We start from the raw sequence: 54,137 nt of genomic DNA, 5'->3' as shown, positions 1-54,137 counted from the left end.
ATAGTATGCAATCATGCTATATATATATATATATATCTATCTTTTTTCTAAAAGAAGTAGTACTAAATTAGTACATGATCATCTTTCAATCAGAAGTCAGCCTATTTGCTCGATCACTTTACCTCTCAAGTAACTGATTGTTATATCATTGGTCAGGTCTTTAACACTTGAGAATTAATATTGGCTGGTGTAGAATCATATATAGATCATCGATAGTAAGAAACACCTGAACATTCCTAAAAACATTAATGTAATGTTATCGATCCCTAGTTACGTGTACGTACGTTATACGTGGTGGCAAGTTTCAATCAGCTCATCACTTGAAATTACTTGGTGCCTGCAGCCTGCACCATATTATATTATTATCAACTGTTAGAACTTTTTGTTCGTGGGTTTGTGTTTGTGTTTGGCCTATTAGGCCGCTATTCCCCGCCCTCCTCCACGCGCGTACTACTGTAGTACCAGTCTGGCATTCTTAATTAATTGATGAAAACAAGGTCTTAATTAGTGAAAGATCCAATTCATGTCAAGTGGAAATTAACTTTGTTCAATTCTTGTTCCTCTCCTCGAAAGATGCACTTCATAGACACAAGACAATAGGCAGTTTGTCTGTTTATATTTGGAATTATATTCTAAGTAAGTCGGCCCTTTGTCTCCGCCTAATTCGTTACTTTCATGTAATTCATTTGTTCAAGTGTCCACAGGAGAAGACTTAAACACTACCCTCCAAAAGCTAGCTAGCTGTGCAACATGTATTTTCGATGCCACCCATGTTCCCAATTAGCGTCTGTTTACATGCATACTATATGTACACCCGAAGCAACTATATGTATATATACATGATCTCAATTTGTTATACCTTACCCAATATTGCATTTTCTCTTGGATCTAAATCCCAAGATATGGCTAACTTAGGATTCATACCACTTCTAACTCTTGTAATCTTCTACACAATTAATGTTGGAGATGGTGATGCAACCTCTGTGGCAAGGCCCCCAAATCTTCCAATGTCTCCTTCTTCTTCCCCACCCATGCCCTACCAGCCACTTGCACCAACTCCAGATTTTAACCAACCTCCTTCAAATTCTGATACAACTTTGGAGCCAGCACCAGCACCATACCCATATCATCATCCTCGTTCATCTCTAGTAATCAAAGCTGCCTATTGGCCATCTTTCGATGCATTTCCAGCATCCGCCATTGATACCTCATACTTCACCCACCTTTATTATGCATTCCTGTTGCCTGACCCCATTACATATAAACTCAATGTTACCCAATTTGACCAAGTAAAGATCCCCGAGTTCATGGGTGCACTTGGGACCAAAATCCCACCCATCATAACCTTACTATCCATAGGAGGAGGCGGTAATGACCCGACTGTATTCTCTAGAATGGCAAGCAGTTGGGCAACACGCAAAACTTTTATCGATTCCACCATTGAAGTTGCTCGAAAATATGGGTTCCACGGTGTTGATCTTGATTGGGAATTCCCGGCTAATGAGGAGGACATGTCAAACCTTGCCTTGCTATACAAGCAATGGCGAGAAACCCTAGTTGATGAAGCTAGGACTTGTGGAAAGTCACGTTTACTTTTAACTTCTGCAGTATACTATGCTTCGAAGTTTACCTTTGATGTGCCTCGGTCGTATCCAACTTATGCTATAAGTAGATATGTGGATTGGGTTAGTCCAATGTGCTTTGATTATCATGGGACATGGGAAAATTTCACTGGGGAGCACTCAGCACTGTTTGATCCTAATACTAATCTTAGCACAAGTTATGGAATCGGGTCATGGATCCAATCCGGTGTACCACCCAGTCAGCTAGTTATGGGTCTACCATTATACGGGCGGACATGGACACTCCAGGATCCGGACACTAATGGGATTGGAGCACCCACGTTAGGCCCCGGGCTTGGAGGTGGTATCTTGAATTATGATCAAATATTTGATTTCAATAGGTGGAACAGTCCGACGGTTAAATTTGACCACGAAACGGTGTCGTATTATTCCTACTTTGGAGACTCTTGGATCGGGTATGATGATGTCCTGTCGATAAGGTTGAAGATCCGGGTCGCCCGGTCTTGGCAGTTAAGAGGATATTTCTTTTGGGCCCTCGGGCAGGATAAGGACTGGACCATCTCAAGACAAGGTAATATATATTGCAATACTCTTTTTGTTTTTTCCTAAAATAACCACCGGTTTTGTTTCTTCCTTTTATATATTCTCCCTAATTTATTTGTATAATTATTCCGTACGTAAACAACCTTAATTAAAGTGGTTACGATTAATTTGGACTGATATAATTTTTTTTTTTTTTTTGGGCAGCTTCGAATGCATGGGACATTGATGAATATTGATCTCGATTGGGAGAAAAGTTGTGCTTTATTACTCGTGAACCTCTTAATTCTTCAGATGTTTTTATGTGTGATTTTATACCAAATTTTAAATAATTGTCTGAAACAGATAAGAAATGATAAATTTAATTGTTTAATTTATATCATAATAGTCCGTAATGTATCTTGTATTATCTTTCTTCATTCGTGGATTTTACAAGATTGGCATATGATGTAATCTACCCATATATACATGACAACATTATTATTATATATATATATATATATATAGAGTTATTATACTCAACAGCCCTACATGACCAATTATTCGCTTGCTCTAGCGAACGCGCGACCAATTAGAATTATTGTGAGGTGATTAAATTCATCACATTAAGGATTGATTTGGATTCAGAGAATGTTTTATTTCATTTCATTATTACAATTTTTTTAAATTCTTATACAAAATATATTAAATAATTAAATTTTTTAAATTTTAAAATAATAATAATATTCTAATAATATTTTATTCAACTTTTATCTAAAACTCATCTCACTATCTAAATCAACTTTATTGTCAAACATTTATCACGTAGTAAAAGATCGATCTATTCTAGCTAACCCATAGTCATGAGTAGGCCCAATTTAATCCCGCACTCACACGTATATCTTGGTACGTATATGCCTCACCTCTAATTATTTATCGAATGAAATGGTCTCTTAATATAAAGAAAGATAATTAATAAAACATCAAATACTTATACTATATATAAAAATAATTTTCTATCCATCGCGTCTACTTATACTTGGCAATTATTGAGTTGACCTTAGCTTCACGTACGTCTGTAATTATTGGCAGGGATTGATCATCATCAATACGCTGTAGGCTTAACTCATGAGTCTTGCCCAGAAAAATGGAGAGCCATGCATGTTTGAGTGGAACAAGATTACAGGATATATATATATATATATATATATGAATAAATATAGATAGAAGTTATTATTAAGAGCATTTATTTTATACACATGATGTGGCATCATCTAGACTACACATTTTTTCAAGTGAGTGTTGGGAATAATCAACTAGAAGCAGCCATGCAGCGAATACAAAATGTACACTGCTATAGTGACTTCTCTCTAACATTACTTATATATAGAGAGAGAGAGTAGCTAGGAATCCACTCCAATTAATGTTATAAAATTGTGGGAATGCATATATCCCCGGTGGGAGACAAGTAGATCACAACATGTTAACTAGCACACATGAGCATTTTTATCAACTTAAAAGTTGAGGGCTGAGGGTACCCACCCTGTTCTTCCACCCCTCCCCAAAAAACCCTATTTGATCAGTCCATGCTGATCACCTTAAATCATGCCAATTAAGAGAAGAGAAAGCTAGCCGGCCATGTGACTCCAAAAAGGAAAAAGGAATCTCAAGATTTTCCACCCAGCCTGAATCTTCTAGATATAATATAATATAATATATATATTATACGATACAAAGTGTACTATATATATATATATGTTGGTGTTGATAATTTTCTGATTATCATGCAAGTTTTGAAAGTACTCCTTCTTGATATTGTTAATGGGTTTGTTGATGATCATTTTGCTTTTGATTTTTAATGTATAGATAAATCTTTTGGTGGCTTCTTTGGACTTTGGACCATTATGCATGGTGCCATTGGATCCTTATAAGCAAGCAAGATTTTTTAATTTCAAAATTAATGTAATTATAACATATGTTCATCATCGTCTTTTTATTTTTTATTTTTTAAAATACAACATCAAATAATTGGTAAATAAGTAAGAAATTAATAATAAATATTTTTTCAATCACATAAGATCAGAATGATAAAAATCAAAATTTAATATTGGTAATGAACGCATGCTGAGGATACCCTTTTCCATTCTCGATCCTTTTGAAAGTTGCAAATCAAAATAAAGAAAGAAATTAGTAGAAAGTGTGGATAGGATGATGAAATTAAGATAAAAAGTTAAGAGTCGTGAAGAAGTGTGGGAAAGTAAACATAATTAATAGATGACGCAAGTTTCCATTGATGTGTTTGTTTGAGAACCACGTGCTATATGTTTATTCGCACACCATAAATGTAGTGGCCATTCAACTATATGCTCATTCGCTATAGCTTTTCGTGAATCGCATTGCCTTTTTTTTTTCTTTCTTTTTTTAATTTTACCAAGTCATCATCGTACTTGTATCACCTACTTTTTTTTTAAAAAAAAAAATAATAATAATTCGGAACGTCTTTGGCTCTCTCTACAACTTGTGTTTAAGATACGGACCTCTCTCTTTCAACTAATAATACAGCTATATTTTTGTGATGTTTCATTGGAAAGTTTTCATTAATGATGTTAATAGATTCTCTATAATTTTGTTATTTAATTTTTTTTTTTCAAATTTAGAGACCTATAAACATAACACCCATACCTCATAATATTTAAATATTGGTTGAATCCTAATATTAAATATAATTGAATGAATAATACTAGATAAAATTTTTTAGTGTAAATCTAATGCATTCCCTTTGGAGAAAGTATAGTGTATTATAAAATAAAGTTAATTTTTTTATTTCGATTTCAAATTTCTTACTTTTTTAAAAATAAGTATGAGAAACTTAAGGTTGGGTTTGGATGCACAAACCTCCTTATCTCATCTTATCATTACAATTTTTTTAAATTTTCATAAAAAAATATAATAAACAATTCAATTTTTTTAAATCTCAAAATAAAAATAATACTAAAAAATTATATCTAATAATATTTTATTCAACTACTATTTAAAACATCACATCTCATCTCATCTCATCTTATCTGAACTGTCTATCTAAACTCAACCTTAAAATTATATAAATAATTCTCTTAATTAAATTCATATTGATTCGTACTTTTTAAAAAAAGAGCCACGATACATGGGAAACGTTTTTACAAAATTTGTAAGGAATGGGTAAAACTTTAATGAGTAATGCTAGGTATAAGTCTCATGTAAATTCTTTATAAAAAAGTGGATCATATTAATAAGAAATAATTTTTTTTATAATTTTTTTTAGATGAGATCTACTTTTTTTTTTAGAAAGATTTAATTTCTCTCATTACTATGTTTGTTCTTATGCAAAGAATTTTCATAAAAATGCTTAAAGAATAATAAACAGTAATTGTTTTTGGGAGGGGTGGTTTTGGATTTGGGTTTGGAAAAATAGGAGGGAAATTAATGGGTTTTCAAATAAGCTCTTTATTGGGGGTTGGGTTGTGTAGCATTAGGCCCTAATGAAAAGGAAAAGGCTTTTTGACCCTTAGCTTATTAAAAGTCCCAAAACTGAAAAAGGAATCAGTTCAGAGTTCAGAGGAAGAAAGAGTCGGCAAAGCAAGCCTTCCTATCTTTTTTTTTTTTTTTTGGTATATTATCGGCAGGGAAGGAAAGGGAAGGAAGCAGGCTTGCGCGTGCTCTCCGGAATCCACCAAAACAAAAAAAATTAAATTCTGCCTTTATTGTGGTATCGAGTCTCCGATATTGCCAACAACCATTTTCTTCAATAATGCTCAAGCCGACCAAACAAGAAAGAAATGCCTGTAAACATTATTAAAAAAAAAAAAAACATGTTTGGGGTTTCATTTTCAAAAAAAAAAAAAAAAGAAGAAATTCTTAGCCCAAAATCATTTTGAAAAGGACCCTCCTTTCTTTCTTTCTTTCTTTCTGAAGACTGACGGCATAAGACTCCAAAGAACATTCACCAATCAAAAGCAAGTTAACTACATCACGATGATGTTTTCCCGGAAATAAAACGTGGTTCAGTTTCGTAAAACATCTTTTTCAATGTTGAAATATTCATTTTATATATGTTTAAGATTAAATAAATTATTTTTCTAAAAATAAAATAAGAAAACTTATGAAAAAGTAAAACATTAGCGCATAAAAATTACTGGATAAGAAAGATCCTAATTAGTGTTTTTAAAATTAAAAATGTATTTTACACGATATGTAAAATTACCTTTCTATTTAGATTAATGGTTTAGAAATATTCTATATCGTTTCGATTATATATAAAATTATTAAACATTTCTGCTTAAATACTCGGAAATTTCAACGCCAAAGTTTGAGCTTCTCCAGCGCGTGAATTACACGCAGTAGAACCCCTTGACGACACGAAGTGGAAAATTTGTTAGTTTGGCAAGGTATAATAATATGCTATATTTCAGTGACGCTCAAATCTCCATTCGGCAGATTTCACAGTTTATAGATAGTAGTTTCATTAGATTCCTTTTCTCTCTCTTTCCCCGGTCAAATTGCCACTTTTACGGTCTCTCAGTCTCTCTCTCTCTCTCTGAATTCATATCACATACTATTACATAATCTTTGCAAATCCTTTTCTCTGCTTCTGTCTGTTCAGTAGATTCTGGGTTTGTTCATTACCATAGAACATAGAGCATATTGTTGGAACGGTCCTTTTCCATTGTTCTTGTTCTCTGAATTTTGTCCATCACTCTGCTTGCAGAAAATGACAGTTGAGCCTATAATGGATGATTCCAGAGATCAGTTCCCCATTGGAATGCGTGTTCTCGCAGTTGACGATGACCCCACTTGCCTCTTTGTCTTGGAGACCCTTCTTCGTCGATGCCAATATCACGGTTTGCATCTTGTGCCTCTTTTCTTAATTCCTTTGCTTTCTATAATCAGTTTTTGGATATGGGTTTCTGGATTTGTGTTTGTTATTAAAATTCTTCTATACAAATTGTTTCTTTCTTTGTTACTATAATCGTAGTACGTTGAATCTGTATGGGTTCCTTACATTTTTTTACCACACCCTTTGTTTTTTATGTCTACTTTCTCGTATATCGGATTGGGTTTCTCTGTTTGCGGAGATACTTTCTCAGATATCTGCCTATTACTGAGATTCGTTCTTTTTTTCGTGAATTTTCTCTACTCTCATATTGTTGGACTATGGCTTAGTTGAGTAATTTTGGTTGTTTATGTAGCTTGGGGAGATATCAGAAAGCATTTATTTCTAGTTTAGAAACTTGGCCTGATCTTCGTCATGAGTTTTGGATTTTGCAGTTACGACAACGAATCAAGCAATCAAAGCATTGAAGTTGCTGAGAGAAAACAAGAACAACTTTGACCTGGTCATCAGTGATGTTCATATGCCAGACATGGATGGCTTTAAGCTGCTTGAGCTTGTGGGTCTTGAGATGGACCTACCTGTCATAAGTAAGCCAGGAAGCAGGAGCACTAATTGATCTTCATCATATTAACTTTTCTTTTCTTTTTATATTGCCATTCTACCGCGAAGTTTCACTTATGGAAAACAAAAATTTGTCGTTGATTTATCAACAAAAACGTGTCGTAGATTAAATAATAAGGGTTATTTAAACTGGCTTTTTCTAAAACTTTATCTTTCCGATCTTAAAAACTTCGACAATTTGATGAACTGTGAGATTTTTGTTTTTAAAAACAAAATGCAGTATGTTTGTCTGATTTCCAGAGAAGAAACAAAGGGCATTTTTAAAAGCACTTGAATATATGTTGGTCCCTGTCAAAGTTTACAATGTGCTTGCATTCTGTGAGCTTATTGTTGGATTTTGGTACTCTTTGCAGCATGTGGTTAGTTAATCGGGCTTAATTTTAACATTTGTAGTGTTGTCCGCAAATGACGATCCTAAGCTAGTGATGAAGGGAATTACCCATGGAGCTTGTGATTATTTACTGAAACCTGTTCGAACTGAGGAGCTGAAGAACATCTGGCAACATGTTGTCAGGAGAAAGAAATTTGATTCAAAAGACTCGAATAATTCTGGAAGTCAAGACAAGCCTCATCCTGGCATTGGTGGAGGATCAGGGTCAGCTGGGACACTTTCAGATCCGAATGGGAAGCTCAATAAAAAACGGAAGGATCAGAATGAAGATGAGGATGAGGAGCATGATGAAAATGTGAATGATGATCCATCAACTCAGAAGAAGCCTCGGGTTGTTTGGTCTGTGGAGCTGCATCGCAAGTTTGTCGCCGCCGTTCATCAGTTGGGCATTGACAGTATGTTCTTTATCTATCATTAAAGTGAAAACCTCTGCAGTCATTATTATTCAACTTTTAATGTTTTAGGCATGGAGCCTTTTCTTATAAGTTCATTATGTTTTATTCTTCTTTTGGATGCAGAGGCTGTACCAAAAAAAATCCTAGATCTGATGAATGTTGAAAAGCTTACAAGAGAAAATGTGGCAAGCCATCTTCAGGCATAGAATCTGATCCTCCTTTTCTAAGGTCGTGATATAAACTTATTATTGATTACAACAGGATGCTTACTACTTTATTTATGGTTGCAGAAATACAGGCTTTACCTTAAAAGACTGAACAGTATGGTAAACCAGCAAGCTAATATGGCAGCCGCCTTAGGAGGTACAGATTCTTCATATTTACGAATGGGTTCTCTGAATGGACTTGAAAATTTCCATACCTTGAATGGATCTGGGCAATTTCATAACACCAGTTTCAGATCCTTCCCACCTAGTGGGTTGCTTGGTAGATTGAACACACCAGCTGGTATGGGAATGCGTGGCCTTTCTTCTTCTGGAATGACTCAACTTAGTCATGCACGAAGTTCAAGCGGCTCTACTGTTGATCAGGCTGACTCACAGCAGGTCATACATCCTGGAAACCATAATGGGGGTGTACTTCAAGGAATGCCGATGACACTAGAACTCGATCAACTACAACATATTAAAGGTGTTACTCATGTCAGGGAGCTGTCCACTGCTATCGATAATAGAGCAATTTTCCCCATTTGCAGTGGCCTCCTAGATGCCAAAACAAACATTGGTAGCTCAAGCAATCCTCTTCTTGGCGTTGCAAACACAACCTTGATGTTAGAACAAAACCCTCGAGCAGTTCAAGGTGGTGAAGTATTTGGAAATCGGTCCCCCGTTTCATTGGCCTCCTTAAATTCTGAATTGTCTTCCCCCTTGCTGGATCACAGGAGATTGAATGAAAACTGGTCAACTGCTGCTCAGTCATCTGGGATCCATTCAAATTCTTTTCAATTAAATGACTGCTTTAAACAGACTACTCAATCTACCATGCATCAAAGTAACGTGAGGGATGATATATCTAAAAGGGCAATTCAAATGGGGAGTAATCTACATGATGTTTCTTCTGCTACTTCAGTATCTACTGAATTGCAGGATAGAAGGTCAGACATGCAATGCGGAGCAAGCCTGACCAGCAGTAATGCTGGGAAAATAAATAATCATGCCGGACCTCAATGCTGGGTAGACCATAATCAGGATAGTTCTTATCGCTCCAATGTTATGTGTAGTACAATGAACTCTATGATCCCTGTGCAAGGTGCTGTGGGTCCATTCGTTCAGAGTTCAGACCCAAAGAACTTTCACCCAGACATGGATTTCAATTCAATTGGACAATCAAATCTTTTTGATCCTTCATACACGAAGCATGATGAGGTCAATAAATCTCATGTGGAGACATCACTGAAATTGAAGCAGGGGCTCAGGGACCAAAGGAAGCCACAAGAAAGTTATATTTCTAGTAGTTTTGGCTCATTGGAAGACATAGTGACTGCAATGGTGAAACGGGTAATATAATATAATATTTGCTTTAGCTTCGCTAATAGATCTGTCTTCTTTTATAGTTTGACTGTAATATCTTGACTAGACGTGATTTTCACATGCTATTTTAGACCCCGGCCATTAGATTAAAACAATCTGGCTATATCAACTTCGTGGTAAATATGCTGAAAGGAGAAAACTCTTGGTTATTTAACCAGTGATTGCATTTCAGTGATATTTTCCCTTTGTTTAGTTGTTTCTTTGAAGCTAATCAAAGAATCAAATTAAAGTAATTTCTTTCTGATGATATTATTTTGAAGGACCAGTGGGATGTTGTAGGAGAGCTTAGCATAGTATGATTTGATTATTTGTATGGTTGTTTTTCATCTCTTGGTTCTTGAACAGCTTAAGATTTCATAATCAAAGGTTAAATAGCTCAGTAAGTAACTAATCCATTGTTCGTAAGACAAAAACTTGGAATTTCCCAGTTTCAACCTGTTAAACTGAGGCTTTGCAAGCAGCTCTTGAATGAACTTGGACATTTATGCTTTCACCATAGTTTTACCTGTTAACCATCAGTCCTTTCATTATCATCTCTTCTTTGCAATTTTAACCTAAATCATCTTGTAGCAAAAGTACTTATCTCTTCTTGTTATTCAATCTAAAAGAGTGTTGAATACAAAAGAGAAGTAATTTAAATTTTAAATCGTTATGGCTGTGCATATGCATGTGGGTATACTGTTTTGTATGCATGTGCACATGCATTGCAGCTACAAGTTTTGGAACTATCACAACCAAAAATGAAAATTTGACAATAATCTGTTGTGTATCTCATCTCTAATGACAATATAACTTAGATGTGTGGACAATATAAGTTTTTTTTTTTTTTTTTTAAGGCTCATCAATCCGTTATTAGTTCGTACGAGCAAATATATTCATTCAAGTCTACACTATTCTCCTAAGCGTGACTCTTAACTGATTAATACAAAGGAATATGACATAGAAAGTAATAGAATTGTGAACAGTTACCGAGATTACTGTAACGTCATGAACAGAAACCGTGGACAGTCTTCTGGCTATTTGTGATTAATTCAAAAAAACAAAATGGCGTTTTAAGAGAAGAAGCTGCTTATTACTTGAATAGGGTGACAAAACTAATAAAGATCTGGATCACACCGTCAGGCGCCCCACACGTACGCAACTTATGGTTTAGAAAACCTTCCCTACTCTTCAAAAGTCAAAAGTGAACTCTTCAAGCTAATGATCACATGAATTAATCAAAACCACTTGAAGGGAAGCCATACATTTGCCAAAAGGGTTGAGTGAGCAGAGGAGAGGGGGGCCATCAATGACTCAATGACACTACTCTTTTCGTGGAATTGTTTAAAATTAGGTTTTAGTCGGATGCATGGCAACAATATTCCATTGAAATCATACTCTTTGTAATTGCATTCACATTAGAAATCATTGGTTTTTTAATGAAACAAAATCTATACTTCGAAAAATGCGATCCATAAGTATCAATCATTTCAAGCATTTCTTACCAACAATCCTCCTATGGAATTGGAAGGGAGGTTTTTATATCAATCAGGCCGAGCTCAAGCCACTCCACCAAAGCCCATGACCCATGACTTGGTAGGCCAGGGGATGATAGGGAAGAAGCCCAAGCCGGCCCAAGAAGAGAAAGACAGATGGCCCTCCCTCAAACCCAGCATATTAATGAGGAAACGACAGGTCATGATCTTGTACCCTACAGGATCGGCTGCATTAAATACAACATCGAATGGCCGACACCAAAGTCGAGTCCCTGTTGCTGACAGGAACGACTGCATTAAATGCATTGTCATGCCATCCAAAGTAGGAAATTATCATTACAGCGACAGAAAGGTCAAAAGTCCTTCAAGGGATTTAGTATAAATAAGAAAATGCTGATGACAGAAGAAGGTTAATCAATTTCATAACTCTCTTATCTTTTCTTGTCTTGGTTCTCCACAAAAGATACATTCTAACTTTGATATCAGAGGTGTCACGAATACATCCAACCACTTCTTTCTCCCTTACAGGCACTCGGAGCATCGTCGGAATTGGTGGTTACAAAACATGTTAGCCTTAACAGAAGTAAAACTAAATAAGAGGTTTTATAAACTATCGATGAAGTCCCATTAAAATTAATTTGGTTTCAGGTAAAAATTGTTAAATGTTACAGAGAGCAATGCATCATGAGAATGGGTAAGAATGGGCCGCTTAGTGATGTTACATGTATGTGTCAGTCATCCAAAATAATGACCCCCGGCTCTGATTTCTCTGTGCTTCCGTTGGGAATAGCTTCGTCTTTCCTTTCTTCCATTTTCACATCATCCGCAGATATATCAGGCAAACTTGCATTTTCTGCCGTTGGACGACTTTGATCTGTAGAAGGTTGAACATTAAGAGGCGACTCACTCTGTGTTTTTGCTGGGTTTGAGTCTTGGTCTGGGTTTGACTCCAACTTGCTGCTTTCGTTTAGAGGTTCTGTTTCCACATCCATCATCTCTGTTACCACCATGGAAGCAGGGCTGTGGCCATCTTGCTGCGTAGATGGTGATCCAGTGCCTGAAATGGTGTTCTGTGATTCAACTTGTGATTGTTGCCCCGTATTCATTGGATGTTCTGAAGAAGGGGGATTCGTCTGTGCAGGAGAGAGAATGCGATTTACATCTTCATAGATGCTTTCCAACGACCGGAGTTTCTTTCCCAAGTTAACACTCATCACAGATTGGTTTGCTAAGGATGTCGGAACAGATTCCTGGGCGTTTTCCTCTACAATCTTGCACATCTGCAAAAAATATTGAACAGACGGTAAAGGATCTGTAACCTGTTGGCTTGCATGCCTTCCAAAAATGTTCTGTCTCTGCACGATGACTTCTTTATACCAACAAAATGCAGCCACTATGCATAAACTGCCATGTAAAATGCACTCAAGGCAAGGATTTACCTCGTTATAAAGCTGAGCCAATTCCAATCGATCTCGGTCATCATCACAAACAGCAGCAGCAATTTCTTCGGTAGCTGTATAGGCACAATATTAGTCATAACCGAGCATATATCAAGAGGCTCATATCAATCAATAGTGTAGAAATGATGTGATGCCAATTGATCAGGATATGCAACTCATCCGTGAATTCTTTACCACCGAGATTTGTAGCCAAGGACCGGAAAAATGAAAAATGAGCAAATGACCAGGGACAATTTTTTAATTTTTTTTCTTTAAGAAAAACCTGCATTGATATAAAATTCTGCTGGAACTGTTGTTAATAGTAAAAACCATACGATACATGATTCTGAATTTCAAATTCTTGAAAAGAGGGAAAAAAATCTGATACAAACTCAAGCAAATATATTGGATACCCGAAAGTCACCAACTAAAAGAGGACAAAAGAAAAATGGAGATATGGAAGTAGACAAGAATTCTACCATATTGATCAGCGATCATTCCAGAACTAAAGTTAGACTTACTTATTGCTTCTACTTGAGGCAATTGATCAATCACTTGGGTATCAACCTCCACATTGGGACTTGGCATATTTGTAACCTTAGGTTCATTTTCAGGCTCCTCACTAGCAGTCTCGTTTGGTTTCACGTCACCCTGAGGACACAACCAAGGAGAATGAAAACTATCCAAGTCCACAAGCAAGCAAGTGTCATCTCCTTACAACTGATGAAATACACAATTCATAAACTTAAATTTAGCATAATGTCGAGAGCAATCCTGCTTACTCTTGCAATGATGACCACATATATAAAGCCCAATGTAGTCAAGGATATCAAAAGCATAGGGCTACCCAAGCTAGTTATTTTGCAGATTCAAACTTAAATACAGTCCATGCTGGAAGAAATGTTTCAGAGAAACCTCTTTGTGGCATTAAATCCAGTAAATCGGCCAAGGGAGATGCATATAACATAGCAAGGAATCAGGGAAAATGTAACTAAGATAAGCAAAGGAAGGATTTCAAACATAACTTTGGAGGTAGTGACTCAGCAGGTGGAGGTACCTAGATTTTCCAGAATTAACTTTTTAGCATTGCAATTTATTCCAAAAAGCATTCAACATGATAGATGCTTAGAATTGAATAGGACTCGATAATGAATTAGTTTGGTCAATTCTGCATGCAAAACAATCTTCTTCTTTTTTTTCGGGGAGGGGGGGGGTAAAAGGAGTAAGGGAAATAAAAAGCGCAAGAAAAATAAAAAGCAACCACGGTCAGACAGAATGAAAATCAATGCCATCTAACTAAGGCACGATGACCCTGTACAGTGAGCTAACACAAACTAAACAATAAGGCCATGAGATGATGGCAGCACCACTTACTGGTAGGAGGGGTTAGATAAGAGTATGTGGAGGGGGCTCAAAAGTAAACTAGATCAAAGTTGTCCCAAGTTCTAAAAAGTAATGGTATGATCACTTCATTTACATTAACAGCACTTCAGAGGACGTGACATCTGTCAAGGCCCAGACGTAATTGGTTAAGATTCATCAGTCAAAGTACACGAGGACCTTGTCAAAGCAAAACACTTTGCGGGAAGGGAAAAAATTCCAAATCTGAAGACAGGCCATGAGGTTAGGAAACTCTCTTCAAACTCTCCACTGCTGAGACCAACAGGAGATACAATGTTTATTGAACAGCCTGTCTAATCAGGTTGAGCCTGACTCAGATCTGGGTAGTGTTAGAAGTACAGTCCATCTCGTTGAATATCGATTTAATTGAAAGAATCTATCCTCCCGAGCAATGATTGGCAAAATTATATTAAGAACTCTGGCCCACATTCAAGACTGCAGAATGTTTTGGGCTTCACCACAACTTGACAACAACGAGGTGGTGGACTGATTCTCAATGATCATCCCTCCATAGGGAATGTGCTTTCTGCCTACCTTTGAGGAAGTATTAATTGTATGCGACAAATAGGTTCTCCAGCAATCAACAGAAAGAGATACCTAGACAGATAATACACCAGGCTAGCTGCCCTTCATTGTTTGGTTGCTTAGGTTAAGACCACTTAGCGTTCCTTTGTCTACCAATCCTAAATTGAGGTCAAGAATCTTAGCCCATGACTACATGCAACATGCAACATTCATTATCTCATTTATGTTTTCTGAATTCATGAATTAATAGAACAAGTCCATAAGAAATATTGCAATTGGCATTACTTTTACTCTGAGAATAATATTTTAGGCTAATTTCCTTTAGAACCCAACAGAATAGACATAATAAACCAATATGCAGGTGACTGAAAAATGTAATTAAACTTACGAAGTATTCTTTCTGGTACTCTGCATTGAGTCCCTTTTCCAAGAGAAGCACCCTTTTCTTGATAAACTCAACCTGTCTTCTCTGCATATCTCTGAAGTAAAGTAGTATAGAAGGGTCTTGATGTAGCCGTGCTTGGTTTGAAGCATCAGCAGTTCCAGGTGCAACATCAGTTGCTATATCATTCCCACCACCATTTTCCTTTAACTGGGAGCCAGGCGCTACTGCATTAGCTGTATTTGTACCATTTTGTGCTTGGGAAGCAGCTTGTCCTGGGACAGGTAGATTTATGAAGGGGAGATTTAACTCTTGACAAATCACCTCCTGAATCCGCAGATCCTTGTCATCAACAATAGCTTGCCATCTTCCATACCCATGCCTTTTATGAAAGCAAGAAGACAAAAGCAAGTGATAAGTACTTGAACAAATGTCTGTGTGAACCGAGTGTTGTAGCAAAGCTAAATTATCAAGCACTCAATGCACCTTTATCATATTCATTCACTAGGATTTAGCGGGAAGTCACACAGATAATATTAAACATTCATACACTAACAAACGTGTGCAAATGTGGTCACATGTGTGCATGGAGTACAGGAAAAAAAATAAAACAAAGGCCAAGCACACAAACTATCTATAGCCTACAAATATCCATGGTCTGACAAACGCAATTTGGCTAACAATCATGCGGAAGAGATGATGCACACAATACTGCCTTTTCCATCTGAGACCTCCCTTTTCAGGCCAATCCAAATATAATCAACTACAAGATGATTGAGGACCTATATCCGCCAATCTATTTTCAACAACATGTAGAATGCATGGTTGAAATCTCATCAATTCAAGAACCCCAGACTTGAAGCATTCTTTTATAGGGTAAATACACTCGTGATAGGATTTGAACCTACGATCTCATTCTCTACCCCTTGTTTAAGTGGTGAGAAGATGCCATTTGGTCCAATGACCATTGGCAGAAGTAGAAGTTTAATTCGGCCACGCAATTACAAAAAGCAACACAGTAGCTTACAAAGGAAATTGAATGTAAGAGAAGTCAGGCCGACAACATTTTGCGATTTAATTTACTAACTATCAAGCCCTTCAAATTGAATATGAAGTATTTCCTAAAATTAACAGAACACCAACTCGTTTCTCACCAATTATCGCACTACACATAAAAGAGTTCCATAGATGCATAGAAAAATAGCTACTCATACACTTATGCCTGAGTACAAAGTAGAAATCAAAGTCAATCTTAGAATCTATAAATATGAAGATGTTTCGTTTGGATGTTGAGATGAGATGAGATAAGATGAAAAATCTGTGAATAGTAGTGAAATGGTTTAAGTTAAGATGTTTTTATGGGGTTTTAGGAAAGGAGAGAAAAATTTGAATAAAAATATTATAAAATTAAAATATTGTTAGAAAATAATTTTTTAATATTATTTTTGTTTTGGGATTTAAAAAAGTTGAATTATTTTTTGTGTTTTGTTTGGAAGTTTAGGAAAGTTGTAATAATTAGGTAAAGATTAGATGAAAAAGTTGACCATTTGAAATTCAAAAGTGTGTTTTAGTGATGTTTGGATGTGGAGATGAGATGAGTTGAAATGAGATTTATCATCTCAACTCAACATCCAAACCAGCCCGCCTTACTATACAACTAAGGAGATACTATTACAAAGGAAGGATATAAGCAAACAAGCGTAACAGTTTATAAATTATTGCAAAGAGTATGTTAATGTTGTGACATATAAACCAGTAACAGAAACATACTTCAGTACGGCACGCAATAATAATGAATCATGTTCCTCCTTCCAAGATTTTCCACCCTTCAACCCTGGGTACCGAGATATGATGTCCTCAGTGAAAAGTGGAGTGCCTGGATTTTCTGATGAAAACTTCACCTATCATTACACCCAAAAAGGAGGGGAAAAAAGAGTTTAGCCTCAAGAAATGTAGAGAATTGGAAGATAAGCTTTATCAATAGAAATGTACATTTTATACATAAAGAATTGAATTGAGTGTCTCCAAAGCCCTAATATGAGATATATCTTCCTTTTTTATTTAATAAATGCCCTGGAATCACACATACTCAACATGCACATCTTCACTTTGCTAGAATTGTTTAAAATATGGGTTGCATCTTCCACAATCTACCCTTCCACATGAAGAATTGATTCAGGATAAGATATGGTCACTTTTTGCATTCCTCTTCATCATTAATTGTAACAACTTACACATCTCTACTTTCCTATTCTCATAAATATACATTCAATACATTGCAATTTAGTTATACCTGCCCAAGTTAAAACCATGGATTCAAAGTCTCCATTGTAACTTTGAACTTAAAACTCTGCCCAACACTATATGATAGCTTCCAAAGAACTATACTAAGATATCTACAAGAATACCCCTACTGAATTAATTCAAACTTAATGCAAAGAAAACAAACTGTAAGATAAGCCTATTGCACGTAAAAAGTTCAATTATTTCTTTTCCACCCCTATTCTCTCACATGCTTAAATGAGGTGCTACCAGAGCCCTCCTATCTCTAGGCTCTGGAACTACTTATTAGTGAAAACCCATTGCTAAGTTGGCAAAAAAACTAAAATTAAAAAAAAAATCAATAATACAACTTGCATAATGTAAATTAACAAATCCCAAGCCTTGTGCTTATAGGTATATGCTTATGCCTCAGGAGATGAGCAAAATCATATCACATAATGACCATTTCCCTAAAAGACAAAACAGGGAAAATAGACAATCCACATCCATCACTTGGTTGAGTCATACAAGGATCCCTACAATGTACCCCAACTACTAAAATAAACAAAAAAAAATGGAGTTAAATGTATAACTCAGGAAAAAAAATTGAACATTTAACCAAGGAAAGAACTAAATACGGCAATATTCTTTTACCAAAACTTACTTTGTCCCTTACTAGCATCAGAACTGCAATCCTAACAAGCACATCTTGTATTCTGAGTCCTTCTTTAGGAACACCGTCTATAACCAAGATAAGTAGTAGATAAAAGCTTTAGCAACAGAGCAGACATGGTTACAGACAAAGGAAAACAAAATAAGAAATGGAAACAGCAGGTTTTTATGACCTGAAAAGGTTGGGGTGTCTGTTATATCTTCAGCAATGTGAGACAAGAAGAGAACCCCATAACTGAAGAAAAAAATATAAGTATATCAACATACCAATTATCTACATCATAGAAAATGGAAAGAGTAAACATACATGCATGCATATGCAATTTATCTACTTTACAATATTATTTTAACTTTGTGCCTCAAGATCATAATCAAGTATAATCATTACAGGCATGTATAATAATACACAGAACTCTTTTTGATGGTGTGGAAAAGTTTCTAGGGAAACAAAAATCAAACCCATCTGCACTTACATCATGGGTATAGTTGGAGTAAATTTGTGACAGCTCAACATTAATGCATAAGAATTAAGACCACTTTTAGCTTCAAATATTTGTTTTACAACATGCTATTAAAGATGTTAGAAAACTTCACTAATGTTGCAGAAAACTGAACTGTTTAGTGAATCTGAAATGTGATATACAGTATTTTGCAATGTGTCAGTTTGATACAATTGCAATTGGAATAAAATGAAACGAACACATATAAACCCATCTAGTCTTTGTCAAGTTTTTCATGCTGTACTAAATTGTGTGATTCACCAGCATAGACTTGTTATTAAACCTGAACAAAAAAGGTGGAAACATCACATTGGAACGCTTGACACCTCAAACCCTTGCCCCTTAATGACTTGATCCAAAACATTTTTCATCAGAAAAAAGTAATCAAATTCATAGAACTGGCCCCGTTTGGTTTCACAGATGGTCTCAACTCATTTCATCTCATCTTATCTCAACATCCAAACACCATTCAAACACAAACACATTTCAAATTCAAATTTTCAACTTTTCAATTCATCTAGTCATTACGACTTTTCCAAACTTCCAAATAAAACACAAAAAACAATTCAACTTTTTCAAATCCCAAAACAAAAATTATATTAAAAATTTATATTCTAACAATATTTTAATTTTATAATATTTTTATTCATCATTTTTTCTCTCCTTTCCCAAAACCCCATAAAACATCTTAACTCAAATTATTTCACTACTATTCACATATTTCTCCTCTCATCTAATCTCATCAGTATAACCAAACAAGGCCTGAAACAAGTGAAACTTTTGCAAATTGAGTTTATCATTCCAGTAGTTTCTAGAAAACAAGACATGTATTAGCAGTCCTAAAGCAAGTATACTGGCAGTCCTAAAGCACATGTGCATGGTCATCCCATCCTGGAAGTGTGGAGATAAAATGTTTAAACTTATTGCCCAAACAAGAAGACAGACAAGGCCACCATAAATTCCAATAACATTTTTTTTTAAAGTTAAGAAATTATAATGTGATAAATTCCAATAACATTTTAAAGCTGCAACTCGAAGATTTCAAATCAGAAGCAAAAGCTATATAGAATAAATACTCTTTTATTTCTTCATAGGTCTTCTGCTTCATGCGAGATGTAAACTCCTTCCAGTCAAAATCACCAACCCCAAACCTGCAAATCATTCAAGAGTAAGACAAGCGTCCAAACATTTGCAAACTGGAAGTGATCAGACATACATATGCCATTCACAGAAGTTTCAGTTTCTTGCAATAACATACTTGGCAATTCTACAAATTTACACGTTAATGCTTTGTGTGTGTCGTGTGATTTTTTTTTTTTTTTTTTGGGGGGGGGGGGGGGTTACATCTAGCAACTACTGTAAAATTGGTTACAAATGTGAGAGAGAACCTCATCAAAATTTGCACAAATGCTGCCCTCTGATTTTGATTGAAACCTAGTACCCTGAATGATCTCCCTTCGCCTTCCATCAAAGGAAGTGGCTCGGTGCCATCCACTGTATAAGTAATCACAAGGAAGTGGCACTACAGTCAGCACATGCTGACCAAATCATTGTGATTAGCTTATTGAACAACACTAGGACAAAGAAGTACCACGAGATTTCTTTTTGTAAGGCTTTCTCCCAGAAGGAGCTCCTGTTGCAGTTGTTTCACCATCGGTCAGCTCGGCTTCGTAGTTATCATCCTCACCATCAGAGCTCACATCTTCCAAACCAGCTAGGTCATCTTCTTCAACAGATACCATCTGAAAAAAATCCCAAAAGCACACACTAATCCCCCCACATCCATGTAGAATTGAGACTGGGATAAGTAACAAAGATGGGAAAATTCTCCCAAAAGAAAACAGTCATATACAGATCATTTGACATCTTGAAGAAAGATTTTCCTTAGAATATGAGTGTTTCTGTGTACGCAAATACATTACTGTAGCATTCTAAGTATATAACAGAATATACCAAGTGGTTCTAATTGATGTCATAAAGACCAAACCAATACCTGCTTTCGGCTTCTCTTTCCCTTGCCCAAAGTATTGAACTCTTCAATTTTGTGCACTTCATATCTGTCTCTTAACAACTCTTCCCAGTAACTTGATCTTTCTGAATTGCTTGTTGTAGTCTTATTGTCAACAGTTGGCTTCTGTGCTTCCTCCTCTGGTACAGCCTCTGCTTCATCAATATATTCAAAATTTGCCACCTACAAATATAACACTTATTTTAATTTTTTAGAAAACAAGAAAGAAGCAGAGAATATAATGATGAAATCCTATGCTGTTCCACAAAGCTGTTCAGAAGCAATCACAATCGGATGTTCACAGATATTAAAACAATCCCAATGGCAGAAATATTAAATATTTGTATGATATATAAATATTGGGTGTAGATGAAAGTCATCTTGCTAGAAATAGAAAGGAACAAAAGAAAATCATGTAGAGTAAGTCCATTAATGTCTATGTGTGCTGTCACGAGAAGTGTATATATTTGTCTGATGAGACCAAAAAGGAACATATATGAACTAGCAGAAGGAAGAATGCCTAAAATGTATGGAACAATAACTAAAAAGTAACCAGAAGTTATTATCAGACGCATGTAATGCAACAGAATATTCAAAAGACTCTGAACAAATTGATACAAGGATGTCATAATATTTGGGATTCCACAAGCCTTAGCAATAGGATTGCAGAAGCTACACCGATAGCATGCTCTGCTGTTTAGCTGATTTAACGTCACCATGGAATGGTACAATTCCATCCAAACCAGGTCACATTTATGCATGAAAGTAAAACAATGGTAACCAGAGTGACTTCCATATTTGGATTATTTCTATATGTAAGCAAGATTGACACTTCCTCCGCCAAAAGTCACTTCTCCTTGCCAACACCACAAGCCTATTTTGGTCTTTTCTTTTCTATGTAATCAAAGACAACTGTGTTAAACCATCACACCAAGGAGTACAAATACAAGTATGTCGGACATAGGGAAATAAAGCGTAACTTAAATCGCTAGAAGCACAATGATGTAATGCACATGATAATATAAAATTAGATAAAACCTTAAAGGCTTTTAAAAACCCATCTTCTTCTTCATCATCCAATGTAGCATCTTCGTCTCCAGCATGTTCACGATCAAGTAATCTGTTACATAAAAAATATAACAAAAGAATTTTGAGCCCAAATGGTAATGAATAGAGTCAAAACCGTAAGAAAAGAACTTACCTATCTATTGCTGCATCATCATAATGAATTTGTCTGGATTTCCCTGCTTCATCATTCTCATCAGCAAATAACTCCTTTGAGCCATACCTTATGATGTCATCTAACTCTTCCTAAAGTAAAATCAGAATCACTTAGAATTTTCATCATTGTGTATGTAAATGCATTTACTCAGATAATTTTAGTTCCTCAGTGCACACACACAGTCTCTGGCTTATGTTCGACTTCTATCAGAAGTAGTCATTAAAAATGAGGTACCTTTTTTTATAATTAAGAAAGACAGTTTTATTAATACGAATGAAATAGGCGATCGATGCCCATGTACATAGGGAGTATACAAAAGAAACACCTAAATAAATTCTAAGAAGCAGATAACGACAACAGAAAATCATGAGCATTAGTTCCGTTAAACACTAAAGCAGAAAACCAAAGCAATAAGTTGTGCACAAAAAAATTTCGTAGTTCCTCCAAAGTTCGCTCCTTATCATTAAAACACTGATCATTCCTTTCCATCCAACATTAAAAATGAGGTACTTGAAACATACAGCACACCCTAAATAAAACGATGCAAATATAAAGAACCAACCAGTAAAATCAATTTTAACAGATGGGCTTGTCACCATTCAGCATATTTATACCTCTAACAAAATGACATGTGATAGCATGTATCACAGTTTCTTTTTCACACTAGTCACACTTTGGAATTGATTCTCGCAATTGAGAATCCTTTAAAGCTTTTCAAGTTTAAATTATAGTCATATAACATGCTACTCACCCCTGAAAAAAGTTGATCAGACTAGATGGGAGTTTTTTCTTAGAAAAGTTTATCACAACTGGTTTGGAGGAAGATCAAGTGATCGACAATTATATTCTACTTTTCTAGCTGCTAGTCCAAAGGCTGGGCTGCACAATCTCCAGTACAAACATCTTGAGATACTAGCATCCAGAGATATTACTTGAAGGGGAACAAGGGAAACAAAAGTATACAAAAACCAGGTGACCAGGATTCAGTACACCGAGAGTAGCGAAACTGTAATATTCCTGATTCTTACAGCATCTTTTGGACAACCATTGTTTTCTAGTCTTCTAGCATGTATACGTCGAAGTAACTTCATTTTCTCTGGTCTTCACTTGAAGGAGCCACTTTGAGGAAAAGAATTGCCCCCTTTATATAACAAGGATATATCTCATGGTTGCACAGTGATCCCTAGGGATAGCAACAGAGAGATCTGGCCAGATTCCCAGTTCCCACTGGAATTAATAGTGCTAATAGATCCAGCCCAAACCATGACCAGCAATATTCCAAATAGCAGGAAAATGTAACCCTAACCCAGCCCTCAACCCATCTAACCCATCTAGTTCGTTTAAATTTCATGATTTACCTATTTCAAATTTCACTTATGTACAAAGAAAATAAAAATCAAAGACAAGCTTGAAATATTATAAAAACAAACATCAAGGCCACAAAAATTTGGATAATTATGAATATTTCCACCATGGCAGAGTACCCGAAACATGTGAACAAAGCTTATCAAGAAACAACACTACCATAAATAGAAAGATTGAAAGACTTGGAAGATTTCAATACCAATACGGAAAAAAAATATATTGCTGACAATGGCATACCTTTTACAGAATATAACAACAGCATTAGTATCTGAAAGAACATCGTTTACCTGGTTAATGTTTTGAGCCTTCAGCCTCCCAACAACGAGATGTTCTAACACCATTTTCTTCTTAGTCATTTGCATCATCCTTTCTTCAATGGTTCCTCGTGTTACGAGCCTATAAATCATCACCTGCAGCACCGAAGCAAACTCAACTTTAAAGCAAGCAAAGGACCACGACAACAATAATTTGGCTTAACAATATTGAGGAATGATATCAACCTTGTTAGTTTGCCCAAGTCGATGAGCTCTAGCCATAGCTTGTAGATCGGCATGGGGATTCCAATCACTGCAAAACGATAAGGTTTTTTGGTGAATAAAAAAATACTTGAAGAATAAAATAGAGAAGTTATCTCACACATATTAGAACAAGATATGACACATCTTTTTCTTTCAAATAAATCTAAATCTAAAAGTGCAAACTCATTTTCAGTACCGAGATAAATGAAGAGTTACCACCATCATTGATTTTTTTTTTATAAGTAGTTACCACCATCATTTATTACCCTGAGGATAACACTTACTCTGTTGCTGCCAACCATGAAGCCTAAGGGGAGCCCTCCCTCCCTCTCCTAACAGCATACAACGTAAACCACTTAAATCTGAATGAAGTGGCTATGCAGTCTTTGAAATAGCATTAGAGAGATCCAATGACAGGGCACAATCAAACCAACCCATTGCCATGTCAATGCTACCTTTACTACCTTGAAGAAACTCAGCTATCAGGACGTAGTCAATAAAACATTAAGAAACAAGACAACACATAACAGAGCTCTAGCCCCTGCACAATGTTAGGATGACCCACCATCCTATGGCCCAAGTAGAATCACTATATGAAGAAGTGATTCAGACCTTGTGTAAGGCACGAATATCATAATCTTTTGAAGTGATTCAAACCTAGTGAAATTTGTGACTTCAGGAAGCGCCTCTGCATGCCACATTTATTTCCAAGGAAACTCTTCATGTGTAATAGAGCACACTTTCATATCCACTATAGATCCTCCATTTCATCATACCAGTATCAGAATCTAGTCACTGGAATACAGAGATAATTACTCTAAAACTTTTTTTTGGTAAGTAAAATTTTTATTAATGCCAATAGGCGGCATAGCCAACACTAGATGTTTACAAGAGAAAACACCTAGTTGAGGTGCAAAAAAGATACAAGGAACAATAAACCCAACAAAGCACTAGCCCAACAACAAACCCATCTAGGAAAATGAACATAACAAAGCCCTAGCCCTAGCCCTAGCCCTAGCCCTAGCCCAAGCCCAAAAATGCGCCTGTCCCAAACCACCACCAGTGCACCAATGCCTATCCCACCAAACCAGATTTTGCCCATATACCAAGTCACTGTAAATTCCCCAACACACTAGTCCTACTAACAATATACAATTGGTTCTGTCTTCCCTCTGGTCCTCCCTCAACTTGAACTACCTCCCGTATCGTCATAGTTGATTACAAAGTAAGACGTTTTAGCTCTCTACTCTTCTTAGATTTTGATTTTGTGCCAAGTACATGAGCCGCCTCTATTGCAGTGAGTAGTGCTATGAATTGGTCCTCGAATCCTTCACAGGTAATCCACACACACTGTTGTACCTCATTATCCAAAACCCAATTCGATGATAAATCAGATATATCAGAAGGACAACATCTTCTGTAGACTCTGCTCCAAACTGTGGACGAGGCAATAAAAATTCCCCCTCGCAAGGCACCAATGACAACCTTGTCCCTTCCTCCACACCAGTTCCTAAAACTCGCATCTCCTCCACAATGCTATTGATGTTGTCGCCACCTTGGCCAAAGTTATGTGTCGACCCGCAAGATGCCTAAATAGGTACACTTGCACCTTTACTCTAAATAATTACTCTAGACAATATCTTCATTTTGCATTAGGCCACTTGCATCTTTACAACAATTATAGCTAGAACTAACATTCCATAGTTCCAATCATGGCAACTGGCATCGCTGAACCCAAAACCCCTTCCCATGCAATCATCAAATTCCATCACATAGAGAACCACTATCCGTGGAAAATTACTAGTTCAGCCATTCATTAAATGCATACTCACTGTCTTCCTAAGCTCTAGGTTCACAGAACCATGAATTGATATCCCTTTAACGCAATTTACCTATCAAAAAATATATATATCCCTTTGACGCAACCAAAGAGTTTAATTACTTCACACACAAAAAAATATTAACAATTGATTATCAATTAGTAATCCAGAAATCAAACTCCAGTAGTAGGTCCATCACAGCTAAAATATTTTAAAAGAAAAAAGAAGACATGTCAGAGCGTAAACTTTTCACCTATCATATATGATAACTGTATCAGCAGTTGCAAGGTTTATTCCCAAGCCTCCAGCTCTGGTCGAGAGCAAAAAACAAAACCTGGATGAATTTTTGGCATTAAATCGGTCTATTCTAATTTGTCTTTCAGCTCCACCAACTTTGCCATCTATCCGCTCATATATCCATTTCTGACCCCAAAGAAAAAGTATGAAGTAACATTAAACAACTTATATAAATTGTTTCCTTGTAATATAATTAATTCCAACTAAATGCATACATAGAAGTATGTAGGCAAGATAATGTTGAATGTAAACCTTATAAGTGCAGTAATCTTCGAGCAAGTCCAACATGTGTTGAAATTGTGAATATATGAGAACTCTATGGCCTTGCTCTTTCAGCTTCACCATCATTTTGTCCAACAATTGCAACTTCCCTGATGATTCCAGGAGTTGTCTGTCAAACAGAAAAAGAAAAGTAGAAGCAAAAAACAGAGGAACATTGTTATAGCTTACTAAGAAAAAATTAAGGTAGATATAATCTGGCACATAAAATCAGAACAAATTCACTGTATCTATTGCCAAACAATCCTGCCTTCATCATTGAATATATAGATGGCAATATTGATAGGGAGTACATATTTACTTGAAAGATTCTTTTGTATCTTCTATATCAGGTTCAACTCCTTCTAACATATAAGGGTGACAGCAGAGCTTTCTCAATTCCATAACCACATTGATTAGAGAAATCTGATACAAGTATTCAACCACAGTAACATGTTAGATAAAAATAAAAATAAAAAGCTATTAACTCATTAAAAAAGCAACCCTACCTGTGCACCACCACGTCGAGTTAGTATCTGATAGTTCCGAGTCAGAATTGCTTTGTAGTATTCTTTCTGTTTGTTACTCAATTCAACACGTAAAATAAGTTCCTTTTTAGGAGGAAGTTCCTTCATTACATCTTTTTTTACTCCTGCAATAGCATACAATATTTACAGCCACATCTTCAGTAGTGTAATATAATTTCAAAAGGTTACAGGTGAATTAAGATAAATCTCCTCTTACACTGTAAAAACTTGAGTTTGTATTTTTTTTTTTTTTTTTCATGACACCCAACCTTATCAAGGCAGGGTCCTTTTTATGACACCCACCCTTGGGGAGTGAACCCTAGATACACGACTCCACCATCAAAATGTATATCACGGTAGTCAACTGAATAAAGTTCGAGGATTGGGGAGGATTTCCTTCCCCTAAAAATGAAATTTTAGTTCAAGGTGAACTAAAACTATTATACAGAAGAGAAGATTACTCTAATCAGTTAATTTTTCGTAACTTCTTAAGTGGAACATGATAACTTCTAAACGGTGCTATGTTGGAGTGTTTTCAGCAATTATTGCCACAAAAGAGTTTGTAACAACATTGCTAATAATTGAGAGCAAACATTAACTTCATTTAGGTTCAATATGCAAACATATTGGCAAAACAGATGAGAAGCGTCAGCATGCTGCAATCTAAGAATGCCTGTAAATTTAAAAAAAAGAATAATAAGACAGTATTAAAAGCAGTCAAGCTATGTGACAGCACATGCTGGTCAACAAAAAAAAGTTAAGCACGGGTTTTGCTATCACATAGGTGATGCATTCTTTGCAACACTTACTAAGATACATGGATCAGTTACAGGACCTACATGCTTCCGGAAAAAAAATTCTGGGGCCTACTGATCCTCCCATCCAGACCCATGCAACAACAGTAACTATTGCAGATGCAAGACAATAGGAAGAATAAAAAAATGAAAAATAAAGGGAAAACCAAAAAAGACTAGGAACTTTGAGTTGAGTTAAAAATTCATACTACATAGCTATCATAAACCATTGCTTTAGCCAATACACCCAATAATGAAACTCATAACATGGTGATAAAGTGAAATTTTTGTCACTTGAAAGAGTTTAAGAACCATACTTCTAAGGAGATGGGGGGCCAACATTTTATGAAGCCTAGAAATCTGCTCTTCTTGATTGATATCCTTAAACTCTTCCTGGAACTCCTCTAAACTTCCAAACTGCAGAAAATAGAAATTGTGAGCAAGAAAACAGTCATGATGTCCATGAATCAATTTCTGTCACGTACTTTTAAGGAAATGAACACTAACATCCACAGCATGAAACTGCTGTGCTATATACTAACCTTTCCAGCATCAAGGAAGTGCATAAGCATGAAAAGTTCGTCTAGATTATTCTGAAAATGGAAAAGAAGGGTCCCCCCATAAGCAGGTTTGTATGAATAACTAAGCCGCATGTAACAAGTAACTGAAGTCAGAAATAAGCATATTAATGCAACATAAAAGCTACTAATAAATAAAAAGAAAATGGGTATTATTTTTTTATTGCCGAGAGATGATACTGCACATGCTTTCCGATCAAATATATGGGATAATGAAAAATATTCACCTATATAACTTGCATCAAGCAATGAGTGAAAGATAGCATATACACCAAAAAGAAGAAAAAGAAACATCCAAATTCCAAAGTAATGATATTAATATGATAGCAGACATTTGAACTAGGATGAAAAGTCAGCTCCTTGCACATTTTAACCGATAACTCGTGCCCCCCCTGCCAACTACCTCCATGAATGTGTAGATTATTTCTAAGACAGCCAAAATATTATGAGTGCAAGGATAAAAGCAATGTTCTTCCAATACATGGTGTATTATCATGAGATGAGAACCCAAACTAATAATACTGAATTAATCTTTTTTCTGCCACTCACTTAAAGAACAGGCTGTATGATTAATCACCATCCTATAGCAAAATCCATTCTGATGTTTAGTGACTTACAGAAATCACAGCAATGTGGAGAAAACACATTATGCATTCATCCAAGGAGAAATAAAAAGCTCATATTGTAGAATATGATCCCAGAATAATAGCATAATCTGACAAAAAACCTGAAGAGGAGTCCCAGTCAAAAGCACTCGATGTCTACTTGAATACTGCTTCATTGAAGAAAACAATTTTGAATCCTTGTTTTTAAGACGATGACCTTCATCAACAATCTATGAACAGAAATTAGCATTAGGGGAAAAAATACAAAGCACAAATTGAGGACAAGCAAAGAATGCAATGAGTTGGAGATTGTTACCATGCACTCCCACTTGATCGGTTTCAAGGATGTTGAGTCCAAGTTAATCATCTCATACGACGTTAGAAGGACATCAAATTTTATCCTATCTTGCTTGCTTTCAGTAATAACTTGACCAGATTTCTTTTTCTTGATTTTCTTGTGACTTTTGGGAAAGTAAAATTCATATTCCCTAATAACAGCACGAGCTTGGGCAGACCCAACATACATAACCTGCAGTAAGGAAGCTTTTGTTCAGGGAAATATTGACCAGCCAATGAAAATGCTAAATAGACAGATCCAATGTACATACGACATTCATTTGAGGAGCCCATGTCGCAAATTCACGTTCCCAGTTTCGCAGAGTTGAAAGTGGAGCAACCACCAAATGGTGAGAAAGGTTCTCTTCAAAAAGAGAGGCCAAAAAAGCAATACTCTGTATAGTTTTTCCTGCAACCAACAAAGAGATTGCAAAATCCAGTCATGAAGATGCACAGACAGCTCCTTAAAGAGAGGAAAAAAGAAGACTCACCAAGTCCCATCTCATCAGCTAGTATTACATGAGTTTGTTTGGACCAAGAGAAACGTAGGAAGTTCAATCCTTCAAGCTGATATGGATGTAGTGTGCCTTCATTTATACCAAAATCCAATCAAGAGTTCACAATTCAAACCAAAATAGCATATAGAAAAAGTGAGCCATGTTAGAGAGTATATATCAGACAATATTACCTCCAGAAAGAAAGTCAGGACTGTGTTCAAACTGTTGAAATTCTTTCTGCTTCTTCCTTGATTCCATAGCATCTTTTGGGCTGCTTTTCTGCTTACTAGACTTAGTATACCTAGACTGAATTATCTTAAATCTCTCTATTTCTGGCTGAAATGCAGAAATATCTGATTCAAATTCCCAGTAACATTCATCATATGAAAGTTCTTTCCACTTCACAAGATATTCCTTCTCATCATCATCACCTCTGTAGCAATTAGTAAGTGACATCATATCCAAAATCAGTTCCATTACATGTTCAAACAGATCGAAATGATAAAAATAAAAAAATAAAAATCAATTTGATAACAAGCTCACAAGAACCAATTGTGAAATCATCATTTGTCCCAAAAGCTTAAGCTGATGGAAATATTTAATTATTTATATCATTAACACTTCCCCTCAAGTGTGGGTCAGACTCCCTCGCAATAAGTGAACCCAACACGTGAAATATTTAATTAATAGAATGAAGTGTAAAGTTAGACTTCAAACTCAAAACTTCTGCTCTGATACCATGTGCATCACCACTTATCCCTAAAGCATAAGCTTATGGAAATATTAAATATTTATATCCTTAACACCAATCAAGACTAAGAAATGAATTTATGATAGTAAAACCTTCCACCCCATTATTTTGCATAGTGACAAGTCGAGTGATTTGAACTAGTCCACTTTGCGATGCTACGATAAAAAAAAATTCAAAAGATTTATGATAAAAGATTTTTTTATATAGTAAGGTGATTATATCAATGAGCAAAAGGCATTATCCAAGTACACAGGGAGTATATATTAGAAACACCTGAAATGGATGTTAATATATCAATAGAGAATAAATTAAAGGCTTGTCCCAAAAGAAAACTTAAGAAAGTAGCAAATAGCAGGCAAACCATATGCCAAATAGTACTAAAACTCTCTAACCACTCGCTTTTTTCTTTTTTCCCTACGCTCACTTCAACATGGTGCTTTTTTTACCACTTTGGCATTGATTTTAAACCTTCTAGAACTATTTCAAGCCCTAGAGCATTGAAATTTTTCTCAAACTCAAGTTTAAAGCATTGAACTCAAAGAGCAAAATTGAAGCAAAATTCATCTCATATTATGTATTAACAAGAAAAACTTTGAGATGGTTGCACCTGCAAGCAAGAATCCGATCAACTGTAGTCCATTCAGGTCGAATGGCAACAAAGTCTTCCTCAGAGTTATTGTTAGATGCCATTTGACGATGGAAATTGCTTACTTTAGTCTTTAGGCGAGGATGCGTCTTAAAAGCTTTTAGGAACTCTTTCTCTGGCACCCTGTGTTAAGATCGTATGGCATGTAAATGGAAAGCATCACACTAACAAAAATTCAAGGAAAAAGGTTGATAAGCAAGGCCATCTAGCAATTACATAAATATATATTCCAAATAGCACAAAGAACAAGAAGAAAACATAAGAAACGTATTCCAGGATTAAAAAGACTTACTAGAAATCAAAGTCCTTTTAGAAGTATTGGTCAACTAAACAAAGTTTTCCCCTAAAAACATATTCTTAGATAATCATTGGCCAGGAAGTTACCATGTGCAATGCAAATAAGATAATCCTTTCCACTTTACAAGATATTGTTTTACAAAAATTTGCTTTGATCCCAACTTTGAGGCATCACTATCATCAGCAACAGTAGGGCGCATTTCACAGTCCAATATCTTCTCGATATCATTTAGTGGGCTAACCTGAAAATAAAGCATGTTCATCAGCAGCTATCACCAACACATACAATCCATAGTTTGCTTGACAATAGCAACAATAGTTCCAGATATGGAATCATACACATTCAGGACACCTCCAGTTGCCAGGGAGAGGAGCTTTCAGAGGAGGAAGTAAGCACTTGGAATGATAAGCATAAGTGCATGTTTCACAACAGAGAAGATTCCCGCTTTCTCCACAGGCTTGACATAAATTCTCCTTCTATGTTTAAAAAAAAAAACACAATTGTTAGATTAACAAAATATTTAAAAAATTGCAAAAAAGACAGACAGCCAGAGTAAATAAAACTTTCTACATATAAGACAGATAAACTGATAAACCATTAGATATGCAACAAAATAACCTGAGAATGACATGAAAAATTAAAGCCTTTTCTGTCATGCACCAAAGTAACATGACACAATATTTTCCATCAAATGGCCACCAAATGGCCAAACACTGCCACCCACTTGCTGTCATTGCTATGAAGTTCAAAAGCCTTCAAGCAATAATGAAAATACGTGCTTTGAACACATTAAAGCATATCATATAAGTAATCTGGACGAAGCCCAAATTTTTCAGGTTACATATGCCACAAACTAAAGGGGGTTGAAAATTTTCCCAGCATCACTTTTTATTAAAAAATGCTTAATATCTAAATTGATAAGTTTCATAGAATAAACCCGAAGGGTTTGGCTCAAGTGGTAAAGGCTTTGGGCTTGGGGGTATGCTCCCCCCAAGTCTAAGATTCAAATCCCCTTGGGTGCAAACAATCTCTAGGGGCCATCAGACTGGGGGATTTTCCCGTTGAATTACCCTAGGTGAACTTGTGGGAAACTCCTTGCCGAGGGCTTGTGCACCCCCAGGATTAGTCGGAACGCTATTTCCGGACACCCGGTGCCAATAAAAAAAAAAAAGTTTCCAAGTATATTTCGATTTAGGATTACGTTTCTCTCTTACAACGAACTTTATTCTGTATACCATACTTGAGGTACTTCTGAGAACTGATTCTCAAGCACCTCATTTCAGAGGATGCATAACCAAATTTTATGAGCTAACCAAACAATTAAGAAACTCAGTATTTAAGGTGGCAACAATGTTTCATTCTTTGAAATTCGTCATCTAACATAAGTATAACCATAGAACAAGTAAACAAGTCCAATGAGGGCGAAGAAAAGGAAACATAAGTTCTAAAAGAACAAAAAAAAAAACAAACCGTATCGCTCCTGACTATCTTTTCAAACTTTTCATGAGCTGTCCCATGTTTTCCAGGCAAAAGATCGGCATCATCGTCTGATTCGTCAATGTTGTATATTGGCTTCCGATCTGATCTAGCACGAAGCCTCTCTACCAGGCTACTCATATTCTAGGAGGAAGAAAAACATCTTTTGAATTCAAATCTACTGATGGCAAGTGAATGATTAAAAGAATCTTACAGTTCAGATCACAATAATGCTCCGAAATCAGAAGGTATTAATTGGTTTTAAATGACACAAATCAGTCCACAAGCAGTGTATAATGCTTTTCAAGTATCTGTGATAATCGGGATGCCTTAAATATCATATGCCATAAATGAATTTCTATCTTCGTGCCCAAATCGGTAGTCAAGCCGGACTTGAAGGTACAACTCTGCTATAAGAATTATGAACCAATTTTGCCATATGCTGAAGTTATATTTATTCCTTGCCAATTTCGTAGAGAAATGAAAACACTGACACAGTTACAGTAAATTAAAAAAAGTGTTCAAATCGAATATCTGTCAACATATCAGAATGTCCCATGCATAATATACATGTAGGAGAACAATCTTACTGGAACTGTATCAGTAATAAATAGGAAACACCCAAGGGCATATACACATAGTTGTCGAAAAAATACCCAATAGTGAAAAAGGAGAAGATAAAGTGAGCATCTATCCTAAATGTGTGCGTGCTTATGTAAATATGCATTGCATATACGCAGATCAATGTCATTATCTACACATATACATAAAATGTATGTATTTGTGTGGTTTATTTGTTTGTATGCATTTATATGTATCACATAATATACATATATTCACTTTCTTATACAAATGTATGTGTGCGTCGGCGGTGTGTATTCACGAATACTTTGTATTTATGTATATCTGTGTTAAGTACGTACGGTTTTGATACGGCATTTTGGCCTTCCAGTTCAAGGGTTTGTATTATTTTCTTGAGAGGATATATGCGTATATGATATTGCAGGTTTCAGAACAAAGTGGCAATTCGTAATTCCTCATTTCGGTTTGGAAATGAAAGATTCCTCACCAAAAAGAAAGAACAAAGTAAAATTGGAAAAAAAATAAACAAAAAAATACGAGCTAACAGTCAGAGCAACGCAACCCTAAATTCAAGCCCACACTGAACCCACAAGTAACAAGCAAAGCGATACGCAAAGGATGAGTTACAAAGGGACCACATCGCAATTTCAGTAACAAGTATCGTATAATGCAAAACGGGAATACCCATTCCCTAAAACGACGGGAAGTTCAAGGTTCATCGACCATTTTCAAGATTTTTCTTTCTTTTGTGGATAATTAATCTGATATTTTTAAGTTAACGGCAGGTGAAGTGTTTAGGACATGGTACTGTAAGAATCGTGGAGAGGATAGAGGGAATTACCGGAAGTAGCCGGATCTGGGGGCCAAAGTGCGTCCAAAATTTGAAGCACGGACCCAAACCCGGAGTTGGGAGAGGGTTAGAGAGAGCAAAAGGCGGTCCTGCAGGAGAGAGAGAAGGTGGTGCTACCCTCACCGAGACAGTAGATTTTTTAACTCCAAATACTTTTTATATAAGCATTTTGACAATGAAAAATTATTAAATATTTTTAGGATATAAATTATTATCCTATCACCTCATCTAATTAAAATTATTTATATAAATTTTTATTTTTATTAAGATGATATTTTATAATATACTTGGAGTATACCATATCCGTATATAAGATTATTCAATAATTATTTTTTGAGATATATATCTAATAATGGATATATGGGGACTTTAGATGGGATATTATGTTTTTTTTATTGGGGGTTTTGTATTTTGTTAAAAGAATAATAATAATAATAATAATAATAATACTTAACAAAATATTCATGTGTAACCAACTTAAAAAGTATATATTTTTATTTGTTTTTAATTTTTGTGAGTTTTTTAAATGAATATTCATTTTTATTTAAAAATAATAATACTATTGATGGTTGTTAAATGCGATTTTCAAATGAAGTACTTTTCTAATATTATTTTAAAATTGAAAAATTTTATATACCATATTTGCATTTCATTCATATTTTAATTATGATGAGGTAGCATTACTCAACAACTTTTTAATTACTTTTTATAAAAATTAAATAAATAATTATCTAAGTGTGATGGCAATTTGACAAATGTTATAGTATAAAGTAGAATAAGAGTATAATATATAACATTACTTTTTAAAATTATATGATCAACTATGATTTGCTAGTTTGATGAAGAAGTTATACCTCATCACCTTCAAAGAATCCATTGCAATAGTTTCTACACAATGACCAGTTGAAACGAACCTTTTTTCAAGTAGTTACCTTGGAGCACACTCAACGAACATGCACCAAAAAAGCTAACCTATTTTTTACCATGCAAACTCATTGTGCAAGAAACTTTACCATGCATGCATGCCATATTCATGTTCCGTTTTTGGATGGGTTTGGATACACAAACCTATCTCATCTCATCTCATATATCTTATCATTACAATTTTTATAAATTCTCATACATAAATATAATAAATAATTCAATTTTTTTTTAAATTTTAAAATAAAAATAATACTAAAAAATTATATTTAATAATATTTTTATTCAACTTTCAACAAAACATCTTATATCATATGAACTCTTTATCCAGACCCACCATTAATGTGAATAATAACAATTTTGAACATAATATATATATATATATATAAATATATTTATCGACTCTCACTAAAACCCTAATTACGTGCCCCCAGCCAAAATAGGGAGTATTTCAATATAAACGTATGTAAAGCAAAAAAGGCAACCAAAAAACAAAATCCTCATATAGTTTTACATGGTGGAATGTCCAAATATATATTTGCACATTTTTATGCATCAATTCACGAATAGACAACAATAGGAAAAAGGCATCCAATTGTTAGCATAAAAAGATAACTCGTATTTGGTTTCTTAGTTTTTATACCCATTCATGGCAGCTCCTTAAAATCATCATTAAGTGAGAAAAAAAAAAAAAAAAAGGACATTAAATTGATAGTCCAAAGTGAGCAATGAAATCTTAGAAGTAATTAAGGCTTTGTTTGTTTAGTAAAATCATCTCATCTCATTTCATCATTACAATTTTTCTAAATTTTTAAATAAAATACAATAAATAATTTAATTTTTTTAAATTTTAAAATAAAAATAATATTTTATTCAACTTTTAACTTTCATTTCATTCTAACTCGTTATTCAAATCAAGCATACAAGTGTACCTATTTACCATAACTTTATTCCCCATTTCCTCTTAGAGTAAAATCACCACTCTTCTATTTGTTACAGTTGACTTGTAGGTAGAGATGGTAATGGGGAAGCATTGAAATCACCACTCGCCTATTTGCTACAGTTGACTTAGGGATGTTTAATAAATGAGAAGAAATGAGAATTTTATGAATAATAATAAATTAATTTATGAATAATAGAGAAATAATTTGAGTTAAGTATTAATTAAATTTTGAGAAAATTAGAGATAAAAAATTGAATAAAAAATGTTATAAGGTTCAAATATTGTTACGATATAATTTTTTAATATTATTTTTATTTTAAGATTTAAAAAGGTTAAATTATTTTTTATGTTTTGTTTAGACGTCTAAAAAAGTTGTAATTATTAGTTTTAAAAAGTTGTAATAATTAGTTTAAAAATATTTATATTTGAATGATATTTGAGAAGGAAGCGAGATAAGACAAGATGAGATGAAAATTAATTTCAAACAACTCCTAAATCTAACAAGGCATTGGATTTGAAGGTATTTAATAAGAGATTTGCTAGGTACTAGCGGTTTGACTCATTAAACTGCGTACAAACACTCATATAATTTTTTTTATTATAAAAATAAATAAAATGATGTCTTATATTTAATATTGATGTGCAATTTCATACGAGAAATCTCTTACAATAAGATTTTTTTCATTTAATAAACTAGTCCCACTATATACATGCAACTTGGTGAATGAATCTGATGTGGCGTTCTGCCACGTCAATGTTTGTTTTAAAAAAATAAAATTGAAAATCAATGAAAAAGAAGAATGTCAGCCTCTGTTTCTCAGAACCAATTCTACATATTCAATCCAAAAGGATGGCGCACTGCAGCATCCCATTTGTATCACTCTCTATCTGCATAGTGAAACGAAAACCATTAGTAGTAAAATAAATCATACCTCCTATCTCAAGGATGTAAATTATTTACTCACTAGAAAATGCATAATAAATCGTAGCCCTGAACGCAATGAAGTTTCAGTCCTGCATTCTAAAAATGTCTAGAAGAAAAATTTAACCTTCAGGGTAAGTTGTTTAAGTCGAGACTCCACCATCCCTTCCAAGCAAGCAGATCATTAGAATCAGCCGCAATTATAATGAAGAAAAATCCCAGAAAATTTATGCTATGTACAGCTTTTTCTGGTACAAACTCCATAATTAAGAATTTGAACACCAAGTTCACTCTTATAATTAAGAATCCAAAACAAGTGCAGTACACAACGACTCTAAATTTGCATGGCTTGGAGATGAAAGCTCCTTATATACTGTCCTCTGTGAAACCCTTTCGTAATGTAGCATTATATGTAGCATTGCTCTTTTTAATATATATAGCAGCCAAGGCTTCCAACAAAAAAAAAAAAAAAATTGATAGATGCTCATTTGACATATTCATTCTCCTTAATTCATTCTTTCCACACTCACTCCCTGTAACTCTTCGAGAGAAAGTCAACTTCAAATAAGATTGGGTCAGAACAAATCATGTAGAACAAGATGGAGGAGAGAATAATTGGTTAGGGTTAGCGATCGAAAAGATTGGGGAGGAAATTGACTACACCTAAGAACAGGGAGGAGATGAAGGACTTAATTCGTGAAATGTCTTCAAGCTCTAGCTTACCCTTTCGACCCTCAATGCTTCAATTTTACTCCACTATTTCATAATTTTTTAATAAAGTTGACAAAATTATATTATTTAATTATAAAATGAGTTGTAAAAAATGATAAATACATCGTTAATTTATTTAATTTCATATTGTAGTAGGACTCGTTTAATGCACATGACTATATAATTAAACACCTTGGAGTCTATAACAAATAAATTTGAAATATTTCCTCTTTAAAAAATAAATAAATAAATAAACCTCGACTCTATAGGGTCAAGATAAACTCGCTTAGCACCCACGAGCAAATTAAGTAGAAATAAATTAATTTAGCAATGTGGATATTAAAGGTCTGAAAACGACGTTGCATCCATATCATATTCATATAGTTGGTATTTTATTTCAACGCGGAAGATTGATTTGATTATACAAAATTAACTCGTATCGTCTCATCTCATTTTATATAATTATTATAATTTTTTTAAATTCTCATATAAAATATAATAAATAATTTAATTTTTTAAAATTTTAAAATAAAAATTATATTATAATAATATTTTATTTTATTTTTAATAAAATAATCATTTTATTTTATCTAAACTGTATAACGAAACAATGCCTAACTCGAAAGTTAATACCAATTTTCTTTCATTTTACCATTATGCTTTGGATGCAACAAGTTTTAAGGAAAGTCAAAGGTCCTTTGACATGTCAGCCACTTGTTTGCGTGGAACCAACCTGGCTACGTGCACGCTCCTTTTGACCCAAATGGCTGGCACAGAAGAGCCTAGCCCAGTCAACACTCGTCTTCTTCCAATGGTCTAATCCCAAAATGCAGCCACTGTGGTCCAGTTTGAGGACAATCAGGATTTATCATTAAAAAAAAAGCAATTATATTTTTTCAGTGATTTTTTTTTTAATGTAATGCTTATAAATTGAATATTATGAAAATGGATAAAAAAGTTATTCAATTGAGTAACGTTAGATACTTACCCAAATATTGCACCGCCAAAAATAAGCTGTTGAGCTTCTTGGGAAAGCGGGCTTTGACCCGAACTTTGGAGCGAGGCCGGTAAAGAGGGTTATACAGAGGTTGGTTGAGGATGAAATTGCATGAGAGGGAAAGTGGGCTTCTTGGGCTCGGGGATTGTTGATGTTGAACCATTAGCCCAAAGACATTCCCTCCCCATAAAAGATGGGCTTTTTTGGGCATAAACAAAGTGGAGAGCAACTCCTTAATGGATGCCAAGTTTGCTAACGATATCGCCAAGAGGAGTGATAAATACAACTGTACATATTTTTGGTATTGGCGACATTTTCATGTTTGTAGTGATGATCTAGCCATAAGCCAATATTCACAAGAGAATTACTATATATATAAAAAAAAATTATATAAAAATAAATTTATAAATTGACGTGACTTCACATGATATATTAAATTTATTTTATATTAAAAATAATTTTATAATTAGACGTATTATACCAAATCACATCAATTTATAAATTTATTTTTTATAGTTTGTTTGTAGCTATAGTATTACTCTATTCAAGGGAGCATAATAGGCCACTATACCCTATCTAACAACAACCTACTATGCTAAAAATTTAATCGCCACACCAAAACCGACAGCAAATCTCAAGTACACGGCCATAAATAATAATATTTGAAATGACAACACCCAGCAAGCAAATGCCAAATGGAAATGGGATCCAGTATGTGCTACCCACACCAAAATAAAAAAATAAAAAAAATGATAAAAATATGCTTATAAATTGATATGATATATTTTGTGTAATATAATAGATTTATTTTATAGTAAAAATAATTTTATAATTTGATGTATTATATCAAGTCGTCAATTTATGAATTTAAATTATTAAATTTCCTCTGTAGTTAAAATATTATTTTTACTAAAGAATTACAAATTGCGAAACTTTTTTAGATGGTGGACCATCCAATGTATGTTTAAAAAAAATTTCCCTTAGAAATATAAATTAAATCGTATATATAAGAGCACTACCAATAATTTTTTTTATCATGTTGTTTAAAATACATTATTAAAGCTCATTTTTTTTATTTCACATATTACTTTATACGATATACTACTATACATCAATTTATCTTTTTTTTATATTATTTAAATATTTATTTTGTAATCTTTTTTATTCATTTAAAATATTTTTTCTATTTATTAATGAGTTTGTAATATCCTCATATTTTTTAATATTTGTAATATCTCTTCATATACAATATGATCTAATTTCATCATATACAAAAAATAAAAATATTTAAGTTAAAAATAAATTATAAATAAAATCATAAGATTGGAAAAATAAGATTATATGATGAGAACACTCTCAATAGGTTATTGGATATATGATGAGAAATTAGGGTATGAAGTGAAAATAGGAGAGGATAAAAGAAAACGAAGAGAAAGAGAAATAATAATAAAACATGTAACGGGTTTATTGCATATAAATGAGAAATATATATAATCCATTCGACATTCATTTTAGAAAAATATTTATACTTTTAGAAAAAAAAAATTTGAAAATACTCTAATAGGTCATGCTACCATGTTTATATAGATGGTTTTTATTATTAATTATTTAAACATGTGGAAATGGAAGGAAACAGTGTCGATCAGTATTAATTGTTGGAGTCAATAGTCTATAGTCTATATTTATGGGCACGAGAAAACGACCGACACCTTCCAACGAGCCGACAGAGAAGAGCCTCAATAAATAAAGAGAGAATATTAGAGCGCAGCGTATGGTCAAGGAAACGACGACGTAGACAAAAAATCGTACGTACATTACATTACTACGAATAGGTTAGGTTAATAGGTTTCAATTGACACGAGTCCCACTCGTACTCCTCCGTTTGATAGGGATACCCTTACCCGCCAACACTATAATATGTGTGAGGCACAAAACCAGCCCTACAACTTTCGATATTTGCGTGCCATGCCACTCTCTTTCGATGTTTTCAGTTCACTGGCTTAAAATTATTTATTATAGATTAGAGTTTTCCCAAACCAGACGAGTCCTAACTCCTAACTCAGACCAAAATTGCTCACACAACACAGCATTCGAACCCCATGCAGAAAGGGTTTCATTTTCACTTCACTCCAGGTCTACCAAAAAATCTAAAGCAATATAAGATATACATTCATACATACATAAACTTTGACAGGCATTGACTTAAGACTGAATTCTGACTAACAATGGCTACTAAAAACCCAGAACGAGGTTGCGGAAAGAGGACTAGTTTCTTAATTGGCAGCAGCTCCAATCCCTCATCCTCAAAAGGGCAAGCTCTTTGAGGTCGAACTAGATGTGAGGGACTTGAAATGATTCGAGGGAACAAAATCCTGCGGTAAATTTGCCCTCTTTATAATCCTTCTCATGTTGTAAAGCAGACTTTGCTGGACTAATTGCTTCACTGCTCTCTTCTCCTCACTTGAATTATTCTCCTCCAAACAGTACTCCTTTGGACCCCCAGCAACTCGGTTTGTAGAAGACGACGAAGACCCACCACAAATGGGTGCTGATACTGCCGCACCAGTACCCAAACTGTTACCAAAATTCTCAGAAACTTGCTTCCCTTTATCGACTCTCAAACACTCCAGGATCCTTGAAGCTCTCTTCTGGGCCAATGTGCTACCAAGAAGGGTTAACTCTAACAAGGACGATACAATTCCAGCCTCTGTCATTGCCTGCCTATCAGAATTATTCCCTTTATGTGCCATTACCATCAAAATATACGATGCCTTCTCTTGGCAACCCGGCGAATCAGTCCAATTCAAAACGTCGACCAATATTGGGAAAGCATCCGCCACAGTGCTAATCGCCTTTCGACCTTCCGAGGTCGACACCACATTGCTAAGGATTGCCAGGATTCGTTCGCTCACTTCCATATCGTCCAATGTTTTCAATAGAAATGGTATCAAATTGGTTTCCAAAACGATGGAAACGTTCGACTTGAAGATTAAGAGATTGTAGAGCGCTCGGAGGGCATCTTGCTTCGACTGGAGGCTACAACTTCGATGGTCTAAATTCTGGAGAGTTTTCACCAAAAATGGGATTGCCCCGGATGATCCGATCACGGGCTTGTTCGAATCCAAAGCGCTCAAGCCGAGAAAATTTGCCACTACGGCTTCTGAGACTGATGGGTTTGGAGCTTTTGGAAACTCGATCAGCTTTAGCATCTTGTGGGCACCGCCAGCTTTAACAATGGCCGCTTTATTCCTGCAAAAGTTTCCGAAGCAAAAAAAAAAAACGAAGACGTACATTGAGAATGAAAACGTGATTAATGTAACCTATTAAATTGGATACCATAAGTCTATAAAAACCAAGTTTCAAACAATTACAATTAACAAACTAATTAATATAAGATCTTAACACAGAATAACAAACTAAAAATGGATTAGGAAATTCACGAATAAAACACATGATGCTGATAGTGGAAGAAAATAATTCAGCCTGAAAATAGATATTAAAAAGGAAATAAAACAATTAATTATAAATAAATATTAAAAAAACAACGATAACGACGTGATTTTAAGAGAGAGAAAAAAAAAAGAATAGTCCAACCGAGATTAACACGTTATTAAAGCAGCAAAACGACGGAGATTGGAACGTTAATGCTTGATAAACGACACAAACGGAACTCGAAACCAAGGGTGGTCGTGGTTTAACACCAACGAAACAAATCAAAGCGAGAAAGTGACAGAAGACAGAATCCGATTACCCATTAAAACCGAAACCGAAAAGAACTCACGCATCGTTGCCGATCCCGAGATTGAGCAGCGCGTATAGAGAAGCGATCTGAGTTTCGACGTCTTCCGAATCAAGCATTCCGACCAGGGGAGGGATCGCTCCGAGTATGGCGAGTGTCACTCTAGCCTCCAAGTCTTCCTTGGCGCGCAGCCTCGCGATGCTCGCTGCAGCCTTTCTCTTGACCGAGTCCACAGCCTGGAGTTCTGTCACCACGCGCTTAAGCTCTTCCAATGCCTCCCCGTTCTTCGTCTTCACAGCGTCGGTCTCGGGCTCTGGCAAGTCCGCCATCCTCAGAAGATCGGAGAGCTTCTCGGAATTGACGGACCGCCGCTTTGCGGCCGCCTTGGGCTTAGGTTCATCGGAAGCTGATCTGGTGAAGTCATGGTGGTTGCGACGGTGGTGGGAGCTGGCGCCACAGCTGACGGCGTGGAAAATCTTGCGGCGGAATGAGGAGCCGGAGAAGGCGGTACATAAATGGAAGTGTACGCTGGGGCTGGTGGAATGGGGGTCGAGGACGAGAGAAGAGACGTCGTTTCGGTAACAGTACTTGGCCATTCATTACCTGTAGGACGAAACTACATTGCCAAGAAAACCAACCAGATGGATTGGTTTCGTCGAGGGGAGAAGAAAGAAGAAGGAGAAGAGAGTGAAAGACAGTGAGTTTACTTCTTCGTGTTTAAATATGGCTTCCTCTCTTTGTGAGACTTGAGAGAGACTCAGAGAGCATAGGCTGAGGTTATAGTCCGAGAAGGTGAAGGCCTGTATGTTTGTCCCCTTTCTTCCCGAAAACCCATTTTTTCGTATAGTCGTCGTGTGCCCATTAGTATTATTATTTTTATTAATATTATTATTTTTATATAAGTTTTGTTATTTATTATTTTTGTACACTATATATTATATTTTTAAAATTTTTTTATTTTATTTTATTTTTTTAAAATTTATTAAATTATTCTATTTATTATTTATATATTATATATTTAATAAAAAAATATAATATATGATATATAAAAATGATTGAATATAATTTTTCTTTTCGTACTTGCGTCTACCAATAAAAGTTAAAACATCGAAACGCAATAAATTATGATCGATTCTTTTTATCTTTCGTGAAAAAGTTAGATAGGTCAATAATAGTACGAGAAATGAAAATACACATGTTGGTGTTTTTTAAAGTTGATCTTGCTTTATATTTATTAAGAAAAATTTTATTTATTATTTTTATATATTATACATTATATATTTTTTTTTATCAAATATGTAATATATAGATAATGAATAGAAGAATTTAATTAATTTAAAAAGAATAAAATTAAATTTTAAAAAAATAAAAATAAAAATAAAAATAATATATAATATATAATATACAAAAATAATGAGTAACAAAACTCATTTATTAAATGTGTACAAGCAAACACTACCTTTCTTTAAGGATCTGTTTGTTTTTAGAAATGAGATGAGATGAGTTGAGATTAAAGTTAAAAAGTTGAATAAAATATTATTAGAATATATTTTTTAATATTATTTTTGTTTTAAAATTTAAAAAAATTAAATTATTTATTTTATTTTATATAAAAATTTAAAAAAATTATAATAATAAGATGAGATGAGATGAGATGAAATGAGATATTTCTTAAAGACAAACTAGGCCTAAACTTCTGCTACTTTGCTATAACTTTTGATAAGAGAGCAAATAAATATATTTTCTTAATAAAAATATGGAGATGCATGGGGAAGTGTGTAAGAAAAAAATGTAGAAGAGAGCGTGTAAAAGTGACAGCGTCACTATCATCATCAGTCTTTCGATAAATTGAGATCCAGCTCATCTGTGTGTGTTCATCATCAAAGGTGCATTTTCTTTGGCAAGGCACTTGCGTTACTTAAGTGGGGTCGCTTCGGTCTGATTGGATGACAAATTATATGTTTTTGCAAACGAGGAATCATTTGTTTTGCTAGACAAAAAAATGAATAGAGGCCATGTTTTTTAGTCTCACTTTTCACAGTGTCTATGATCTGGTTCAAGATAACTGGATTTGCTTATGTTCTTCTCATCTCTCAAACTGGAAAACACAAATCTTCTTGGCCATGACTGTGAAGGAGGGAGGGACTCATGAAGAAATGAGGCGACCTGTTGATTTAAAGAAATTAATTAAGGGTGGGTGCTTTGTGGCTTGAGACATTTAAAAACTTAGGTCAATGCCAGGATAATGCACTTATTCTGGGTAGAGGTGTGCATCCATTTACAGGTATTCTATTAATACAATGCTCTGCCATTTTTTTATCCCTCAACCATAAAACCCAGGCGCATGGGGTGGCTCTTCAACCACCAAACTACTCAAAATTGAAGTTTCCCATATTATCGGCTACAAAATGTTGTCTCTGCTGCCTGATTATTAGTAGTATCATAAAGACAATCGTGCCTTGCCCAGTTACAACTGAGTTATATAGTCCAGTAACTGCGAGTACTGGATGATCTCTACAAAGGGAAAAGCTACCTTTTGAACTTGGAAACAACTATTATTTGCCAGCTGTGTGATGAGCAGCAAAGTGAAATGGGCAATACGCTATGCCTTCTCATCTCACATTTGATTGATTGACATCATCCATAAATCATTCCGAGTTGTACACACCATATACAATTATTTGTATCTCATGTATTGTTTTCAAACTTTATGTTTGTAAATTATAACCATAGGCTTGTGGCCTAAAGGAATGTTCCTCCGCCTCATGGATTCAAAGGCGGTAGCCGGTAAAGGTCCTGATCTTCCATGACTAGGATCATATGCTCTTAAAAAGTTATCTATATGAAAAAAAATCAACACACCAATACAACATGCACGTCTATTGCAAGTTGTAAAAACATATTTGATAAAAATGCATGAAACAAACATAACGTTTAATACTTTTTCAACCAGGATGCAGGAGCCGGTAGTTTCTGAAAAAAAAAAAATTTCTCAACATCCATTTTATTTTGGGTACTAAGAATAACTCAAATATTCTCAAAATATCTTACTACTATTTATTATTTTATTATTATTTTTTACATACTTTTTATTACTATTTTATATTCTATTATTATTTTTTCATTACTATTCACAGAATACTTGTATCCAAACGAAATAGACCCAATTTCATAAACCGGAATACCAGATTACTCGGTTGGGTCTGTTATGGACCCACTCTAGCACTCGAAAAAAGCGAGAAAAAAAAGGTACACAAGCAAAAATACATCATCTGGTTGCCTCATATATAAATATATATATATATATATATATCTAACAAAAAGGTAACTTCGACAGGATAAGAGACCTCACAAAATGTGTAATTGACTAACAATTCATCAGAGTATAGTATCACTCTAATATTAAGACGACATTTAGTGCACATCTACCAGCCACCAGACGATTCAAGATTCACAGTGAATAGACCAAAAGTTTCTATTTGCTTTCTGTGATTGGAAGGTATACGCCTTCGGCTGCCAACCAAACATTGTCCGCACGCTTTTCTTGGAGGCCACAAACCTGCAAAGGCACTAATTATAGTTAGTAATGCTTATTCCATTAGTTACTGAAGACAAAAAAAAAAAAAAGTTGCACTTTCTTCTCACCTCCTGCTGTCCTCCAGCAATGCGGGAGTATTTCTTGTCATGACTATGTAGGTAGCCGCTAGTGTCCACATGATGAAGCCTAATCCTTTGATCTTGCTTCCAAGTCTTCCCACTCCCTTCAATCAGCAGCCTATGGAAAACGACACAAATATGGAGCATCAATCATAAAGAAGACTGGATAGGCAGTATTCCTAATAATCATTCCCGGTCTCACCTCCAGTAATCCCCAGTGTCAGATTCATTCTCTCCTCCAAAGCAGCTCACCTACACTCAGCAGTGCAGCTTGCATTATTATCAAATATGAGTGTCCGTGACATAACAATGATGTGGAAAAATCTCAACCATTTATTCTGAAAACGATGGCTGAGATTTAATTAAATCTTGGCCGAAACTGATACAAAGTATCTGTTCAATACTTCAGATTCAATAGCTATTATAATGCAAAGATGAATAGCAGAATTTCATACCTGGGAGGCATACCATCTTATTCCATCTATTTCTTAGTTTCATGATTCTCTATATTGAATTGTCAAGCTAAAACTAAAAGTGGATTAAGAAATAATATACAGCACGCGGCACACATCAAGATGGTATATCACTTCTCCAAAATGAAAATATAGCTGTATTGGAAAAAGGGAATTTCTCAAAAGTAGAATTACACTCTATATATTTAACAAGTTGAAAATTTTGAACAAAAGATGACTAAATAAACTCAATCAGAGTCATGAGAAGATTGTCAATAGCCGAAAGTTAAACCCATAAAGGGGGGTGGGGGGTGTCATATAGGTTCATTATTGGGCACTAAAAAGATTTTCCCATACCACTAGGGTTCTTTATTATGCCAGAGAGAAGACTGGCCCCGTTTGAATAATGAAAGTGTTTCATCTTATCTCATCTCAATTACAAATTTCACAAATTTTCACATAAAATATAATAAACAATTCAACTTTTTCAAATTTTAAAACAATAATAATATTAAAAAATAACATTTTAACAATATTGTATTCAACTTTTAACTAAAATATTTCATCTCATCTCATCTCACTATCTAAACTGCACCTAAACATTTGAATATGACTGGAAATTTTTTTGAGTAAAATGCATGACTGAGATTTGATTTAAGGCCTCGTTTGTTTTCACAACATATCACATCTAATCATTACAACTTATCCAAATTCTCACACAAAATAAAAAAACAATTCAACTTTTTCAAATCTCAATATATGACTAAGACTTAATTATAAGTAGAGAAAGATTGCATAAACAAATAGTCTTTGAGGAAAGTGGAGAGTATAACTGAGAAAATAATATATTAAGAATTTTTTTTTATTCATTAACAAAAATTGCACCTTCATTATCACCTTTGGTCCCTAAACTCTAGAAAAATGTTTCTTCAAATAACAGTTATCAAGCATAAAACCGGAGAACACAGGGTAGTCACCAAAATTCTGATGAACTGCAGAATAATTGAAACACGTCTCATAACTCAGCAACATAAAATTAAGTTTCCTGAGGAAAGTATATACTAAGAGAGGTCACTAATAGGAACCAAGATTCACTGGAACCCCTTCTTATTCACAAGGAAAAAAACCCTTAAGTCATAATTACTAAGAAGGAATTCTGTATTATATGTAACAAAAAAATATGAATCAACAACAACCAACCTCTAGGTTGCCTGTTATAGGAGATGCATGCAAATGGCTGTGAAGCCACTTCCTAGTTCTCATGTGTTGCAATCTGATGATTGTCCCACTTGTAATTGTGTCACCTTGTTTGGCAGAAGTTCCTGGCTGAGGTCTAACAATCTGCAAATGAAAACCATTTTTATTTTTTTTATAGGTAATAAGAGCTTTTATTCCAAGTAAATAGGCAAAGTCAAAGTACACAGGGAGTATATATGAGAATACACCTAAATACAAACTAAAGAAAAATAGAATTAAGATAAAGGGGCATTGCCTAATCTCATTCTCTTCAATAAAGATTCTTACTTATATAAAAAAAAAAAAGAATTAAGATGAAGCATTACAAATATTCATGTCCTTCACTAGATTGTTTACCCAAAAATTTAAAGTGCTAAAGAAAAAATCCCTAAATTACCCCATTGTGCATTCACAATCTTCGAAGCACCTCCCATTTCTCTCTAGCCATAGACACCAGAACAAACACAAAGGAATCATCCTCCATTCAACTTTATAGCCTCCACATCCCACAGCGCCTTGCCAACTAGCCAAGAAATCCACCACTTGAAAAGGCATTACCCAAGCAATGCCTACCCTTGCAAATAACTCATTCCATAAAGCAGTCACCATTTCGCAATGAAGAAACAGGTGGTTAACTGATTCGTCATCTTTTTTGCACAAGAAACACCAATCCATCACATATAAACCCCTCTTCCTCAAATTATCAGTAGTCAAAACTTTCTCCAACAACACTAACCAGCAAAAAAATGCAACTTTACTGGGCATTCTAGCTTTCCAAATGCATTTCCAGGGGCATGTTGTATTATCATGTCTATTTAACACCTTGTAATAGGAATTCACCGAGAATCTGGATTTATTATCATGAGCCCACTGCATCATGTCCTCCCTGATCAGATCAACCTTCGAGTCATAAAGCTTTACAAAGAAATCATCAGCTTCACTCACTTCACAGTCCTATAAATCTCTAGTATATTCCACATTCTAATTCAGCATGTTTTTTTTTATAAGTAAAAATATTATATATATAAATCAATAGGAGTAACCAAGTATACTGGATGTATACAAGAAAACACCTATAACCCATACAAGAGAGCCCCTAATGACCCAAAAATCCATGAAACCTACCCAAAATACACCAAGCCCAAATTGGACACACCTCCCCAACCCCAATCCCTTGTTTCCATAAAACTAACCCTCTACCCAAACATCCCACAACGAGATCGTCTTCACAATGCCCTCCCTTTATTCTTCCATCGACTTGAGCTACCTCCCTTAGCATCGTAGTTGATTGAACATAAAAGACGCTTTAACTCTCTGCTTTTCTTAAAATGTGATTTGGTTTCAAGCGCGTGACTCGCCTCAATCGCAGTGAGTAGAGCTTTAAATTGATCTTCATATTCTCCCTGTTCTCCATATGAAAGCCCCAGGATTTGCTGAAGTCCGTTAACTTTATTTAGAACCCAATCTAATGGTGAACCCGATATATCGTTAAACGAAGGGATAAAAACCAAGGGAATGACATTATCTCCAGCCACTGTAACCAATTGCACTCCTGATTCCAAAACTTCCCCCACATGAGACACCAACGACAAACCGCTAGTGTCCATTGTTTCTGCCACCATTACAGGTTCCTCTCCTCCACCAACATTGCTGGACTTTGCACCACCAATTCAGCATGTTATTAGAGAACAAGTATGAATCAACCACAGCAGCCCCTTTATTTTTAGCAATCCTGAAAAGACTAGGAAATGCTATTTTAAGAGGTAAATCACCACACCAAACATAGTACCAAAAGAGAATATTTGTCCCGATCCCCACTTTGAAGTTAATGTTTTTAACAAAATCCCTCCATCCCAACCGAATGGACTTCCATAATCCCACCCCAAATACCCCTTTTATTTCATTAGAACACCAATTCTCCCACATCCTTCCATATTTAGCATCCACAATCTGTTTCCACAATGCATTTATCTCATTGTTGTATCTCCAAAGCCACTTCCCAAAAAGAGCTTTATTAAAAAACTTTAAAACTCCGCACACCTAAACCTCCACAAGACACCGGAGTACAAACCTTATTCCAACTCACCAAGTAAAATTTTCGTTCCTCCCCAATACCATCCCATAAGAAATTTCTAAAAATCCTCTCAATTTTTTTGACCGCCCCCGCTGGAATAGGGAAAAGAGAGAGGTAATAAGTGGGTAAATTAGACGAGGTGCTTTTAATTAATGTAACTCTTCCCCCTTTGGACAAATATAACTTTTTCCAACCTGTTAGTCTCATTTCGATCTTCTCAATCACTCCATCCCAAATAGCCACAGATTTATGAGGATCCCCCAAAGGTAACCCAAGATATTTCATGGGAAGAGAAGATACTTTCCAATCCAGAATATTAGCCAGATCATAAATATTAGTCAACACCTCATTTACCTGAACAGTATGATTTCACCTTCCTATTTTTTTTATCAGTAAAAAATAAACTTTATTAATGAGAATAGGCAGAGCTAAAGTACACGGGAAATTTCCAAGAGCAACACCTATTCTAAAAATACAAAGAAATCATGAATGCTCATGCCATAAAAGTCTATTACAATCGACCAATTCACCTTCCTGAAATTTAATCACCAATATATGCTCAAACTTGATTCTGTATATCAATGGACTCTTCAATGCGACAAAATCAGCTTAAGGACACATCGAAGATTTCGTGTAATAAAAACAAAGATATGCAACCAAAATTTGGGTGGTAGTTATACGAGGTAAAACACTGAATATGACAGTCAATCTATGCATTCTGAACATTTGCACGTAATGCTAGCCTCGAGAACTTTTGATCCAAGCTAGTTTTTTTGTTTAACCGGATATTGTTGTAGCCCCTACAAAGCAACTTGTTAGGTGTACAGTTTTCCACGTAAAAACATGGAATAATAAAAAATCTTACTTATTTTAATCAACACACTTTCTTGTGACAAATATAATAAAATGTAAAGAGCAAGAAGATAAATGATAAAACAAACAGAAACAATCAAGAGATATAGAGTGAGAGGTGATACCCAGTAGCTATTGGAATCATCGACATTGGGAAAACCAGTGACTGATTGTTGCCCACTACCAGAACCGTAAGGCACATCGTGGGAATGCAACCGAAACTTGGTCTTCTCATGCGTCAGCTTTAGAACAGACCCATAGGTAATCTGCCCAAACAAAAAGAAAATTACGATGGTAATAGGACTACTGACATCCCCAATCCTATTAACTTTTATTTTATTGCAAGGGGCAGAGAAACGGAAACATAAAGGGGGAGGGCGGGGGAGGGGACTCAAAGTGCAGAGCTATTTATATTCGATTCTGATGTTATGCCAAAAGAGGCCATCACTAAACGCCGCGTTATATAGGTTTTACTTGTGTGTGTGTGTGTGTGTGTGTGTGTGTTTAAATCTATTAATTATAAATACAACACCAAAATTGTTACTTAAAAAAGCACATTACAATATTATTTATTTATTTTTGATAAGTACTAAGAAGTTATTAAGACAAGTAAATAGGAATAGCCCACAACAGGAATTATACAAGCGGAAACTACATTACAGTATGATTTGTGAAATATTTAATAAAAATGATTTGAACCTTTTCTTTGAACAAATCATCTCCTGTCAAAATAAACCGCATTAAATTTCCAATCACGCCGATTTAGCTACATTTCAACTTCTTGTTAACCCATCGTGGATCAGAGCAATGGAACCGTTCACTCATTCTCTCGAGTATGAGCAGATTTTAGTACCAGGAGAAACTGAGGAAACGAGCTGGAATACTCAGCTCGTACAAAACCTAATTTCCAACATTTTCTCGTCAATCAAACAGGGCCTTTAGTAACTCTCTTTTTCCCACGCTATCCGACCAAACAAATAAAACGATGAAAGGATTACTCAAAATCACAAATATTGATGTGAAACATATATGCAAACAAAAAAGTCGATAAAGACTAAATCGAACCTCAACGCCCTCAGAGGAAGCGGCGGAAGCGGAGGAAGTGTAGCCAAAATCGGTATCCAGACCGAGGAAGAGGAAGAGAGCGAGAGCGAAGAATCCGAGAGCCATTAAAAAGAGCAGACCTATGAACCAGTTCTGCTGCCAGAAAGGGTAATCGGACTGCGAAGACTTTCTGGACTCTCTGTACACGATGCGAGTCGCTCCGGAAGAATTCGTAGGTGGCCTTGAGGAAGAAGAAGAAGGTTTCCTTCGAGATAGGCTCGGCGACCCTGAGGAAGCCACGGTTCGATCTGAAGAACTATCCAGAGCGAATCATAAGAGAGAGATAGAGATCGTGGAGGGTTAGGGTTCCAATTTCTGAGAGAGTCTGTTTGGACGACCGGGGGGGTTGAACCGTTGAAGTCTAGAGGCACTGACTAGTACTTCGTGGACACGTTCAGTGACACGTTCTTGCGAATAAGGAGACGACACGTACAATCATAATGATGTGGAGGATTTTTATTGGAGGGAACAGATGATCCCAGAATAGAAAGAAAACGACGGAAGACCGAAGAAGCAAAAGAAGCCCGTCCTCGTTACTGTTCAAAGTTAAAACATGGAACTCGGCGAGAGTCTGACTCCTCAAATACATAAATTATACGAAATTTCAATAATATAACATTGTATAATAAAATAAAATATAGAACAGAAGCACGTATGCATATTTATAAATTTTCAAATAATTATCGTATTGTGAGATGACCAGATATTGCCTCGCTTGGGTCTTTGTAAGGAACTCGTGTGCTGTGTTGGCATATTGATTTGTTCAGCAATCACAGTTTATACAAATTTAACATATTCTTTTTAAAAAAAATATATGAACGAATTTAATTTTTAAAAAAAATTATATCTGCAATTATAAAGTAAATAAGTGTTATACATTCATTTAAAAAATATAAGTAAATATAAAATTTACATGAAAAAATTAATTTTTTAATTATAAATCTTACTATTTTTTAAAATAAACGCAAACGTTTATATAATTTATAATTGTATTTAGTATTATTTATTTTTTAATAATAAATTTTATTATTTTTTAAAATAAATTTATAAAGCTTATATAAATTATATCTAATATTACTTTTATTATATTTGTGATTAGCAAGTAACTTATATTTTGGCAAGTGGTTTTGCCGATAGGGCCACTTCAGTCACTTGCTTTTGGGCCCATGAAGAAAAGTTACTGACCATATCCGTCCGTGAGACCCAACTCAATCCGATCGATAAAAATGATGTGAACAAACTTGCGCGTCGAATACGCTAAATGCTAATTTTGATCCACTAAGAGTATCTTTATTGACAAGCTAATTAGAAGATTGGTTAAAATTTATATAATTGATATAAAAAATATTTTATATTAAATTAGATAAATTTAAAATAATTTAAACTTTTGTTATAGTAGTTGTCTAATTATGGAGAACTATAATTGATTTACCAAATATTAAAATAATAATTTCTCACTCTAAACAAATATTAAAATATTAATTTCTCACTCTAAGTAAAAATACTATTTGATTTGTAATTAAAAAATTTAGATAGAATTTTAAATGAGTTTAATCAATATTTTTTGTTATTAGCATTAAATGATTTTTGAAAAAATGTTTTTTTTAATATTAATTTAATTATAATATAATTATTTTGGTAGAGATACAAAATGTGATAAAAATAAATTAAATAACAAATTATTAAATTAATAATATTTTATTATTATATAGAGAGTGAATAGATAATTCAAATCGGGGGTTGAATTTAAATGAAATAGACAAATGTAAAAAAATGCGATATTAGCTAAATTTAAAATATGAATTTGGACAAGCCATCGAGGATGTTCAGAGCATCCTCGTTGGTTTAGCCAAATAAGAAGATTGGCTAAAATTTACATAATTAATGTAAAAAACTCTCACATTGAATTTGACAAATCTAAAATAATTTAGATTCTTGATACAGTGATTGATAAAAAATAAAGAATTACAATTGATTCACCAAACATTAAAATACTAATTTTTCATTCTAAACAAATATTAAAATATTATTTTCTCAATCTAAGTAAAAATACTATTTGGTTTGTAATTAAGAAATTTAGATAGAAATTTAGATGAATTTAATCAAATATTTTTGTTATTAGCATTAAATGACTTTTGAAAATATGATTTTTTAATATTAATTTAATTAAAATATAATTATTATTAACATTTAATTGGTAGAGTTACAAAATGTAATAAAAATAAATTAAATAACAAATTTATTAAATAATAATATTTTATAATTATACAGAGAGTGAATGGATAATCCAATATGGATATTGAATTTAAATATAATATGCAAATATAAAAAAATGTGATATTGACTAAATTTTAAAAATAGATTAGGCCAAGCTAATGAGAATACTCTAACACGCTAAATGCCGTCCCATTTCTCCCTATCATCATTGGCCTCACACTGACATGCTGACATAAAATTTGTCTCCAACAGCTCTCTAT

General features: G+C 34.6%; 5 protein-coding genes across 7 annotated transcripts; 2 read left to right on the top strand and 3 right to left on the bottom strand.

Annotated features, from left to right (window-relative positions):
* The first annotated feature begins 902 nt into the window (after positions 1 to 902).
* Positions 903 to 2,362, top strand: LOC109012949 (class V chitinase CHIT5a-like). Its single transcript, XM_018994847.2, has 2 exons — positions 903 to 2,154; positions 2,331 to 2,362. The coding sequence occupies exons 1-2, from the start codon at positions 903 to 905 to the stop codon at positions 2,360 to 2,362; spliced, it is 1,284 nt and encodes a 427-aa protein (XP_018850392.2).
* A 4,091-nt stretch (positions 2,363 to 6,453) lies between these two features.
* LOC109012848 (two-component response regulator ARR12-like) lies at positions 6,454 to 10,139 on the top strand. 3 transcript variants are annotated; one of them, XM_018994689.2, is made up of 6 exons: positions 6,454 to 6,526; positions 6,847 to 6,979; positions 7,407 to 7,559; positions 7,987 to 8,379; positions 8,503 to 8,579; positions 8,670 to 10,139. In XM_018994689.2, the coding sequence occupies exons 2-6, from the start codon at positions 6,850 to 6,852 to the stop codon at positions 9,942 to 9,944; spliced, it is 2,028 nt and encodes a 675-aa protein (XP_018850234.1). In that variant the 5' UTR covers positions 6,454 to 6,526; positions 6,847 to 6,849; the 3' UTR covers positions 9,945 to 10,139. The 3 variants fall into 3 exon arrangements, with proteins under 3 accessions (XP_018850234.1, XP_018850232.1, XP_018850233.1); XM_018994687.2 differs by lacking the exon at positions 6,454 to 6,526 and adding an exon at positions 6,552 to 6,651; XM_018994688.2 differs by lacking the exon at positions 6,454 to 6,526 and adding an exon at positions 6,559 to 6,751.
* Positions 10,140 to 12,023: 1,884 nt separating this feature from the next.
* Positions 12,024 to 34,165, bottom strand: LOC109012849 (CHD3-type chromatin-remodeling factor PICKLE). The gene is made up of 31 exons (XM_018994690.2): positions 34,044 to 34,165; positions 32,615 to 32,764; positions 31,483 to 31,620; positions 31,231 to 31,385; positions 30,808 to 30,969; positions 29,641 to 29,882; positions 29,444 to 29,539; positions 29,225 to 29,361; positions 28,933 to 29,145; positions 28,739 to 28,846; positions 27,976 to 28,026; positions 27,751 to 27,850; positions 26,622 to 26,764; positions 26,435 to 26,538; positions 26,107 to 26,245; positions 25,811 to 25,980; positions 23,720 to 23,786; positions 23,507 to 23,629; positions 21,834 to 21,943; positions 21,671 to 21,752; positions 20,618 to 20,815; positions 20,216 to 20,366; positions 20,013 to 20,118; positions 19,701 to 19,775; positions 18,298 to 18,359; positions 18,117 to 18,193; positions 16,961 to 17,091; positions 15,197 to 15,572; positions 13,404 to 13,533; positions 12,883 to 12,956; positions 12,024 to 12,723 (listed from the first exon to the last, which is right to left on the bottom strand). The coding sequence occupies exons 2-31, from the start codon at positions 32,759 to 32,761 to the stop codon at positions 12,175 to 12,177; spliced, it is 4,416 nt and encodes a 1,471-aa protein (XP_018850235.2). The 5' UTR covers positions 32,762 to 32,764; positions 34,044 to 34,165; the 3' UTR covers positions 12,024 to 12,174.
* A 6,481-nt stretch (positions 34,166 to 40,646) lies between these two features.
* LOC109001018 (U-box domain-containing protein 14-like) lies at positions 40,647 to 43,139 on the bottom strand. The gene is made up of 2 exons (XM_018978134.2): positions 42,328 to 43,139; positions 40,647 to 41,795 (listed from the first exon to the last, which is right to left on the bottom strand). Exons 1-2 carry the CDS (start codon positions 42,879 to 42,881, stop codon positions 40,850 to 40,852), a joined length of 1,500 nt encoding a protein of 499 aa, XP_018833679.1. The 5' UTR covers positions 42,882 to 43,139; the 3' UTR covers positions 40,647 to 40,849.
* Positions 43,140 to 45,544: 2,405 nt separating this feature from the next.
* On the bottom strand, positions 45,545 to 52,018 carry LOC109001023 (stromal cell-derived factor 2-like protein). The gene is made up of 6 exons (XM_018978141.2): positions 51,622 to 52,018; positions 50,682 to 50,822; positions 47,595 to 47,735; positions 46,145 to 46,194; positions 45,931 to 46,060; positions 45,545 to 45,844 (listed from the first exon to the last, which is right to left on the bottom strand). The coding sequence occupies exons 1-6, from the start codon at positions 51,724 to 51,726 to the stop codon at positions 45,761 to 45,763; spliced, it is 651 nt and encodes a 216-aa protein (XP_018833686.1). The 5' UTR covers positions 51,727 to 52,018; the 3' UTR covers positions 45,545 to 45,760.
* Positions 52,019 to 54,137: the final 2,119 nt, after the last annotated feature.

This window comes from Juglans regia, chromosome 8 (assembly GCF_001411555.2).
Source record: "Juglans regia cultivar Chandler chromosome 8, Walnut 2.0, whole genome shotgun sequence".
NCBI classification, from domain to species: Eukaryota; Viridiplantae; Streptophyta; class Magnoliopsida; order Fagales; family Juglandaceae; genus Juglans; species Juglans regia.
Note: the sequence above shows the minus strand (reverse complement) of the source record. Positions and strands in the feature narration are given on the sequence as shown.

What these genes read in the sequence shown, in the direction of transcription:
- LOC109001018 (XM_018978134.2), bottom strand. Translation starts at nt 42,881, where the DNA reads ATGGCCAAGTACTGTTACCGAAACGACGTCTCTTCTCTCGTCCTCGAC. An exon ending in CTCGGGATCGGCAACGATGC is followed by an intron (nt 41,796 to 42,327) that starts GTGAGTTCTTTT and finishes AAACTTTTGCAG; the next exon opens with GAATAAAGCGGCCATTGTTA.
- LOC109001023 (XM_018978141.2), bottom strand. Translation starts at nt 51,726, where the DNA reads ATGGCTCTCGGATTCTTCGCTCTCGCTCTCTTCCTCTTCCTCGGTCTG. An exon ending in CTTCCTCTGAGGGCGTTGAG is followed by an intron (nt 50,823 to 51,621) that starts GTTCGATTTAGT and finishes TTGTTTGGGCAG; the next exon opens with ATTACCTATGGGTCTGTTCT. An exon ending in GACACTGGGGATTACTGGAG is followed by an intron (nt 46,061 to 46,144) that starts GTGAGACCGGGA and finishes CGTTTTCCATAG; the next exon opens with GCTGCTGATTGAAGGGAGTG.
- LOC109012848 (XM_018994689.2), top strand. Translation starts at nt 6,850, where the DNA reads ATGACAGTTGAGCCTATAATGGATGATTCCAGAGATCAGTTCCCCATT. An exon ending in TCGTCGATGCCAATATCACG is followed by an intron (nt 6,980 to 7,406) that starts GTTTGCATCTTG and finishes TGGATTTTGCAG; the next exon opens with TTACGACAACGAATCAAGCA. An exon ending in TCATCAGTTGGGCATTGACA is followed by an intron (nt 8,380 to 8,502) that starts GTATGTTCTTTA and finishes TTTTGGATGCAG; the next exon opens with AGGCTGTACCAAAAAAAATC.
- LOC109012849 (XM_018994690.2), bottom strand. Translation starts at nt 32,761, where the DNA reads ATGAGTAGCCTGGTAGAGAGGCTTCGTGCTAGATCAGATCGGAAGCCA. An exon ending in TGACTGGGACTCCTCTTCAG is followed by an intron (nt 28,027 to 28,738) that starts GTTTTTTGTCAG and finishes TTCCATTTTCAG; the next exon opens with AATAATCTAGACGAACTTTT. An exon ending in ACAGTTATCATATATGATAG is followed by an intron (nt 23,787 to 25,810) that starts GTGAAAAGTTTA and finishes ATCGTTTTGCAG; the next exon opens with TGATTGGAATCCCCATGCCG.
- LOC109012949 (XM_018994847.2), top strand. Translation starts at nt 903, where the DNA reads ATGGCTAACTTAGGATTCATACCACTTCTAACTCTTGTAATCTTCTAC. An exon ending in CTGGACCATCTCAAGACAAG is followed by an intron (nt 2,155 to 2,330) that starts GTAATATATATT and finishes TTTTTTGGGCAG; the next exon opens with CTTCGAATGCATGGGACATT.